The 62,694-nt window shown below is 45.3% G+C and overlaps 1 protein-coding gene across 2 annotated transcripts; it reads left to right on the top strand.

Moving 5' to 3' along the window:
• The first annotated feature begins 33,424 nt into the window (after positions 1-33,424).
• Positions 33,425-52,204, top strand: LOC310951741 (protein FAM110A). Of its 2 annotated transcripts, XM_083920132.1 has the most exons (3): positions 33,425-33,559; positions 48,326-48,739; positions 49,056-52,204. In XM_083920132.1, the coding sequence occupies exon 3, from the start codon at positions 49,066-49,068 to the stop codon at positions 50,488-50,490; it is 1,425 nt and encodes a 474-aa protein (XP_083776258.1). In that variant the 5' UTR covers positions 33,425-33,559; positions 48,326-48,739; positions 49,056-49,065; the 3' UTR covers positions 50,491-52,204. The 2 variants fall into 2 exon arrangements, with proteins under 2 accessions (XP_083776258.1, XP_083776259.1); XM_083920133.1 differs by lacking the exon at positions 33,425-33,559 and having other exon boundaries at positions 48,179-48,739.
• The last annotated feature ends 10,490 nt before the right edge of the window (positions 52,205-62,694 follow it).

The raw sequence follows: 62,694 nt of genomic DNA, 5'->3' as shown, positions 1-62,694 counted from the left end.
CATAGACGATTACTGAAGTGCTCTGGCTGAGACATGGTGATACTAACGCAGACACATCTGTGATGCTAACGAGGTTCCTCTTGTTAATGATCCTTTTAAAGCTTCACATCTTGTTTCGTGAGCCGATAGCGTAGCTTATCACAGCTTACTGACGGATGCATGAGGCAACATGCCACCCCAATTCAACCAAGAAGTGATCATCGCGCATCCTTCTCTCATATATGCACCCAGAAATTATCTTACCTCAACACAAACGCACAAAACACACCGGGCCACAACAGGTTTTTCGGCCTAGTGCGTTTGACCAGTGTGTGTGTAACCGCTCCGCGCATAACTGCAGCCAGCTGGCCGTCCACGGCCCGTCTGAGAGAGGTGGGCTTTAATAGAGCGCGTTTGCACATGTACTAGCACGAACAGGATGCCTACGTCGGTTCTGACGTCATTTCCTGAGCGCCTGTTGGGACATAGAAAAAAGGAGGGACCATGCGCGGACATTTCAAACAATGGCGGTGAAAGGTTCACGTTGGTGTGATGCGGAGGTGGAGTGTTTACTGCAGATTTGGTCGATGAAAAGATTCAAAAACAGTCGACAAGACGCACAAAAACTCTGAGGTCTACGGAAAGATTTGGAAACAAAGCCGCGCATCGCAATGACGTCATCAATGCGTGTGACGTGTTACGGCGTGATGACGTATAGGCAGCAAGAAGCATTCACCGAGGCCCAGGTAGTGTGAGTACAAACGGGCCTGGAGGGGGGGACAAGGACCCTAAAGCACGGGGCACGGGACGGACGCACAGTGTGAGTGCGCCCTTAGTATGAAAGAGATCCTGTGGATGTGACCGTAATAGAATAATTACCATAACAGCGTCTGATTCATGGTCAGGCTCAGTCGACAAAGTCTTAAAGTGAGATATAGTAAAGATGATCAAACCACAGAGAATCAAATTATTATAATGACTTTACCGAACGTGATAAATGACTTTGTCGGCGAATGCTTTGACATCACAGAGACTGGTGTTGAATCTAATTATTTCCGCTCTGGAATGTTTCATTTCTCTCTGCTTGTTCCCGGTCGCACGACTCCCAGCACCAGCTATGTATATTATCTTCCTTTCATAATTCATTTTCATATGATCCATAATTCATGTGATGGTGAAGTGCCTCTATGCGTACAGCTGAGAGTCCTGGGGGGGTCCATGCTGCTGCACAGCGTGCTAGTGCCACACACTCTGCATCATCCGTCCCAGATTATCAGGGATGATGGTAACGTGGAGGACCGGGTTCATGGCGAGGAGTCGGCGATGAGTGTGCTGATTTGGCGGTGGGAGGGGGTGATTTTTGCAGAGCTGTGAATACATAAAGAGGAGGCAGAAGCGTGAAAGAGACAGGAAAATATTAAAGGAAAAGTTTGGCGTTTTGCGAAATACCCGCGTTTACTTTCTTGCCGTGAGTAAATCTCAAATGTCTGTTAGATATACAGCTAACCTGGCTAACCCGATAAGAGAATCTGCCTACAACCACCTCTAAAGCTCACTAAGGGTGCACTCACACTGTCCTTCCGCAACGGGCCAAAACAGGTTTTTCGGGTAGAGCCTAGTGCGTTTGACCAGTGTGAGTGCAACTGCTCCGCGCATAACTGCGGCCAGCTTGCCGTCCACGGCCCGTTTAGGAGAGGTGGGCTTTTGTAGAGCACGTTTGCACATGTACGAGCACGAGCACGACGCCTACGGCGGCTCTCACGTCATTTATGTGTGCCTGTTGGGACATAGAAAAAAGAAGGAGGGACCATGCGCTGACATTTAAAACAATGGAGGTGAAAGGTTCACGTTGGTGTGATGCGGAGGTGGAGTGTTTACTGAAGATTTGGTCAAAGATTAAAAAACAGTCGACAACACGCACAAAAACTCTGAGGTCTACGGAAAGATTTGTAAACAAAGCCACGCATCGCCATGACGTCATCAATGCGTGTGACGTGTTACGGTGTGATGACGTATAGGCAGCAAGAAGCATTCTCCGAGGCCCAGGTAGTGTGAGTACAAACGGGCCTGGAGGGGGGGACAAGGACCCTAAAGCACGGGGCGGTGCGGAAGGACAGTGGAAGTGCGCCCTAAGCAACATGTTATATCGGTTATGTCTATATTTATCTGGAGGTTAGTTTATTTCTTACAAAAAACACGGTGTTAACATGGTGTTTAAGAAACCGGGGTTCGCCTTCAACCCGAATATAATCTGTGTTTTAAACTGCATGTAAACACACTGCATGTAGAGAAAGGATTTACATGCCATTGTGCAAATAAGATAAATAACATAAGGCCTTATAGTGTGTTTACTTAATTATAATGGTAGGGGAAACACCGCCTTGAGCATGACATGCTTCATTCAGTGAGCGTGCACTGATATCTACACTTTTATCAGTATCATCTCTCACTTGCACCAAACCACTGTTTTTATTTTTTCACTCTGTTTTCCTTCTTCCAAAAGTGCGAGATTACAAGCCCATCTCCTTTTTAATGCACCAAACAGTATCCAGTGTTATGGAAATGTCTGCTTTGTGTGTTTTTCAGAAATCAGAAAACCTTTAATGTCCCGCAGACGGGGAAATTCTTTTGTCACAGCAGCAACATAATATTACAAAATAAGATCAAAAATAGCAAAAATAAGCAATAAAGTTAAATTTAATAAGGGAAGAAATGGAAATAGACATATATACATATGCACATGATATAGTGCAGTTGTTCTTGTTTTGTTTGTTTGTAATAAAATAATATGGAGTGAATAAATATGAGTAAATATGACCAAATAGTGCAAAAAACAGAAGTGCCCATAGTACAGGCGTATTGCACAGTACAGGGTACAGGATGAGGTCAGTAATCTATTGGGAGCAGTGCTGATTGTAAAGTCAGGTAAAGGTTTTCTGATTCCTGATTTTTAGAGAGTTGTTCGTTATGGCTGTTTGCTAACGGCAGCCTCTGTGTAGAAACAGACGTTGCGTGAACCTGCGTATCTTTAATTGCATAAAAAGTGTTTGAGGCGGCACTTTTCTGAAGTACAACACAACTAAAAACATCAAACTTTAAACGGGGTAGAAGGAAAAGGGAGAGATGCAGGAATATTTAGGTGGATGTCGGTTGTAAAAAACACAGGATGACAGAATGGAGTGATTATGGCTTATCTCCTCCCAGGGGCCCGTGTGTGTGTGTGTGTGTGTGTGTGTGTGTGTGTGTGTGTGTGTGTGTGTGTGTGTGTGTGTGTGTGTGTGTGTGTGTGTGTGTGTGTGTGTGTGTGTGTGTGTGTGTGTGTGTGTGTGTGTGTGTGTGTGTGTGTGTGTGTGTGTGTGTGTGTGTGTGTGTGTGTGTGTGTCGAGGGTGGAGGTTGGGGTTGGGAGGCTTTCTCTCCCCTGGGCTCTGACCCCGACCCAAACCCTACATCATACGCCTGTGCTTAAACCCCATAATGAGTGAGTGTGTGCGTGGGGGTCTGTTGGACTGGGACCCCCAAAAGCAGCAGAGTACGTGTGTGTGTGTGTGTGTGAGTGTGTGTGTTATAACAACAGTGGTAGTGATGACGGAGGGGGATTCAATACAAAAGATCCCGACACATCCCGCTCTGACCTGCGTCTAGTCGCACCCATCCGCTCCCTCCCTCCATCCTGCCCGCCCTTCTTCCTCCTCCTCCTCCTCCTCTTGTCTCCCTCCATCCCCTCCTTTCCTCTCCGGGGATCATCCCTCACTCAGATGGAGGTGCGGGGCAGCAGCTGGTTGTCTGCAAAGAAGGGAAGTGGAGGTGGTAGAGGGGTGGATGAAGGGGAAAAGGGAGGGACGCATAGAAAATAGGAAAATTGATCTTATAGGTTTTTTTTTTTAGTAACCTTTGGCACGGATTTGCACCGTTGTTGCACTTTGGCGTCAGCTGTTCTTTTGGCAAATTAGTTCTGGGAGTTTTCCTGTGTGTTTTGATGTCTGTATTAGATTTGTTATAATTTTCTTTTAGGCTACGTAAATGAATAGTTTGATATTTAGGAGAATAAGCTTATTTGCGATCTTGCAGAGAGTTAGATGAGAAGATCGATGCCACTTTCATTTTAACACTCAACCATCAACTCAAATTTATGAATTCCTCCTCCTCTTATTGCCACCCAGTTTGTTTTTAAATCTCCAGTCTTCTCCACATGTTCAGCATTTTGCTCTGTTTCACTCTCGCCGTTATGTCAGTTGACTTGCGTTCAGGACTCCAGCGGTGTCTGCAGTGTCCCTGAGGGAACCTGCTGCCAAACGCTGCTAAATCACCATCTGTCTCAACTCTGTGATCACCTGACCTGAAATTGTCAGCCTTGACCTTTATCCCTCCACCCCCACACGTGCCTGCTGGCCTGTAACCCCGCACACACACACACACACACATGCACGCGCACACACACGCACACACACGCACACACACACACACACACACACACACACACACACACAGATTATCGTCAGTAAATAAAAACATGCATATTTTTACCCAGAAAACATGCACAGGGGCAGGGCTACTCAGGGCTGAGTAGTGCCTGCTGGCCTGTACCCCCCCCCCCCCCCCACACACACACACACACGCATGCACGCACGCACGCACACACGCACGCACGCACACACGCACGCACGCACGCACGCACAGATTATCAGCTGTAGATACAAACATGTGTATTTTTACCCATAAACATGCACAGGTCGCTGCTGTTCTTTCAGCCCTGAGTAGTGCCTGCTGGCATGTATCCCCCCCCCCACGCCCGCACACACACACACACACACACACACACACACACACACACACACACACACACACACACACAATCAGCTGTAGATACAAACATGCATATTTTTACCCATAAACATGCACAGGTCGCTGCGGTTCTTTCAGCCCTGAGTCGTGCCTGCAGGTCTTCCTCTCAGGCTGCGTATTGTGCCTGAGAGGCAAAACATTGGCTGCGTCTGCTGGTAAATGCAAAGAGAGCAATGTAATAATTAAAAGTGAGATGATTGTGCAATTCAAAAAGAAAAACAGCTGCAGTAAGAGGACACGGTTTAGAGAGATTTTAGTGACATGTCTCCACACCACGAGTGGAAATCGCACCCTTGAGAAAGGCACAGTTCTTTTATTTCACATGTAAATCCAGTGTTTTGAGCAGCACACGTGGCACTGGGGCAGAAACAGGCGATTCAGAAGTGCTATCTCAAGCCCTGGGCCAACAAAAACAAAATTGTCTGCATGGCTGGATACGAAAAGAATGTGTTTTTGTTGCCGTTTGCGTGAAATGACCCTTAAAGAGCCGGTCTGGAAGAAACACACTGAAGAAAGGGACACACAGACGAGTGTGTGGGGTTTTCTGTTTCCTACCCAGTGAATAACAGGGACCACGTGAGCATGTCCATGTCTGAGTGGTTGTTGCCACATGTGAGTAGACATGTGTACCGTACTCTTCTAATGAGCTCATGGAGGAGCTGAACGTGGTTATTGAGCAACTGCCTCTTCATACGCGCGTGTGTCAGTTTTCCGTTTCTCTCACATTCCAGTGAGTGGAGGTAACACAGCTGTACACTACCATTATGAAACCCAGAGGAACGCTGTGGTTGGCTCTGCTGGAGTGTCTCGTCTGCTGCCCGGGCAGTCGCTCTGTCCACAACTCACGTTTTTACCAGAGCGCCAAGGCAAAGCAGACTTCTGCTGCTGCTCCATACGTCGTGTTTCTCTCACCGTTCGGCCCCTTTTGCTGTCATTGTTGTGACATTTCTGCACTTTGCCTTGCCCTGCAGTGTTTGAAATGTCTGTTTTTTACCATTTTATCTTTCAGTTTTTAGGCCCAGGTGAAAACAACAAAATATTTTATCAGATGTACCTTTCGTTTGGACGGCGACGGCGTTTTTAGGGCTTAAAAATGCAAAAAAGTGAAACCACACTCCAGAGTGGAAATCTTAAAAACGCTCCACCGTTGTGTTTGCGTGTAAAGGGGTAAAAACCCGAAAGTGTGCTTTGATCTGCTGCTACGTGTTTCAGTAACATCCGTGTGCAGAGTTCAGGTAAACAACAACAAGCATGTGGGACTGTCTCCATCAGTGGGACGTTCAGGTGTCCTGGGTGGAGCCGAGGCGGCGGTGGGAGGCTGCAGACCGTGCTGCAGATCCCTGTCACACTGTACGGCGTCCTGCTTCTCCGCATGCACCAGCTCTGGGTGGTGTTGTGTGGCAGTGCTTCACAGCTCCACCTACATACCTGACGTGCACACTACATCCAATTCCACATACTTTTGCGTCACCGTATGCACGCAGATTTCGTCTAAACGCGCAATCAAAAGCGAGAACGCAACGCCACTTTGCGCTCCCTTTCTAGATCGTCTTCGTCTAAACAGGGCGTGAGTTTAAATACTCACTGTTTTGTCTCTGCACGTGACTTTAAATGAAGCAGCGTTCCCAAAATAATAGCGCTAAAGCCTAATAATCCCTCTCCTCCGCGTGTGATTTATGTCAACAGAACAGTATCCAGGAAAAATCCTTCACACGGACGTTGAAATAATGTGATTAAGTGATTTCCAGTAGGAAGACAACAAAAGCAATGCTGTTATTTTTGAACTCCGACTTCTGGGAAGTTCCACGAATAGGTGTGTGAAGGAAACCGCGGAGCGTTGATGAGGAGTAAGAAATAGTGTCGGAGGACTCCAGCGGAAGGCTTTAGAGAGTGGAGCTGTCGGTTGTGATGGACTACCTGAATCAAGGCCGGGCCTTTCTCCAGCAGCAGCCTCGCGGCCCCTGAATAGCAGGAAACCGGCCGCATAAACAGCCCCACGGTCTTCACCCCGATGGGGAGAGCTGATAACAACAACACAAATCAACATATATGGTCACGGCGAGAAGGAAACGATGTGTTTCCAGTAAAGAAGCCGACTGCATTTTGAACTCTGTGCTTATTTTAATTCACAATTTCTCCGAAAGCACCGGTCCATTCTGTGGATAACCTTTGTGACCGCATGTGCATGAGACTGACCCACACAGAGCGGAGGGTGGTGAGTGTAAACATGACCCGGGCAGTTTAGGAGGGATGGATGCATCATTTACAGGTGACTTTTTGCTATTTTACACAAAAGTGGGCGTACACTGTGGGAGTTTGGAAGTGTTTAATACCAACCTCTACTACACGAGTGAATCCTCTGTGATGCAAAGGCAAAGCTCTCGATTTATGTGCTCTCACTGTACGGTCGGATCGTGCTGCTCACGCTGTACCGTTCTGGTTATTGAGAATAAAGATTTGTTAAGTCACGCAGTCGGTGGTTTGAGCGCGGAGGTGGTGGAGGTCTGTGACATTATACCAGCGGTTCACAGTAATCATAACCTCTGACAACATGTAGCATGAAACATGATTGTACTGTAAATATCTATCTATCTATCTGTCTATCTATCTATCTATCTATCTATCTATCTATCTATCTATCTATCTATCTATCTATCTATCTATCTATCTATCTATCTATCTATCTATCTATCTATCTATCTATCTATCTATCTATCTATCTATCTATCTATCTATCTATCTGTCTGTCTGTCTGTCTGTCTGTCTGTCTGTCTATCTATTTTAGGCCCTCCTGTTGACTTCAGCTACTCTCATGGTCCTTTACTGCCTCAACTTCTTTCACGTACATGCAGCAATCCTGACGAACATGACGACATATTCGTGATCAAACACAAGCCATCAACGACCCGCCAGCCATTTGGCATTACATTTTCTTTTCTTTGTTTCTCTGTCGATATCCTCGTCCCCTGAAGTCTGTCCCGACTTCCGCCGTATTTAGTTTATCGTAACTTTTGACTTTACTAACGTAAGCTAACTCCTTCCTCCTTAGTCATTTAGTTTATCGTAACTTTTGACTTTACTAACGTAAGCTAGCTCCCTCCTCTTTAGTCATTTAGTTTAATCTGAACTTTTGACTTTACTTTACTAACGTTAGCTAACTCCCTCCTCTTTAGTCATTTAGTTTAATCTGAACTTTTGACTTTACTTTACTAACGTTAGCTAACTCCCTCCTCTTTAGTCATTTAGTTTAATCTGAACTTTGACTTTACTAACGTTAGCTAACTCCCTCCTCTTTCAGTCTATTTTCCTGCTTTGGCTCCAAACCGCGCACAGCCAATGGGCTCATCACGTAGCATTGTTGCACAATGTTCATAGGAAATGTAGCAAGTACTGCTAGGGGGATAAACGACCGAGAACGGTGTATCATGCACGTAAAGCCTCATATTCTACATCGCAGGCCAAACTGGCTAGTAAGTTATTAACACTCGCCAAAATGAATTTGTTGGCAGGTGTTGATTAAGAACCTTGGCCATGACACTTTCAGACCCTTCAGACGCAGGTGCAGTGAGAAAAAAAGGCTCAAACCGTGGGAAATGAACTCGTAACGCTGCTTTAACTGTGGGAGAGCCAGACGACGGGCGGCAGAAGGATTTCTGACATGTCACAAAATTCATGTATGTATGTATGACGCCCGTCGGGTCGGGAGACGTTGATGGGACTCAAATATCAGGTCATAAACTCGAAGTCTACTGTGTACGCTCCGCTTAAAGGAAGGCTGAATTTACTCATAGTGGTAAAACGGGGCGCGGTACTACGATTATTAAAAACTACATCAGCAGAACCCTCTTTACTTGTTAAAGGTACATTGCTGAAAAGAAATAAACCAGCACCTGAGTCGACTTCAGCCTACGGGAGAAGATATGGTTTACAGTGAAAAACCATCTTTCACCGACTGTACACACAGAAGTGCTGTTCCTGTTTGTCGGATGCATCGATTGGCCGTGAGGTATTTTCAGGTGGACTCACAAAACGCTTCCAAGGAACTTCAGGGGCCACTTGAATGTCGCAGCGTCGTCCTGCTCCGTCTTCACAGTTCTGGGAAAAAAGGAAGAACTGCGAGGGAGGAGCGTGTTTACTCTATTGACTTCCCTTTGTTTGCACACACTTTTCATTCAAGTGTATTCTAAGACAGATTTCTTTGAATGAACTCGGATTTATTTCTTGGAGAACAACAACAACTGATGAAGATGTGATGATAAGAATGTAGGAATCATTGTGAATAGATAAAATACTCTTTCTGCCTCTTCATAGATCTTTTTTATGTTTTAATAATGCAATTTTAAATCTACTCTAATCTATATTTGTATATTGACAATAAAGAAAATGACTGTGTAATATGAAATGTGCTACACTTCCTGTTAGCTCAACTTTGGATGCATTGACAATTTTCAAAGCGACGAGCTGGTGAACATAGTGAGAGAGAGAGATGTGAGGGATATTTCCCTCAGTCGTTGTCAGAGACCAAAAGAGTGAATATTGGACATAGATTTATCAGGTGGACAGAAACAGCACTTAAAATGAACACTTATTTTCTCCATATCTGCTGATTGTAGGCAACTATTTAAGTTCATTATAAAGTGAGGATATGTCATTGTATGTGTTTTGTTAACGCCAACCCCAAGTTACCAAAAATGGAGGTTTAATATTTACAACACCAACCATTCTGTCTCTCTTCACTTCAAGTTGCAGGTTAGTCGTCTTAACCCGTGCCTGCACTACTGTGCGTTCTCCGGCAACACATATTCAAAACACTCCTTTAATACATCGTGTTCACGTACTATGTTGTTGGTGCTTCGGTTAATGTGTCAGGACTCTTCTCGTGCTGCTGCAGAGGTTTGGTGTTATTTGAAGCAGAATTAGTGGATAAGAAAGACGTCCAACTCGCCGCCCCCGGCTTATCCGTGTTAGCCGCGGCAGGCTGTTAGCGACTTTCCGGGATTTCTACGTTAATAGTTGTTACGCGAAAAATGTTTTTCTCAATGGCTTATTTGATGACCCAATTTGCCTAGAAGAGGGGTCTGCAACCTTTACTATCAAAGGAGCCATTTTGCCCCCTCCTCACCAAGTAAAAATTGTCTGGAGCCGCGGAACATATTTGACGTAACAGCTTATAAAGTTGTATATATAGTTATATGATATATGCTACAGTTTGTTGCATTTATGAAATTATAGAACATAAATAAATAATCTATCCATGGTTAGTAGTTACTGACAGTGCAGGTCAGAAACTCAAGATTAGCATAACAACATAATCGCATCTTCAGCCTCTTATCCGGGGTCGGGTTGCGGGGGCAGCAGCTTTAGCAGGGGACCCCAAACTTCCCTTTCCTTGAGTCCTGACCCCAAGTGAAGGAGTTCAAGGACCTCGGGATCTTGTTCACGAGTGAGGGGACGATGGAGCGTGAGTTTGGCCGGAGAATCGGAGCAGCGGGGGCGGTGTTGCAGTCGCTCTACTGCACCGTTGTGATGAACAGAGAGGAAGGCAAAGCTCTGGATCTACCGCTCAGTCCTGGTTCCTACCCTCACCTGTGGTCATGAAAGCTGGGTCAGGACCCAAAGAACCAGGTTGCGGGTACAAGCGGCCGAAATGTGTTTCCTCAGGAGGGGGGCTGGAGTCTCCCTTAGAGAGAGGGGGAGAAGTTCAGCATCCGTGAGGAACTCGGAGTAGAGCCGCTGCTCCTTTGCGTTGAAAGGAGCCAGTTGAGGGGGTTCAGGATCATCTGGTAAGGATGAACCCTGGGCGCCTCCCTAGGGAGGTGTTCCAGGCACGTCCAGCTGGGAGGAGGCCTCGGGGCAGACCCAGGACCAGGTGGAGAGATTAGATCTCCACACTGGCCTGGGAACGCCTCGGGATCCCCCAGTTAGAGCTGGTTAATGAAAAAACAAAAACAAAAAAAACAACAACATAATACATACATAATATTTTAAAAAAAATCATCTCAAACTCCAAGAGAACAGGTGCTCTCTTGAAAGATGGTCCACTGTGCAAAACACACGTAATTTATTTCCACGTTATTTTTTGGCAAAGTTTGGCAAAGACTGAAGAGCCGCATGAGGCCCAAGAGCTGCGGGGTGCAGACCCCTGCTCTAGAAAGACCCTGGGATGATTTTACACCTCTTTGAAGGAAACGCTAAAGGCCACAGTAAAGTCTAATTTTCTACTCATGTGCCATGATGGCGGCATATACCGTAACAGATTTGTCATATACCTCCCCCCGCTTTACTGTATGTTACACCCTTTGTAGCCAAAAACAACCACAGCCAACGATGACGCGTCTTCCAGGGGTCTCTCAATGATTTCCTCCCCTCTGAAGTCCAGCGGTTCGACCGAGGGTCACAGTCTGAGCCCTCAAGAGCTTCCTCCTCCTTAACTGGAAGTCATTCAAAGGACAATCAAGCGGCACAGGTGGGGCTGTAAACAACAGTCGGCCTGCTGTTTAACGGGCCCTTTATCGAGTGTGAGGCTATGGAAAATATGTTACCCGGCGGGGGAGGTTTTTGTTATGTTACATAAGAAGGGAAGCAGCCATGTTTACGAACGTAATTATGAGCTCTCTGGCAAATGCCCAGGAACATTAAATGATAAGAAAAGGGCTCTGAGCTGTTTCAGTTCACGCATACTTGCAAGTGTTGTTGAGGTGTGGGTGTGCAGTGGTGTGTTTTGATGCCCAGGCCTCAGGTAGCACGTAAAAGAGATAAGACAGTTATGTAACCAGAGGAATTAGGACCTGCAAACTCTCACCGTGCTCAAGTTAGAAGGAAGTGCCCACCTCTGCTCCGTCTGTACTGAACAAAGGCACAATCCCAGCTTTTGTTTTGTGACAAGTAGAATGAATACACACTTATTTCAAGCTTTCTCTCAACACTATTTCTGATTTCTACTTCAGAAATATAAAGATTTGGCTGATGAAGATGAAGACAATTGTTCCAGCAGCACAATAGAAACAACAGAAGTAAATACAAATGAGTTTAGAAGAACCACCAGTGTGTGTGTGTGTGTGTGTGTGTGTGTGTGTGTGTGTGTGTGTGTGTGTGTGTGTGTGTGTGTGTGTGTGTGTGTGTGTGTGTGTGTGTGTGTGCATGCATGTGTGTGTGTGTGTGTGTGTGTGTGTGTGCCGTCCCTCGTCAGTACAGTTCAGTTCTCATTTGAATGGACCCTAGATTGGCACAGCGGGTGTGTGAGACTGGTTCGGGCCAGGTCCTTTGGCCGATAACAGTGTTTTTGTCTCCAGATCCTGTTGCGTCAGAAGCCCCGCTGTTCCAACACAGTGGCCCCGCGGAAACAATAATGAGGGGTTTGAGTTGAGTCCCCACAAACGCACCGTGCCCGACAGCAGTGATCGATGTAAACCGAGTGTAAAACATGCAGGTGGATTGAAATCATTGAACCAGAACCAGGTCGCGGGTACAAGCGGCCGAAATGTGTTTCCTCAGGAGGGGGGCTGGAGTCTCCCTTAGAGAGAGGGGGAGAAGTTCAGCATCCGTGAGGAACTCGGAGTAGAGCCGCTGCTCCTTTGCGTTGAAAGGAGCCAGTTGAGGTGGTTCAGGATCATCTAGTAAGGATGAACCCTGGGCGCCTCCCTAGGGAGGTGTTCCAGGCACGTCCAGCTGGGAGGAGGCCTCGGGGAAGACCCAGGACCAGGTGGAGAGATTAGATCTCCACACTGGCCTGGGAACGCCTCAGGATCCCCCAGTTAGAGCTGGTTAATGTGGCCCGGGAAAGGGAAGTTTGGGGTCCCCTGATAAAGCTGCTGCCCCCGAGACCCGACCCCGGATAAGAGGCTGAAGATGAGATGAGATGAGATGAATAATTTCAAAGGTGTGTAGAGGCACATTTTCTTTGCCAGATATTTGGACGGAGCTTGGTGCAATTTTCTGTACAACCTAAAAAGTAAAGATTCAGGAAAGGACAGGTGATCCTTCCTATCATCTCTCTCTCTCTCTCTCTCTCTCCTCCCCTATGCATGCTTGTTTTCTCAATATAAGCGGTTAAACGTGGGCCTAGCAGGCGAGAATGAAGGGTTACAGGTTGCAGGTCGGATGTTTTATCGTCCTTTTTACGTAGAGTAAACAATTCCTCCACCAAACACCTGCAGTCGTTATGTAATTGCGCTATGATCGCCTCGCGCAGAGCTCTCGGCTGCACTTTGATGTGTGCCAAGAACTAGATTGTGCACCACTTTCACTCTTATCGACACTTATCCAGACGTTTAGCCTCTCCTCTTTAATCCAAAGGAAGATGTGCGGAGGAATAACCCTTTGGGTTTCTGCGGAGAAGAAAACAACCATTATCCTCATGGGAACAGTGCGGTAAGTGTTGCATCCTCTGCACACACACGTGGGGAAAGAGGGAGAAACACACTCCTCGCTCTCTCTCCTTGGAGCTGAGGTCATCCTGAATTAGTTAATTAAAGCAGGTTGATGCCAAAACATTAGATCATCCCCCGGCTTGTTTTGTCATTAGCTGAACCCAAGCCCCTCCAGTGGCCTCCTCTCTTAGGAAGGAGAACATGAAGGAGGCATGTCATGCCTTCGTTTTGGAATAACTGCAGTAGAGCTGTAACTTTACTGGTGTCCTGCTCATCACCCAGCTCTAAACGTGCTGTGTTGTTTATTATAGGCTACACAGTATTCAATTCAATTCAATTCAATTTTATCTATAGTGCCAAATCATAACAGAAGTGATCTCAGGACACTTTACAGAGTAGGTAAAGACCACACTCTGTGACTTATTTATGATTTACAGAGACCCAACAATTCCCCCGTAGAGTACGGTGGCGTTGAAAACCTTCACTATAACAGACAGGAACGTCAGACAGACCCAGCTCTGTGGAGGACGCACATCTGTCAAATAAATCTATTTATTAACACTTAACACTTTATCTGTAATTTTCCAATCATACAAAACAATCATATACTCTATTTTACAAATCACCAACAAGAAGAAGACAAAGACAGACCGAACCCAAAAACAACCTGACAGACATGTCACAGACACCAGACGGACATAGGATAAACAAATAAATAATACAAGGAATAATAGTTAAAAAAGGAAAAAGGAAGGGGGTGGAAGGTGCAACTTACTTTCCTTATTACAGGATCGACCATGGGCAGGTTTAAACAGATCCAGACCCGGTAAATCGTTCACATACGATATCAGAGGGTCCCAGGTTTTGTAGCATCTGCTGATGGATCCGTTGAAGGTACATCTGATTTTTTCCCAACTTAACATTCTGCATAACGTCCCTAATCCAAATGTGGTGTGATGGAGGAGTAGCAGCCTCACATTCAAATAAGATCAAGTCTCTAGCTAATAGGGAGGAAAAGGAAATGACCCTTTGTAAATGAACAGGGGGAAGAGATCCCACTGCATCAGAAAAACAACCAAAAACAACAAGACTTGTTTTTGAATGATGTATTTTTTAATGATTTTTTTGCAAAACTTAAATCTATTATGCATATGGTGGGTGCCTTTGACTGGGATTATACAGGAAAAGCACTGATTAAAATGAGTTTATGAAGTTTCGACATCTCCAGGTCAAAAGATAAGGAAGCAAAATAGATTTAAGTTTAGCAGAAAATCATAAAAAATATATATTATTCACAAAAAAGCCTTGTGATGCATGAGGAATATTAGTCTTTGTGTTGCAAAAGTGGTTTGACATCTACAGGTCAAAAGATAAGAAAGCATAATAGATTTAAGTTAGCAGAAAATCATAAAAAATATATATTATTCACAAAAAAGCCTTGTGATGCATGAGGAATATTAGTCTTTATGATTTTTATTATGCTTTCTTTTTCCTCTGACCTGGAGATGTCAAACCACTTTGGCTTTGGCCTGTCAGTAGTAGGGTTTGCAACTTTTTTTTAAATATTCTTTATTTGCAATTTGACCAAATATAATAAATATGATGCAAACAGAACAGTGTGGCATCATACTGACAAAGATATATGTGTGTATTCAGTCAGTTCTCCTTTCAAAAACAATACACATTCAATTATAATGACATTACATAAAAATACTGAATAAGATACAAAGGCATAGAGAAAAAAAAAGCAATAAATAAAGTAAAAATAGATATATTTACGGTTCTTCATTGTTTCCATTTCCGGACCCTCCGGGCACCGCAGTAGCCGGGGACAGGTCACTGAAAACGGGCACTGTCCCCGGACATCTGCTCCCCCTAAGTTCCAGGTATCCATGCTCGTATTCTCGCGAGAAGTAGTGGTTACCAAGGTAGCGGACACGCAGCGTCTTCCAAAAACTGTGGAAGGCCCAAACTGACCAATGAGGGGGAACCAGGGTCGTACCAAAGTGGGGATCATTTTAGGGGTGTCCTTTAAATTAACTATAACGTAAAAGCAATTTGGCAACATTGACAATCACCAAATAAACCGTGACTTAATCGTATTATTACTGGTTTTCATTACCGTTAAGGTCGTAGGCCCTGTGTGTTTTTTTAAAGGCGTACATTACAAAGGTCCAGTGTGGTGGAACCTGATTCTTGGTATGAGCCGCGCCAACATTGAAAGTTTTTGTGAAAGTGACATTGTTGTTAAAATCAACGTTAGCTTGAATTTAACCGTTAGAAACAAACGCGTCGGTACGTCTTAAAAACAACTACACCGTCCTCCAAAAACAGCTGTACACACGGGTGAGTACGTGTTATTATTATTATTATATATATATTTGAATAAAAGTGGTCACGTTGAACGATAAACGTAGCTTTTGTTGTAACATAACGTCACGTACGTTAAGCTAGCACACAGGAAGCAACCGTTCAAGCGAACAAACAGTAATAAAATCACATTAAATCATTAAAACACAACAACTATATCAATAAAACAAGGTAGCTATATTCATAAAAGAAAAACAAACATGTTCAGCCTCATAAAGAAACAGGGAATAAGTGAAAACACCACAGTAAACAACAATAATAACTCATAGACATTAACAGGGAGCTTATTAAAAGCACTTGGTTAAACTTATTTGAAATAAACAGTTTAGTGAAGACAAACTAGTTCATTTCTTTGACACTACTGGCTCTTAATATTCTTTTAATCCAGCAGCAAAAATGTACAATCTTTAATTTTTATTAAAATAATTACAGCATGCCCATTTCAGGACTCATACAGGTGCTTGAAATCCAGGAAAATGCTTGAATTTTAATGTTGGTTATCAAAGAACATGAACACGATGTGCCTGTACTATGGTCACTTCTGTTTTTGCACTATTTGGTCATATTTACTCATATTTATTCACTCCATATTATATTATTACAAAGAAACAAAACCAGAACAACTGCACTACATCATGTGAATATGTACATATGTCTATTTCTTCCCTTTTTAAATTTAACTTTATTGCTTATTGTTGCTATTTTTTACCTTATTTTGTAATATTCTGTTGCTGCTGTGACAAAAGAATTTCCCCCTCAGTGGGACATTAAAGGTTTTCTGATTCTGATATTGAAAAGTGCTTGAAATTGTGGATAAAGTGCTTGAAAATGCTTTAAAGTTGTATCCGCATTTATTTCACAACCAATAGTTACAGAACAGAGATTTAATGTCTTATTCTTCTGGTATTACAAAACATATTTAGTTGTTTAGAACATGAAACCGTCTCTTTTTTAAAGTGATTTTTAATCAAAATACCAAAAGCAAAATAATAATTGTCTAAGTATTCCCAGAAATATATAATATAGGTGCTGGAGAAGCTTTAAAATGGACCTTGAACGTGCTCGAATTTGACCTTGGAACGGGTATAGGAACCCCGCCATTTAGGGCGCACTCACGCTGTCCATCCGTACCTCGCCCAAGCATGTTTCACTGCTAAAGTCTGGGAGCGGTACGCTTTCCGGTAACCGCCCGTTAGGGAAAGGTGGGCTTTTGTAAAGCATGTTTACACATGTACGAGCACGAGCGTGCGCACTTGTACGAGCACGAGGTCTACGGCAGTTCTGACGTCATTTCCTGTGCGCCTGTTGGGACATAGAAAAAAGAAGGAGGGACCATGCGCGGACATTTAAAACAATGGCGGTGAAAGGTTCACGTTGGTGTGATGCGGAGGTGGAGTGTTTACTGCAGATTTGGTCGATGAAAATATTCAAAAACAGTCGACAAGACGCACAAAAACTCCGAGGTCTGTGGAAAGATTTGGAAACAAAGAGATGCATCGCCATGATGTCATCAATGCGTGTGACGTGTTACGGCGTGGTGACGTATAGGCAGCAAGAAGCATTCGCCGAGGCCCAGGTAGTGTGAGTACAAACGGGCCTAGGCTGTGGAGGGAGAGGGAGGTGGGACAAGTACCCTAAAGCACGGGGCACTGTACGGACGGACAGCGTGAGTGCCTTAGACTGCCGTTTTTGTATGGTAACGTTAAATAAAACCCTCAGTAATGTTCATTTAGCCGGCAGGAGGTCTTAATCTCTGACCGTCCCAGTTTACTGGTGTGTTGTTGACAAATCGGCCTGGTTAGAACGTAAAAACAGCTGTGAGGCCACACGATGACTGTTGTGTAAAAAGAGGAAGTTCACTGGAGTGTTACAGGATGTGAGTCTAGTCTGATTTAAAGGTCACACAGGGCTTCACACTGGTTTCACTTCGGGGGGAGGAGAGCTGTATTTTCTCTCCATGAGAGGAGGAACCTGAGGCCCGCTGCCGTTGAATCAGATGTCCTGGTTTTCCTGTCCACACATGAAACCCAACATTTTAAAAAAAAAGTTCCCCCTGGACTTCGGTTACAACAAACCTTCGGTTTCAGGAGCAACAACTGCGGTTACGTGTGGATGAAAGGCGGTTTCAATAATAACCACGTTGGTACGGACCGCCCCTCATACACTCGTTCAGCTAACTCGAACAATCCCAGAGTGTCTTCCGCGATGTGTTGCGGTCTTTTGCAATGTGCTTATTGCGAAAGATGATATGGTAGTGAAGATAAGAAAAGCAGCAGTTGTGCAGCAAAGATGGAGCTCTATTTCCCTTTTCCTGGGAGGTCAAAGGTCGGCTCCAGCTAAAGAAACTAAGCTTAAGTTCAAAAATTGCACACTTGGTCTTTCTGTAGCAGTGTGTGGCGGCTCACACATGTGTCTCCACCGCAGCAGCAGGAGTGTTGTGACACTGCTGCAGCGCTTCCCTATGATAACGGCCGTATATAATCAAATGTTTCATTTCATAACAAATGTCATTTATATTTGTTTTAGACGGAGAAGGTTGAGATTCTCTCCGTTCACTGTTTCTTTTTGCTGTGAGCCGCTTGTGTGTCGTGGTTTAAACAGGTGAGACCTCTAGTCTCTGGAGATGTCGCAGCGCAGCCGTGTTGCTTAGGCGGCGGCTGCTCCAACCTGTTAACACGGGTACCAAAATAACACACACACACACACACACACACACTGTTGACGTGTGCAGTCTGGCCCGCTCGTAACATAGAAAGTGCGTGCAGTATGCAACTGGGACGTTCTGCTTTTCCATAACTACTGTCTTACACTTTACTGCGATCCGACCAGATGTTGGAGGACATCGTAACTTTGGCTTTCTGCATTTGACATAGTGTGTATTAGGACATACTAAATCTGTTGCTGGCATACTAACTAGTGTGGTAGGATGGGTACTGGAACGCAGGGTTAACCTAATAATCCGACCGTATTGCTGTTTTTGTCTCTTTTGACCACGCCTCCTTTGATTGAAAGACATCCTGCTGAGCTACTTCACCATTACGTCCCATTAAATGTAAATAATATACCGTGAGAAAAGTAGACCACGTACCGTACACTGTCTTAATAAAGGGCTCGCACTCACACTAGACCTGCAAAAGCTGTTCAGCTCGGGGGCAACGGCAACAAACACACCACCTTGTAATTTCTATTCTTAATCATTCCCAGGCCAGGAATGTGCATCCTGCAGTCTAAGAAAGTCACAGAGTCTGTTTTTAATGGGCCCCTCAGCGAGCAAGCGTTCATCTCGGGCAAAAACAAGAAAAACAGCCGGCCGACTGGATTTCTAATATCTAAATGGAAAGAGCATGCTGCTCTTCAAATGGTAATAACAGAGCGTGATATAGCAGCGGCGCAGAACTGCCTACTGTTATTCACATCTGTCTTATGGAGAATCCGCGGAGACTTTGTTTCCTTCATTTAGACAAGGGGAAACATCAAATATGATGAAGAGCGCGGGTTAGTGATGTCTGGAAAGAAGCTTATGGGGGGGTTTTAACTTCAGACAGAGGCCCACCACAACCCACTGGTGTCCTGTCCAGGGGATGTACTTTTACATCAGTGGTATCAAAGCAGGGGATGCGTGTTTTATGTCATGCACTTGGAAGATGTTGGCTGGTAACGCAGCCTTTTGTCCAATTCAGGAGCTCAGATTAGCTTGATCAGCAGCTGGTGGGGTAACTGTTTTTTAAACTCACGCTTCAACATTTCTGACTAAGTCTATGAAACTGGAATTTGAATGGAATGAAGACCAAAATGTCCTCCTTTAATTTAAAATGATTTAAAACTGATTGAGTTGGCCTTCACTGATGACTCACTGCATGTTAGTGGACGGGACACGGGTCAAACTAAAAACTCTATGTACCTCAAATAAATGTTTTTCCCCCAAAGATAGTTTTTATCGAGCTGTTTGTTCAAGTTTTTCTTGTTTTAATTCGCTATATGATGCTTTAAAAAGCGCGATGAAACGTCACGATTGACACCTGTGTATGGTGTAACTTTAATGACGCGACCACTCGATAGATACAACATAGCGTCGTCTTTATCCAGAATATTTCAGCTTCGCTTTTATACGGCGAGAGCCGTCGTCCATCTCATACAGACGATGGTTAAGACAGGTTTACTCTCCTTCACTGCACACAGAACTAAAGATGATACAATGAATTGATTATCATCAACAACTATTCTGACAATTGATTGTTCCATCTTCTCCAATGTGAAGATTTGCTGCTGTTATATATACAAACACCAATTCCAATGAAGTTGGGACGATTTTTAAATAAAAAATCTAAATCATTCACCTCCAGATGAGTGAATATTTGCAGTTTGATCATTAACTATCTTGTCTTTGTGGTGTATTCAGTTGTTTGTAGGTTGAAAAGGATTTAAAAGTCTTTCTATTCTGTTTTTATTTACGTTTTTGCACAACGTAGGAATTTGGAATCGGGGTTTGCAAAAAGGGATGTATGGTTTTTCAGTCATAAAATATTGCAGCTGAACCTGAAAACATAGTAACGCAATTAATAATCTAATTACCATATATTTGTTGACTGAACCCTGGAGGTCAGCAGCTCAGGACACAGTCACAGATCCGTCACATGCTAACAGCTCGTGTCGTGTGACTGAGTGACGTTGTGACCCGCAGACGAACTGAGGGCAAGGCCTTCAGGGCTCGACGTTTTAGTATTTACTTACTGGTGAAATTTCATTAAAACTGTTGTTGGTTCGTGGTTTTAATATTGCGATGCTAATCACACTAGCCCTTCTATGGTAGTTTTAATGTTAAGTTAGCATCTGTGCTAATCGTCATTCTTCGTAACGATAAAAGAAAATCGTAGCGCGGGCTATTGTTACAGTTTTGTTAACACATACTTTGAAAAGGAATTGAAAGTAAAACACAGCACCTCCATACAGCTGAGTCTTTTGTTTGCTCCATGTTGTCGCTGGTGTCGGCTGTTGGCATTTACGCTGACATTTTATCGACAAATTAACCAATTAATAAAACAATCGTTAAACAAATCTATAATTAAAACAAGTGTTATTTGCAGGCCTACACTGAGCATGTGTTGTTTACTTTACCATGTGGACTATCTCTGATGTTTGACTGAGGAAATGCTTCTTAAATGATCGGGTTAAAAATTGTTGTGTGTCAAACGCTTACTAAGCAGTTATAAGATGTTCGCCTGTAGATTTTCGAGTTAATCTCTAGTTTGTCGCCATGTTTGCGGTTTTGTTCAGGAGGTTTTGTGCCCATCCTGTTGTTAACTGTTCAGTATTTTGGTCCTAGTGGTGTGAATTTAGCCGACCAGTGAAAAAACGAGGGAATCCTTTCTAAATAAGTACCGCGGTAGATGTGAGCGGCTGCACTATTACAGTTTTCTTAACATGGCTGCCGCACAGACAGACGCTGGAACATTTAATCCCCACTGTTACATCAGCCTGCTGCGATGGCACGCATAATAGAGTCGCTAACCACTGTTGCTAATGCTGGTGATGTTCTCTGTTTTTTCTCATCCACACGGCCCGTATGACACCAAGCCTGTGATTAGCTGGAAAATACCATGTTTTTCCTACCGTACGTTCATGCCATCCATCACAGTGAAGAGCCGGCAGATAATAGTGTGGTCTAGGCTCGATTAAGCTCCGCGAGCTGTGGCAGCCTATAATATTACAGCCAACATCACTGTTGCACAACAACATAGGAAAATGTGTTTTGTTTGTCTTTGCGGACTGCCCATTCTTAGATTCTGCACTTCTAAACGCATGAAGGGAATGCAACGAGTGCTATTTTGGTAGGATTTTCCCAGAATGGAGAACACAGGGCGAGTTTGGTCGGAGAGTTGTGTCAGCGGGTGCCAAAGTCACATCCCACACTGCCCTTGTTTCAGAAATAAGTGTTTGTGTGACTCACTGGCTGCATGGCTTCGGTTCTCACACCGACTGCTGTCAAGGGTTGCGTCTTTTTGCTGACTGTGCCAAGTCTTCCTGTCTCTTTCTCCGGTGTCCTGTCTGCCCTGTGGTGCTTTCTGTATTTGGCCGTTATTGCTGCACTGATGTAGCTTTGTGTAAGGTTTATCTGCACTGCCATAAGATGAGGTCATCTTATGTTGTCATCGTTATATAACACTCTCTCCCTCTGTCACACTCTCACACACACCAACCTGGAATTACGCCATAGCATGTAGTAGTATTATTTTTCATGCCCTAACTGTCTCCTTATGTTGGCTAAAATCGTTGTTTTGTTGGCTAAAATTTCTAGCGAGGAATATACAAAACGTGACACTCGCGCTTTGCAAGATGGACCAACGTATCTATTACACCCTTTGGCGTGATACTGGGCTGCACAGACACACACACACACACACACAGGCGTGTACTGACAGTTTGTGCTACTATAATGCATAAAGTTGGTGGCGTGTGGGCCAGGTCAGGTTTGTGTGGTTGGTTTTGGCTCACACACACTAGAAGCTGAAGATGTTGTGTTAAGGCTCATTTAAGCTCTACGTTAGAGACGTATACTGAGCCTTCTGTCTGTACTCTGCGTACATTTCATCCGTATTTCTGTCCGTACTCTGCAAGCTCACGGATGCGTACTGATATGGACCAAATAATGCAGTACCACCAGAAATCGTGGGGGCAGTGTTGGGCACTGTACACGAAGATTGCCGTGAATATCAGGGGCGAGCAAGTAATTAAAAGCCCCGACAGACATCCTGAAATACTGAAAGTGACGTTTGTCGTCAGATGAGTTTCTCTCATCTGTAAAACCAGTGACTGGAATTCTCCGTCCACACTCCAGGATGTATTTAGTGGTTTCATCACCGCCATCTATAACGCTGCCCGCCATTTTGCCTCCTTCTCAACAGATGCAGGATTGTAATCTCGTCATCGCCATGTTTGTTCAAACTTTACCTTTGAATCTGAACGACGCCCTCTAGAGGATGTTTTGCTCAACGTCCATGCCAACGTAAAGGAAGCATGAAAGTATGTAGGCGGTGACGCTTAGAACGTTGATAACGTACGTCTCTATTGCACGAAATGAAAAGCATAAATGAGCCTTTTCACATCACCCCCATTTTGCAGTGGCCACTCACGGTACTGCAACAAAAAATCCCCCTACGCCCTAAAAAGCAGTGAGAAAAGCCATTTAAAAAACTGTAACATCATCCTAGCAAGACACTTTCTGCCCTATATGCGCCAGATGATCTGTTCCCATCGTATAATACATCAATGGAAATCAGAGACAGGGCCTTACACTACCTTGCATGGTTCAGTGTGTGTAAACAAAGCCGGCATAATGGTGGACCGTCATTACGGTGTCAGTGTGGAATCTCTGTGTGAAAGGGGCATGCAACAACAATGCATCATATTCTATAAAGTGATATTATTTATATATTGATTTGTAAGTAAACCTAACTACGGCTGTGTGCTTATGTCCTCTGAAATGTAATGAAGTAAAAGCAAGTTAGCAAGTACCATAAAATCCAAACACTCAATCAAAGTATTAAGCCCACACCCTGTTGCATAGTATTAGGAAATGAAACACCAGCAGTGATTAAACTAGAACGGCATGATTTTATTTCAACTTTCACGGATAGTTTGACTTTAGCAGCTGACGTGATGTCTCACTTTTTAAGAGTGTCGTTTGCGTTCTTGATTGCTTCACATTCAGGTTAAGCTCTCTCTGGCCTAAATATCCTGGACAGTAGGAGTCATGTGACTGGAGTTCCCTTGTGTCATTGGCTCTTGGGCACTGCCAGTTTGGGCGAGTCTCCCCCCTGAGGAATGAGGTCAGTGTGATTCCCTGTCCGGCGAGCTGTGCCTCCGTTGACTGAACTCCGGAGGTCAGCAGCTCAGGACACAGTCACAGATCCGTCACGTGCTAACAGCTCGTGTCGTGTGACTGAGTGACGTTGTGACCCGCAGACGAACTGAGGGCAAGGCCTTCAGGGCTCGACATTCTACGTTTTAGTCTTTACTTACTTGTCTGAAAAAGAAACTGTATGCCTATTAAAAACGTATTCCTTCAATTACCTGACGAACAGGCGCTTCAGGGCCATTTTTCAGCCATTGTGTAAAGTTTGTGCCTTTTGCTTTTATAAATAAACAAAATAAACTCACAAAATATCAGGAAAGGAAATGTTCTAACACAGTGTTTCCCCTACCATTATATTAGGGTTGCCCCCCGGCACCCCCCTCCCCCCTTGAACATCAAGTCAATTTTATGTAATTGTATTTTCTGAATAGCGTCAGATCCCAACAGAAGTCATTTAAAGACCCCTTTCCTATAGAACAGCTCTATACCTTTGTCCTTTAAGTAAACAAACTAAACAGCCGTATGTTATTTATCTAGGTGTAAATTCTGTCTCTACATGGTCGCATGTTTACATTTCTCAGAAAACTCCGACAGCGTTGGACATTCACTCGTTCAAAGATCGTTTGTTAAATCGTTTGGGAAGAGGCTCCGCTCCTAACGGGGAAAACGAAACTGAAACTTCTCAGAGATCCTTTATTATTTAATCTGAGAAGATGATTCACTCCAACAAAAACAACTAAAACAGGATTAAACACACTGAAACTCTTTCTTTAGTTTGTTGTGCTTGAAACCATAAAGTGACTTTTGATTTCACTTTGTTCTGGTTCTGTCGGAGAACATTATTTGGACCTTTTGGACGATTATTTAAAAGACATTTTCTGATGCTGAGTGTAGCTCATTGTGTGATACGCTGATTTTAACTGAGTTTTCATTGTGGCTCTGATTATTGCTCCTATAATTGTGTGATTTTTAATGCCTTTTAACACGGATTCATTTCTCCATGTGGGGATTGACCTTTAATACAAACCTAACCATTAAATTGTCTGATTAAAGACCGACTGGCACGCTTACAAAAGAACATTCAGGCAAACCTTCTACAGTGCGTTGGAAACACATGAAAACCATGATTCCTTTAATTCTTATTTGCTGTAAACCAGGGGGAAACACTGTAACACTTATTTTCTAGCCTGGTATCAAAGTTGTCAGCATTGTCGACTAATACCACTCCGTTTCCATCTTCCATCTGACATTGCCTGCAATCTGATTTCCATTCAATTTTATCTAAATCACAAGAGACTCCCAGTCCGAGCTGGCTAACTTCTGGTTTAGCGCTATGCGTTGAATCTGACTGTCAACGCGTGACTTAACACCCTTTCAAAATGGGATTTCCGGGGTCCAAGCCGTTCGGTATTTCTACATGTCGCAGTGCCGCGTTCCCCGTTGTTCGAACAGATCTGAGTTTTTAAAAAACAACGTAATTGTCATTTTACCTCCTTTCTTATGGATGAAAAAGGCGTCTGACAGGAGCAGGAACATAGTTTACAGCTTGTTCCACACATTCGATGAATAAGTGTGGGAAAAGAGCGTTAGGAAACAGTATAAGACTGAATCAACAATGACTGCTTACAGTCTACTGGTTTGATGAGTTGATGTTCAGTCTTTGATACGTCACAAAGTGTGTTTGCTCATCAACTCGTCCTAATGAATCCCTCCACACCCAGAACGAGTTAGTTGGAAAGAGCATTCACATGTGTGTGTGCGCGAATGCCTGCGGGTGTGATTGCTCATGTATTTTTGGATCTACCTCGTCCCCCATGTGCCCCACCCTTCCATGACAGATGACAGCAGTCTGGATACCAACCTTTCTTTCATCCTACCCTCCTGTTTGTTCATTCCTACGAGGCCATGCTTCCTTGCTGCACGTGACGGAGACTTCGCCCTGCGACTGTAGTCAGCACCTCCGGCTGTTTTGAGGTTTTCTATTTGGCAACATGCTTCCTGTTAACCATTATTTACCCTGCCCCCTCCACACTGGGCCGGTTGACCTACTAACCAGAGAGTTCAAACAAACAGCTTTTAACGTGTCTGTGTGTTAGACTTCCCCTTTTGTTGAATGTCAGATTGGGATCACTTTTACAGTACTATCTTTACGTGGCTGCAGACTCACGGGTATTACAGTCCAAGTAAACTGAGAGGGAAAGGTCAAGACGTGGTTTTAAATTGCAGTTTTAGAACATGTTGATTTTACCGTGGGATGCTGTTGTGTACCTTCAACGCAACAGACTCAGTAGGAACATATTTTTTTTGTGGAAAGTTTCAAAGGACTACATTTTAAAGGGCCACTCCAACTGTGTACACAAAGTTCTGTGAATACAATGTTTTTGTGGCTTTGGAGGGTCCTGTGAAATGGTAATATGGTAAATTGTATATTCCGTATTTTTTGGATTAAAAGTCGCTCCGGAGTAAAAGTCTCACCGGCCGAAAATGCAGAATAAAGAAGGAAAAACACATCTATTAGTCGCACTAGAGTATAAGTCTAACACCAAGAAAAGACATTTCATCTTGAAAGGCAATTTAAACTAAAACTAGAACAGAGAACAACAGGCTGAATAAGTGTTTACGTTATATGACGCATAAACAACGACCTGAGAACGTGCCTGGTGTGTTAACTGGTGAACTATAACATATGGAACATACTCTACGTTTACCAAACACTCTGTCACTAATCACACAGAACTATAACATATAGAACATGCTCTACGTTTACCAAACACTCTGTCACTAATCACACAGAACTATAACATATAGAACATACTCTACGTTTACCAAACACTCTGTCACTAATCACACAGAACTATAACATATAGAACATGCTCTACGTTTACCAAACACTCTGTCACTAATCACACAGAACTATAACATATAGAACATACTCTACGTTTACCAAACACTCTGTCACTAATCACACAGAACTATAACATATAGAACATGCTCTACGTTTACCAAACACTCTGTCACTAATCACACAGAACTATAACATATAGAACATACTCTACGTTTACCAAACACTCTGTCACTAATCACACAGAACTATAACATATAGAACATGCTCTACGTTTACCAAACACTCTGTCACTAATCACACAGAACTATAACATATAGAACATACTCTACGTTTACCAAACACTCTGTCACTAATCACACAGAACTATAACATATAGAACATGCTCTACGTTTACCAAACACTCTGTCACTAATCACACAGAACTATAACATATAGAACATACTCTACGTTTACCAAACACTCTGTCACTAATCACACAGAACTATAACATATAGAACATACTCTACGTTTACCAAACACTCTGTCACTAATCACACAGAACTATAACATATAGAACATGCTCTACGTTTACCAAACACTCTGTCACTAATCACACAGAACTATAACATATAGAACATGCTCTACGTTAACCAAACACTCTGTCACTAATCACACAGAACTATAACATATAGAACATGCTCTACGTTAACCAAACACTCTGTCACTAATCACACAGAACTATAACATATAGAACATGCTCTACGTTTACCAAACACTCTGTCACTGCTAATCACCACATCCACTGAACTCTTCTTCCTCGGTGTCACTTCTGAACAACTCCGCCAACTCAACGGTACGGAAGTAGCAGCTAGCATCTTTTTTTTCACAATGCACTTCTGCCATGACCCGCCCCGCCGAGTTTTGATTGGTTGACGTGTGTGTGTGTGTGTGTGTGTGTGTGTGACGATGGCTGATATAAGCCTAGTCTCTTACGTGACTGAGATAAATAACAGCCCAGGTTATTATTTGATATTTTACGGTAATGTGTTAATAATTTCACACATAAATCGCTCCAGAGTATAAGTCAAACCCCCGGCCAAACTATAAAAAAAACTGCGACTTTTAATCCGAAAAATACGGTATACGCCTTGTTCTGTTTTTGTTCGGATGAAGCAAGTCTTATATGACACTAAATTAATTATCTTTTTGTTTTACATTGCTGTTGAGACAACTCAAGCAATTTGGCAAATGGTTATGGACATTTTCTATTATTCTTTGAGAGTGTGTAGACCAGCTTTATCATGTCAAGCCCCCCTAAATTAAACCCCCTTTTGGACCCCCATTTGATAAGATTTGGATTCAGAGACCTCCATCTAAAAACGTTTTGCTTGTTAGATATGAATAGGACCAGATTCTATAGACACTATCGCAATGTTTTTGTTTTGTTTTGTCTTTTACACGACAGACGAAACGACCTCCTGGACCTGACGAATGGGCCCATATCCGTATTTACCGTAAGGGTGGGAATGGGCCTCAGATATCCTGAAGAAAAAACATATCTCTGTTGAGTCCCACAACTTCACTGGAGTGCAATACTAAATCTCTGAGCACCCCTTCAATACAGAGTATGATTAAAATCTCCTTTCACAGTTAATGTAAATGTGCCTGCAGTGGCCTAGTACAGGAGATTTTAAAGGAATAACTGAATGGTAAAATCTCTACTGGTTGACTTGTTCTGTTGTCTCATCATCATCGTATCACCTAATCCAGACTGAGACCATTTTGCTCTGTGTTTGTGAAGACATGGGTTGCCTTCGCTGTGGCAGGAGCGTCTTTTGAGGTAGTTCAAGGTAAGATGTTCCTCGAAGGATAGAAGAGCGTATCACGTTCATTTGGAGGGACACGTGTCGCGGCTCTCTGTGAAACTCTAACACACCTTATTAACATTGGAAACAGAGTTTTCCCCGCTGCTGGGCTGTATGGTGTAGGGGCCCAGAGGCTTTGAAACCACTGACATGTTGCCCTGAAGAACTCTTGATGTTTAAACAAGGCCAAACTATTTGCTTTGTCTGTGTGCAGCACGTTTGAGTATGAGAAAGTCAACACACACTGAATGTCAGCCTGTTAAGAGGTCCATCTGGGAAATTTGAATTTCAACTGCCATCTATTATCATACATGAAATAACCCCATTTACATGTCCAAATCCAAAGACATGAATTGCAAATTTGAGCAGATAAGTGTTTGAACCACAGGCGACTGCTTGTGCACATCACACGCGTCAGTATAAGGACGTTTTTTTGTTGTTTTTTTACATTTTCTACACAAGAATGTCTCATTCGGCTCAGTCTGATATTCCCAGGAGATTGATTCCAGTGTGATGCAGTTCGGTATCCTCACCGACTGAGGATGCAGGTCGACAGAGGCTGGGCCTGCTCGGGCATGCCAGTGTGTAATGTGAGCAGTAATGTGAGATGTTGGCTTGCTGTGTCCCTGCATTCGTGGAATGTGTGTGTGTCTGTGTGTGTGTGCACCGAGTGACAGAGATTTTGGTATGAGAGAAAGGAGCTAGAGCTGCAGTAACTTTACCCCGCTCACACTCTCCAGCGGTCCAGCGAGGGATCAAAAAAAATTAAAATAAAGTGGGGTGTCAACATAGACTCAGCATTGTGTGGGTAAGTGAGGATGTGTGTGCATCATGGATCACGGAGTATTAAACCAAATGAGAAGGCACCACACACTCTCATAATACTCTTAATCCACCTGCCTCCTCTGTGTCTCCGGGCGAAGGTGTGTGTTCTGGGATGCTTACAGGGGATTGCGTTGGAAATGGTATTACCTTTAGCTTCGATGTGAGGATGACTGACAGAGGAGTTGTTTCCATTCATGTAAATGTTGTAAATCAATAAGAAGAAAAGAGAAAAAAAGAATATATAATACGTCCTTGTTTAAATATCATATTTGCATTATTTGTACATTGTGTCAAACTCAAAGACAGTTCACATGGAGGACATTTACACCTTTCCCGCCACATTCGTCACATTACCTAGATGAAATTTTCTACATATTGTAAAAAATGTTTTTACAGAGTGTTTATTTACCTAGAGGGTGAGTCGTGGACAGTTCTTTGATCCAAACGAATGAACTTTGGTTTCCTGATCTTCTTCCAAGAGTGTGAGATTCTATAAAACTTCCTCAAGAGTGCAAATACACTTTTTCACGCTCGCTTCAGGTGGTTTTTGCCTCCTGTGGTCGCGCGTCTTCCCAGATGTTCCCGTTACGTGTCTGCGTCTCTGGACAGTGTGAAACATGGACAATACCAGCTGACATAAAAGATACCGTATTTTCCGCACTATAAGGCGCACTGCATTATAAGGCGCATAGAACAGACGCTACAGTCGAGGCTGGGGTTACGTTCTGTATCCATTAGATGGAGCTGCGCTAAAGGGAACGTCAACACAACAGTCAGGGGAGGTCGTCTTGTCGCTTCCTCCACTTCGGCACCATTGATTGTTTCATGTTAAACTCTCTGGCTGCTGCTCTATTCCCGTGTTCTACTGCGTGACTAATGGCCTTGAGTGTAAACTCTGCGTCGTAAGCGTGTCTCTTAACAGGAGCCATTTTGGGCTCTTTACACAAACACACACATGGAAATGAAACGGCACGCTTCACACAGTCGTATATCTCAACATGCACCGCGCGTTACTTCTTCTACGGGGGAAAATAGAGTCGGCGGCTGCTCACCGTAGTTGGAGACCTGTTGTGGCTCAATATTGGTCCATATATAAGGAGCTCCGGATTATAAGGCGCACTGTCGGCCTCTGAGAAATTTGAAGGTTTTTAGGTGCAACTTATAGTGCGTAAAATACGGTAATTAAAACTTTCCCAATTGGACCAAATTCCTGGAGACTTCTCCCAAGTTTTCTCTCGTAGATGCGGTTAGATGGCCGAGGCGACTTGTTTCGTTTCCGGTTATCAACCTCTACTTCCTCTGCTCTGTTTACTGGAGTTTTACAGCCGTGCGTAGCCTGTAGCACCAACTTCTTACGAAGCTGTACTGTAGCCTAGTTAATTTCCTCCAAAACCAGTTTAAGAAAACACATTTTTTTTACATTTCAATCAAAAATGCGTGAGGAACAACTGAATATTCCCTCAGCTCATTCATCTGAAATGCACGTGTGATACTTCCATATCTCATTAATAGCAACATTTTAACAAACAGGAGGTTGGAGACCACGTTGTCCCGTTGGGCCACAGACTAAAGAAAACAGCAACCCCCAAAACTAGAAGTTAGTCCGACCGTTGCTGAGATGTCGCTGTTCGTAAAGCTGGATTTGGTTTATGAACGATGTTTCGTTTCTCTACTTCTTCTGCTCTGTTTACTAGAGTTTTACAGCCGTGCGTAGCCTGTAGCACCAACTTGTTACGAAGCTGTGCTGTAGCCTAGTTATTTTGCTGCAAACCAGTTATGGAGCTGGTTCGCTTGAAATGATCTTGGCAGTCGGAGGGAAAAACAGCTTAAGAAAGTTGACGAGAGGAATGAGACGAAAAGTAGAAAACTGGAAAGACAGAATGAAGGTGAAGCACAGAAATGAGGAGAAAATGATCAGTCCTGGACGAGAGAAGTGCATGTTTTGCATCAGAAGAAAAGAGGAAGAGCAGAAAAGAGATATGAGAAAAGGAACGTGATCAATACGTAATTATCAGACGGCTCAATCCTCTGAAGGAACGATGGGAGGGAGGGTAGGGGGAGGAAGGTGCACCGTCACTCAGTGTTAACAGAGCTAGAGAAGGTGTTGGGATTTGTTGACCCAGCTGAAAAGTTTATTGTCCTATCCCAGCGACTCCCTCTGTGTGTTTTCGACTTCAGGGCCGCCGGTTGCTTTTCCTCGACAGCGGCCGGTGTGAGCGGAAGTCCGCTCCCTGCTGCTGCTGCTGCCGCCTCCGGAGAATGACTGACCACTGCGCGTATGTGTTTGACTTTAGCCTGTGGGTGTGAGGGCCTGAATCTGTGCGTCGGTCTGTATACATGTATTTTAGTACGTGTGTGTGTACCACAGGGAGGTTGTTCATGTGCACCCCGCCCTGCTGACTCCTTTAAATAAGCACCGCTGTGTGTGTGTTTGGACTGTAAGGAGCGAGAGCAGCTCAGCCACGGTGTGCAGGAAGTGAGATAAACTACAGATGGGAATGGATGCAAGTGCATTTACTCCTTTTATTTTATGTATTTATTGGACCTTTACATACAAACCCACAGGAAGACTCCCTCTCTGAGGAGTCCAGTAGGTAGAGCTTCTGCTGATCCACTGTTTTGCAGGCCCTAATGACAGGATATCCTTCACCACACCTCCCTTCCCTGACTTTCTCATTTTCTAGAATGCAATTGTTTATTACCTCAGCAAAAACCCTTGGAAACTGGAATAACTTCAAGCGAAACCAGTGTTTTATTTAGATGCAATGATGTAGAAAAAACTAAACGCAGTCAATTAATAGTTTTTCTGCTGATGTGAAAGTTTTGTATGAATGTAATCTGCATAACATCTTACGAAATATGACGTTCTATTTAATGTAAAGGGCGACCGGATTTGGATCGTGATACGTTTGGGATACAGAAGGTGAGGGTTAGGTTTAGGCATCAAAACGAGTTTGTTAGGATTCGAAAAAAAGGTCTTGGTTAGGCTTAGTACTACCAGGACATGAACGCCGGTTCCCAGATTGGAAGTCCTGTGTTTTGCTGGTTCGTTTTGTTTGTAATGGAGTCGTCGTGCCGCTCATCTGAATGATCAAGAAGCAGAGCCGTAAAAATGTCAAAGGGAACCGACATCACAGCTTTATATCTGCTAAAAAAGCACCTTAAATCTGCAACATGGTGCCTTTTGTATATTTAAGAAAATGTGAAGACGGATATCCAAGTTGCGAACATGCCGTTGAAAGGTGACTGCAAAGGGTCCAAGAATTTGAATAGGTTTCAACATCTTGGAGATAATAATCCACCTCTTTATGCTCAAGTCAAGGTAATAAGCAAAACCTTTCCTATCTAATGTAACGGCACTAAGCTGGAGTCAAACTGGGCAGTTCAAAATGGGCTGAAGTAAAGTTCCTGTTCACTCTCGGGGCGCACTCACACTGTCCTTCCGCAACGGGCCAAAACAGGTTTTTCGGGTCAAGCCTAGTGCGTTTGACCAGTGTGAGCCAGCTGGCCGTCCACGACCCGTCTGAGAGAGATGGGCTTTTGTAGAGCACGTTTGCACATGTACAAGCACGAGCACAAGGCCTACGACGGTTCTGACGTCATTTCCTGTGCGCCTGTTGGGACATAGAAAAAAGAAGGAGGGACCATGCGTGGACATTTAAAACAATGGCGGTGAAAGGTTCACGTTGGTGTGATGCAGAGGTGGAGTGTTTACTGCAGATTTGGTCGATGAAAAGATTCAAAAACAGTCGACAAGACGCACAAAAACTCTGAGGTCTATGGAAATATCTGTTAACAAAGCCACGCATCGCGATGACGTCAATCAATGTGTGTGACGTGTTACGGCGTGATGACGGAGAGGGAGACGGCGGACAAGTACCCTAAAGCCCGGGGCACGGTGTGAGTGCGCCCTCTGAATCTCATGGGGGTTTGTAGTCGTTACCTAGATGTAACTCCAGTTCTTTAAGTACACGCTGAACCCTCTGTTTTCAATACAAAGTATTCTGACCCGACCCGGCTACACCTGCTGCTCAGTCTTTCCCGGGAAAATTCCTCTTGTGAACAGGAAGGATGCCTTTTATATTTTCAGAAACAGAAGCAGGAAAAGAGCAGAAGCAGTAACAATCATGGCTGCAAAATGACCGAAAAGCGTGCACTGCAGGAACTGATTTGTGTCTGTATTGATTGTTTTTGCCGTGATGATCGCTGGTGACACATTTCCTCTTCCACTCCACCAGTGTGTTTATAAAAATGAATCATTATCCCCCTATAGTAAAGGTGTGTCTGCTGTACGTAGTGGAAATAGCACTTCAAAAGAAAGAAAGTGTCTGGGAAGATCATGTGACTACGAGTAAAAGGCTCTTGCTTCCTGCTCTCCTAACTCTCTTCCTGCTTCTCCACAGAGGGGGCGGAGTCTTCCCCGGCAGTAGGAGGAGAAAGAGGGGAGAATAAGGAGCAGAAAGACGCTCAGGTCTGTATTCATTTGGCTCACACACGCACACACACCGGAGCACACCACACACTCACCGGCAGCCGCGCAGAGCTCTGAACTGAACTCACGGCTGGTGCTTTGAAGCTGCAGTTGTCTGGTTTTCCCTGATTTTTAAGATCTGTGTGACTCGTATACATCATGTGAGTAAAGTTTACCTTCTGTGCTGTTTGAGCAGATCAGAGTGCCTGCGATGTGTAGACATGTTCTTGTGTTTATATACTCTAAAAGGGGGGGAGGGCTTGTTGCTCCAGCAGGTATCGACAGCAAACTTTGAGTTAACGACTTAAGCTTTTGTTTGAATTTCATGAATCAGTTGTAAATAATCGTTCTCACCAGGCGTCTCTATTGTGATAGTGACCGTTCAGAGCCACTGAACTGCTCCGTTATAACAGAGGCAGCTATTGCCTCTTTCTGTGTCCCAGCCTGAGCTTCCTTGTCCTTGAGATGGCATGCCAAATCTAAAAATACTGGTCTTGATTATAACATTTGGCAGCTCTGCTTCAGGACTATTTTCATTCTCTCAGCCCTCTCAGCTGCAACAGGGTGAGAAGCTGCGCGGCTGGCTGGCAGAGCGGACGCATTGTACCTCCTAACTTGGTTTCATGTTGACGTTTTATTCCAAGCAGAGAAGGAAAGCGTGAGCGAGAGTGTCGTCATGGCAGAGATGCTTCGGCTCATCTCACAAAAGGCGCCGATAAGAGTGAAAGATCTGAAAGTGTCATGAGCTCGTCTGTCTCTCTTAGATGCACAGAGATACTTCTGTTTTTGAGCCTGTGTGTGTGTGTGTGTGTGTGTAAGAGTAAGAAATGTTGAGGGGCATACCGCAGCAGACCGTTGGCTAAAACAAACAGAAACTCCCTTTTCCATGACCGCTCTTTAGACTTTCAGCACCTCTCTCTGCTAGTAAAGGTAATCAGGGACTATAAAGGGTTAATAGTCCGCTAGAGAGTACAGTATTCAAGTGTGTTTGTACATGTGAGTGTGTTGTGTGTGCGTGTGTGTGTAAAGCACTCCCTGTAGCCAAGCCAACAGTGAGGCCTAGCCATTGAGGCGACTCCACAGTGACCACTCTCCCTCCCTCGAGTGTGCCTGCGCGCGTGTTTGCGTGGTGACTCCGTAGCTGAGTGAGGACAGCAGTATGTGATTGCGTCCACGCCTGCGTGTCTCTGGAATGTGTTCATCACCACGTTGAAGGGGGGGGGGCATTCTCTGTCTCTGTCTCCCTGAATTTTTTGTTTGCCTTCAGGCTCTACCGTTGCAGCATCGACGTGTGTGTGTGTGTGTCTCTGTCTGCGTTTACATGCACATCAGCAACCCGAAAATGGCCTTAGCCCGGTTAAGGGAATAAACGGATTATTGAAGTTCCCCTCGTATACATGAGCAGGGGTTGAATGGGAAAATGACGGAGTAACTCGACCACAGATACAGTAGGTGGTGCTCCACCAACATACAATCGGTGTGAATACAGCTTTTTTTACGGTTCACCTTGGTCAAAATCGCAAACGGCGACTTTTGGACAAAATTACGAACGAAACAGATCTTCTTGTTACTTGCCGTTGCAAAGTCCTCCCTTGGTTTAAAGGTAACGGCCCATTGTTGTTTTTTTAACGTTGCTTCCTGGTTTATTCTACTGCCGGGTCAAAAGCCACTGCTACAGAGTGGGGAGCATGCACAGACGAGAAACCCGATAATAATCCGAGAACGCTGTTTACATGCGCGAATAATCTGGGAACTGAAAGAGTTCTCTTGGTCTTTTAACCGGGGTATGGTGCTTACATGGTGTTTAAGAAACCGGGGTATACCCTTAACCTGAACATAATCAGGTTTATAAACTGCATGTAAACACGTGCATGTGTGTCTGTGTGTATTTTATCTGTATGTGCAAGTCCCCAGGTGTATGTGTTACCTGACAGATTAGCTCCAGTTGAATGAGACAAGAAGCGCCTCAAGCCACTGATCCTCACACTCACACTCACACTCTTACACACACACACACATGCGCACACACTCGTGAAACTACCCTCATCTCCCCAAAGATGTACCGATCAGTTTGTGCGGTATCATCAAAGTTTCCATAATCAGCAGAAATTCTTTGCTGGGTCAGAGTTATTTCACCCTCTAGAGGCTCAGCAATGCCTGAATCTCTACAGGCATTTTTAATCTGAGGGGCTATAATCCAGCATGCTAGTTCTCCAGCACAGCTACAAAAACAATCACCCAACATCTTATCATTAAATGTATCTGAAATAGAATTGACCTATGCTGACTTTTCCACCTCCAACTAGACTTAAAGTTGCCTGCCATCCTGAATCGTTTGCTTCGTAGTCTTCAAAATGTTGGTTTGGTGTCGCAGAGAAAACTAAAAATCCATATAACTTTATCTACTGGGTTGTGCCGGTGCAGTAAAGGATGCAATGCTATGTTGATTGGGGAGCTCTCTGGGTGTCTGTCTCACAGTTTGTGAGATTCTAGCTTGGTGTTACTTTTCCATTTCTTTTACAACTTTTTAAACGTTAAATACAGAAGAGTGGATGAAAACAGGGCTGCAGCGGTGGATTATGTAAGCGAGAGGGGCTCCGCAGGTGCTGTATCATCCGCATGTGCTGCCCAGATGCAGTGAGGTCACCGAAGTGTCCTTACCCTGTAACGTTGTTGTTGTGTGGAGACCGGATACTTTCTTCTAAGATGCTGAAGCGTTGATGTTGTGCTATGAAAAGCTAGTTAGGTTTGACAGAAGACATGCTGAACAGATGTTTCCTTTTAGTTTCAGCGCGAAATGATGCAGCACTTCGGGCACTTCCTGTCATATTCTCCGGCCACTTTGACCCCCTGCTATTTTCTCTTTCTTCCTTCACTTTGTAATCTGCACTATCAGGTCTTCTTCACGGCACCCAGCATGAATGTGGCGTCCGTTTTCCTCAGGGTAGATGCTAGTTCATACATGCTAGACGTCCTCGGCTTCAAAGACATGCAACAGACTGTTTAAGACTGACTCTAAAACAACACTTTTTCCACTTTTTTACAACGAGAAATCACCAACGAAGGCTTTTAAAGTTGTACTCTGTAATATTTTCATCTATTTAAGTTACAACCTATCAAAGAGTGAGTTCAAACAATGGTGATTGATCATAGGACCCACTAATAAAAGCACTCTTGGCACTTTTGCTGAGTTTTCTAATCTGTGTGTCTGTGGAGACATTGTAAACAGGCCGCCATGTTACTGACGCTGCTGACAGCGGTTGGTCTGCCGGCCCAGATCGTGACGGTTATGCTGCGTTCGCTTGTCATTGGAAATGGGGAACTTTAGTCAGAGCAGAAGTGTAATAGGAACATGTGTGTGTGTGTGGATTTAAGAGGGGAAGCTATAGGGGACGGACTGGAAGTAGAAAGGTTAATGTGTGTCAATGAAGTTTTACAAAAGAGCAAAAACAAAAATAACACACATAGTGACCATGAACGTAACAAGATGGACGCTCTGAAAGAACAGGCTCACCTGCAGTTACATCTCACCGCCGAAGGGGCCGCGAGAAATAAGGTGTCTCAATTATTATGGAGTACAACTTTAAACCAAAAACAACACCATTAAACTATTTCCAGCAGGAGTAAGATCTGAAATTGGGGAGAAATGAACCACATCAGCAACCAAGATTATTGCTTCCCCTGATGTTAGCATGTAGCTACATGTAACCTAGATCGCAGTGGACGTTATAGCAACACTTAGCATCAAAACTTTCCAACAAAGGCTTCTAAAGTTCAAGTTCCAGCAGGACTGGGATCCAAGAATGGTATAAAATTCACAATATCTACAACCCAGATGCAGCTTTCCCTGACATTATAGTACGTAGGTGGCTATATTTAGTAGTGTAAAATGTAAAATGCAAACACTGCAGTTACGTCTATTGTCATTTCAGATTACATTCATAGCGGAACATGTTTGATTGTGTCGTTTGTTTTTTATTCTATTTATTTATTTTAATTTCCTTACAGTAGAAAGTGTCGCTCTACACCGTAACTGTCTGTTAACGCTGTTGAATGGCATTGATTACTGATACCTGCGCAGTGATGATGTCAACACGTCCAGTGGGTGTTAACTAGCATCTACCTGTCCACAGCGTAAGCCTGTTGTGCGACCGTAGTAACCATCATGCGTAAACAGTGTGTGTGTATATTAACAATACATTTCTTTAATCAAACAAAGCTTTGATGTACATTCTTTACATCGATACTTTTTACGTTGAATACCTTTTTTGTATTGTATTATGTAGTTCTTGTTCATGTCGCAACCCATATTTAGTCAGTTTTTTTATTTGTGTAATGTGGGCAAAAGGCAGATGTTCTAATGTGTTTGTCTTAGGTGCTGCTGGGTTTTAGTTTTCCTGAGGGAAGACTTAGCCACCTGCTCTCCACTGATTACCCTCTCAGTGAAAACCCTCTCCCTGACGTGCACACAGAGAAATGAGGGTGCTGACATTCATGGAGGCGCAGCTACACGCATACACGCATGAGACAGGATTTCATTGGACCCCCTCCTCACCCCACCCCTGGGTGTAATTGTGCATGGATGTGTGTGTTTCCTGGGGCGAAAGGCACAGACATACAGTGGAGGAGGGGGGGTTAAGGGAAGACCAACTGATGGAGAGAGTGGGGGGAGGGCCGTCCAAAGATCAACCTAGATGCTATAACAACTGTCTGCCTATTGTTCAGCGGTTTGTTTTTGCTCGTCCACAATAGTTGCATAACCCTGTAGTCCAGACACTTCAGTCATGCATGCATGTCAGGCGAGTTCTCCTCCCAGCCAAGTGCTGCTTCAGTGGGAAATGAGCATCGAGCCGGAGCTGGTTGCTGCACAGCACCGCGTGTTGAGGCCAGGGCATTAAGGCTGGAATCCCGTGAGGTCCGGCGCTCACCTCTCTGTCTTCGTTAGCTGTCTCTGGAGCTCCCTAAATCAGCCTGGAATGGGCGTGACTGATAACCTCTTGAACTCTTCTGTTAAGCTTTTTATTGACTTACAGACTGAAGCTGGGCCGTCCCAGTGGGGTGATGGGCTGAGGCCTGCGTTGCACACAGTAACCTGATCTTTTTAACGCCCAGGTTTTGGTGTATTTTTCATTAGGTCGGACTATCATTCAACCAGAAGATACAAGGGAGATGCTTAACTGAGTTAGCTAAGCCTGGGGTGTGCAAGCGGCAGCCGCGGTAAGAGTTTATCAGATCATGAGGGTGGTAAAGGATGACCCTTGCTTCAGCACTGAAACACACTGGAATCACTTAACTTTACATTTAGTTAAGAAACTAATATTTTCATTGCATCGCGGATAGGACACATCTTTTTTTTATTGCATCCTTTTTTAATTCACTTTCAATTTGTGTTTGTGGTTGATACAAACTTGCACAGCGATGTTAAATGTACATGCAACAAAAACTTTTACACTATATTTCTTGTAATAGGCTCCATCCAGCAAATGAGAAGATTTATTTGTGAGGATATTCACGGTATTTATGGTTTTCCCAAAAATGGAAATTCAACACAATTCAACACACGGTTTCTCTTGTAATCTGGAATACAACCAATTATTGTCCCATCCCTGTCCATAATTTAAAACGACAACAAGAGATTATATTAAAAAAAATAAATAGGGATAGGCGTGAGTGATCGATGAACTTTAACATATGGGAATTTATTTAAGTTTTTGTGAAGAAACAATGTTTTGAAGTTGTGGTCGGGAAAAATAAATCTCTAACTGTGACTGTTTTGATTGAGTATAAGCTTTTGGTGTCGGGTAGGCTGTATTGTTGTGCGTCATTATTCCTGCAGGAAAATGCGACTCGTTCTAAAATTAGATTTGGAAAAACGAGTACTCGATTGGACCTCGAGGAATTGATGCGATCCCTCCATCTTGGAATTGGCCCTACTCAAAAACTATATTCATTTGTGCCCAGAGATTGAATCCTAAAAACTTTGGCGACCTCCTAACTTTTACTCTAGCTGCATTAGCATTAGCAGGTAAACTTTATTTTACTTTACCACCTCCTTTATGGGCCTCTATACATAGTGCATGGATGTGATACACTGAAAAAAATAGTTAGTGGAGACTGAGTTGTTGTCTTGTTAAACAATTTCCAAGGTCAACAATGAACTTTTCTGTTGTTTTCTGTTTTTAAAAAAAAAAGAGGTTGACTGAGCAAATAAAGGCAATATCATCCTACTGAGAGCTGAGAGGCTTTAGTGAAGTCTATACTTAGGAGTCTCGTTGTTTTCTTTGAGTTTTTAGTGTTTTTTTATGTGAAGCAGGGGTTCGATGGGACAGACAGTGCATTGTGTACAGGCTTTATGGCAAAGAGGCAAGTCCAAGTGCCCAGAAATAGAAGGGTTAAGGTCACCGTAAAACCAGGGTCAACCTGCTGGCCACACACACACACACACACACACACACACACACACATTCACAAGCAAACACTCCAGCTGAGTGTGTTTATTTGTTTTTCTGTCTTTCTCATACGTTTCCCATTGTGAAATGCGTCACTGCTTCCTGCTCATCCCTCAGTGGGCGACGATCCTGAGAAATCACTGCTGACTAACTCGCTGAAACTACCCCTTTCTTTCTTTCTGCTCGGGTTGAAGGTGACTCTTCTGTATTTATGATACAGAGATTTTTCTCAGAGAATGAAGGATTTAAATATAGTATCATGCGCACGTGTCCCTGAGCAAGAATCCCTTGCAGCTTATAGGACACTCAACCAGACCTCTGCGATAGAATTGAAATCACCGCGCCATGTTATCTACACTTACATCATTCATTAGTTTACAAGATTAAAGATGTGCACTTCGGTGTCAAAGCTTCAGACTGGACAGGAGGGGATGTCTGGTGACGGCTCTTTAGGTGGAGCGTCTGTTGTTTTCTATACAATCTGGGGTCAATGTCCGCTGTGACCAAGGCCACTGCGATATGGCGACAGGCCAGCTGGCGTCACAGACCACACACATGAGCGCACCTTGTTCCTGTCCCTCAATGTTTGGACCCTGAGCGCCGCATCTTCCTGTTTTGATTTTTGTTGTTGTTGTCATGATTCGAGACACTTTCTAGGGGGTGAAAAAAGGAAAGCTCGGGGGCGTCATTACAGAAAAATGTCTTAACTGCTTCTCCGATCTTAACTTTCATAGATAAGAACAATCCTATCTCCCTATTACAGAAGCAGTTGTTAAACTGTGCCCTATCTTATCTCAGACCTGCTATCTTATCTTAAGAAGTCCTAACTAGAAGTGTAAACTCAGGGCACACTCACACTGTCCTTCCGCACCGGGCCAAAACAGGTTTTTCGGGTAAAGCCTAGTGCGTTTGACCAGTGTGAGTGCAACCGCTCCGCGTCTAGCTGCGGTCAGCTGGCCGTCCACGGCCCGTTTGGGAGAGGTGGGCTTTTGTAGAGCGTGTTTGCACATGTACGAGCACGAGCGTGCGCACATGTACGAGCACGAGCACAACGCCTACGGCGGCTCTCACGTCATTTTCTGTGCGCCTGTTGGGACGTAGAAAAAAGAAGGAGGGACCATGCGCGGACATTTCAAACAATGGCGGCGAAAGGTTCACGTTGGTGTGATGCGGAGGTGGAGTGTTTACTGCAGATTTGGTCGATGAAAATATTCAAAAACAGTCGACAAGACGCACAAAAACTCAGAGGTCTACGGAAAGATTTATAAACAAAGCGACGCATCGCGATGACGTCAATCAATGCGTGTGACGTGTTCCGGCGTGGTGATGTATGGACAGGCAAGAAGCATTCTCCGAGGCCCAGGTAGTGTGAGTACAAACGGGCTGGCCAGCGGGGGGAGACGGAGGGGGGACAAGTACCCTAAAGCCCGGGGCGCGGTGCGGAAGGACAGTGTGAGTGCGCCCTCAGTTCTTCAGTGGACACTCGTCCCGTCATGCCTGAATCTGTGTTAGCTAGTTAGCTTGCTGTAATAAACAAGATAACATTTTTTAGGAAGCTTTCTTCCATAAAGACCGTTCCTAAGTCCTGCTCCTTTTTGCTGTGTGCTCAAATAACATCTGAGCTAGCTTGGTACTCAGCAGAACCGCGGTCAACTTTCCCCTTTCCTGTTAGATAATGTTAGCAAAACGTTAGCTAGCTAGCTAATGCAGAGCTATCCTACATCAAGAACAGAGTCTTTTCTGACTAGTGTGTTATCTTAAAAACATGTCAGCAACCTGCCTATTTCTATTTCCGTAATATTAGCACAGACATAAGGAGAAAGCAAACCTTTCTTTGTCATTTGGACGTCTTTTTCATCCATAAGAAAGAGGTACAATGACAAATGTTCAAACAACAGGGAACATGGCACTGTGGCGTTGTAGAAATACGAGGCTTGGACCCTGAAATCATATTTTGAAACGGCGTTACGTCACGACTTAACAGCCGGATATGTTAACTACGTAGTAAGCTACTGTTTTAATTTAGGACAGGGTCTATGCCATCCTAATTTAAGATTACTAACTTTGGAAATTTAGTTAGGATGGTTCTGTAATTCCTGAATTCCTATACTATACTTGCTTTACTTAATGTAGTTAGGAAACATGTTACGAGGCCCCTGGTCTGTGTTTCTCATTCCCTCTCCTGCCAAAACTCATTTCCTCACGTGTTGCTGTTTGCTATTTAGTCACACACTTAGTAACATTCCTATAATTAGTCTTAAGCAGGCAGGTTGGTAGTTGACCACTCGGCTGTGGTTAAAGATGAGTCATCCCTTCCTTTCAGCTGGAGCTTCCTCTGCCACGCTTTGCAACACTTCTGGTCACAAAGACCTGAATAAGTGCACCCCCGTTTTTGTCTTTCTAACGTATTACTCACTCGCTTACACACTGTGAAACACGATCTCTTTCTCACACACAGCAGACATTATAAGCCTTATCATTACCCGCTAATGTGGCGGTCGGAGAGCCAAATGTAAAAGCGGCCCGATTCACAACAACACAGCGGTTAGCATATTTTATGATAATGGCACTGAGCAAGTTTCCATTGCGGAATAGGAATAGCATTTCTTGGTCTGTCGCTGTGGTGGGTGCCTGCGGTGCGCTCAATGCTTTTAGAGGCATCGGCTGTTTGTGTAACTGCAGAACAGAACATGGACGGAAAACAAAAGACGGAAAGTTAGAAAAACAAGACAGAGAGTCTGAGAGAAGTCTGTGTTTTACAGAGAAGTATCCCTAACACACACACACCCACACACTGATCCATGGACTCTATTTGTAGCTTGATCAATTCACACCTCGTTTGTTGGCAGCCAGCGGCCTTTTCTAGCTGCCTGACCCTGTACATTGAAAAAGTGAATGACTATAGCTGCTGTTTTTAGGAGTGACTGTCTAGGCTGACGATATTTGCATGTATAGATAGCTCTTCCAAACGCCAAACAAGGAATGTAACTGGGTTTGCCTTTACATACTCCCAAATCTGATCTCCATGCAGTGTTGGCACCTTTTTTTGATCCTTTTCAGGCCTTTGCTCCAGCTTTGTATCAACAATAATTTGTATAAAGGCTCATTTTTATGCTCCCGTTTTGTGCGTAAATAGAGACGTGTGTTATCGACGTTCTAATCGTCACTCATCACGCTTTCATGCGTCCTCTACGTTGGAATGGACGTTGAGCAAAACATGCTCTAGATGGCGTCGTTCAAATTCAAAAGTTACTCTAATACAGTTTTTCCTACAACAACAAACATGGGGACGATGAAGGAGATAACGATCCTGTGTCAGTTGAGAAGGAGGCAAAATGGTGGACAGCGTTGTAGACGGCGGTGGTCTGTGAGACACTAAAGACGTCCCAGAGTGTGGACGGAGAGTTACAGTCACTGGTTTTACAGACGAGAGAAACGTAGCTTTTAGTATTTCAGGATGTCCGTCTGGGCTTTTAATAACTCGCTCGCTCCTGATATTCACGCCAATCCTGGTGTGAAATGCCCAACACTGCCCCCACGTTGTCTGGTGGTACTGCAACGTTTGGTCCGTATCAGTACGCATCCGTGATCTTGCAGAGTACGGACAGAAGGCTCTGTCCGTACCCGTATGCGTCTCTAACGTAGAGCATAAATGAGCCTTTAGTAGTTTAAACTCTTTCTATCTCCAGTAGTATCCATAGCCAAACTGTTGTTGCTGTTATTATTATTATTATTATCAATTGAACTGGAGGGATATCACTTTATGTTTTCATGATTTATCCACTAAAGTAATGGTTGAAAGCGTGTGTCAGACGTGGGACTCGAGCCTTTCAATTTCCATTATGTTGAAAAGGAAAATAGGAGTCTAAGTAAGTACGTGTCCACTTTTTTTAGACCATTACATGTTGAATTGGGACCTCTGTCAAAGTATTTGTGTCATTTTCTCGTCTATTCGTAAATAAATTGGCCTTTCCTTTGGACATGAAAAGGCTCTAAATCTGGACTAAAGGATGTGTTTTTATCACCGGAGGCCGGTGCGAGGGTAACGACGAGGCCACAGCGTACTAAACCTGAGGTGGCTGAGGTTTCTGCGACCAGACATTTGTCTTCACTCGTTCTGCTAAAGCTTTTCCGCGAGATGGGTTTTACACAAATGGAAACGTATACGACTGTTATTGGACTGAAGCTGGTGTTGAGTTTCAGTCAGTGATGAGGCAGAAGACCTTTTCCTCGTGTTTCAAGGTGTTATCGAGGTCTTTCCTTTCTGTTTCCAGACTACTTCCTGTTCGAGTAGGCCTGTTTTTTGGCGGTAAATGTTAAAAGAGCATGCATTGATTGAAAATGGAGATTCTAGGCTTCAATGTAAGTAATGTAAAGTATTCAGACGTCCTCCTGGCTGGATACTGTATGTGTGAATTATTAGTGTTTGGCTCCAGTTTTTATTACGGCCTTCTGTGTGCTTTTTTTTTTGTGCTGTGGTGCAAATGTTTTCTCTAGCAGGTGTTGCACCAGATGTTGTTCCACTGAGTTTACACTTTAAGTCTGTTTACATGTGTCAGGAAGTGCTACTGCATGTGAAAGAAGTTGTATCGGGGCTTTTGTGGCTCCAGAGGGAGCTGTGTAAAGAAGAAGTGATACCAGACCTCTATCCGGCCGTTATGACGTGACGTGACGCCCTTTCACAATATGATTTCCGGGTCCAAGCTTCGTATTTCTACAACGCTGCAGTGCCGTGTTCCCCTTTGTTTGAACAGATCTGAGTATATTTAAAACAACGTAATTGTCATTTTTAGGTCTTTCTAATCGAAGAAAAAGACGCCTAACTGATGTTAGAGGTGATCGTAGTCGTTCACATGTTCGGCCGTTGTGTCTGTTTTGTTTCAACAGAGCCTTTGGACCCAGAAACCGTATTTTAAAAGGGTGTTACGTCAGACTAAACAGCCAGATAGCTACTTAAAAGGTAGTTAGCTTAATGTTGATCACCAATGTTAGCCAGGTTTGCTTTCTCCTCATGTCTGTGCTAATATTAGAGAGAGAGAAATAGGCAGGTTGCTGACGTGTTTTTAAGATAACACGCTAGTCAGTAAAAAGACTCTGTTCTTGATGTAGGCTAGCTATGCATTAGCTAGCTAGCTAGCTAACCGTATTTTGAAAGGGTGTTACGTCAGACTAAACAGCCGGACAGCCCACTCCTCGGGGGTAGAGTTGTACTGGCATCAGTGTTTGAATCGGTAACTTTATTGGCGAATATGCAGATATGCACCGATACCACGTAATAAACCCAGAAAAAAGTACTTTAAAGTAGTTTATTTGTGTTCTTATTCACATTCTCTGTATGTCCAGTATTACCTGAGCCAGTTCATACATGAGGCAATCATATATCATCCATATATTGTTAAAAGCCTACAATGGTTAAAATAATAATTTTTATTTTACATTATTTACACAAGTTCAAGTCTCTGAAACAGTATTGGTATAGAAAATATGGTATCACAACATCCCAAGGCTTGAATCTACGTGAGCCACTACCAGGGTAACGCACCTAAATCCCAGAATGAACGGTCTGCAGTCGAGCTGCATTGTGGGTAATGTAGGCACCAAATTTTAGCATGGGAAAGGAATGCGTGGAATAAAAAAGGCGACATTTCGCGTTATGTTACCTCGATTTTCATATTATTTCTAAACCAATGAAAGCACAAGAATTTAAAGACAGGTGCGTGCGTGCGTGCGTGCGTGCGTGCGTGCGTGCGTGCGTGCGTGCGTGCGTGCGTGCTTGCGTGCGTGCGTGCGTGCGTGCGTGCGTGCGTGCGTGCGTGCGTGCGTGTGTCACTCTAAAGCCCTTTGATAAGCCAAAAGTCCTAACCATGATGATGTCGTCCTCTTCTGTGCGTCCCATGGGTTTCTGTCTTCCTGTTACCGAATCTAACTGAACAATCCCTCCTTTCTTTCCTGAAACATGTAACATTTTCTTCCCTCTCCGATCGTTTTCTTTACTCCGCGTTCGGTGTGTTTTTAGCTCTATCCCGTATATTCACTCCCCAGAGGTTTGCCGTAGGGCTTCTGGTAGCTCAATGTTTGTGAATCATTACTTTCTGTGATGCAAATGTGTTTGTAATTTAAGCTAGACTATTTTAAACTCTTCTTTGGTCTGTCACAGTTGAGATGAAAGCAAGCTCTTGCAGTTTGTGTGTGTATGTGTGTGTGTTTGTGAGTGTGTGTGTGTGTGTGTGTGTGTGTGTGTCCAAGTCTAAGCTGTCATGGTTGCTTTTGCTCTTTCTGTCTGCTGCTGGTCCAATGTTCAGGGATGACACAGAGAGGGGGGAGATGTGGGGGGAAACAGGGTCACATGTTGAAGGAGACAGGAAGGAAGACGGCTAAAAAAAGACTAATTAAAAATGTGCGGATAGATTTGCTGGAGGTTGAGGTGAGGAGGAGGTGGAGGAGGAGGTGAAGGAGGAGGAGGAGGGAGAGAAACAGGCCCACTAACGGGGTGTGATGTAACCATGGAGTGTAATGTTGTAAACGATGAGAAGCAGGGGAGGATGAGCAGCGGCGAAGAGTGGAGTGTTGGCGAAAGAGAGGGAAATGGATGAACACTGTGTGTCAGCAGTGTTTTGAATTCTATACACACAGAAATAATGAAGAAGCAACGGGGTGCAAACGTGTAGAAAGAGAGAAAACACTCCCACTGCCTGTTTGTCTTTGTTTGTTTGTCTCTGAGCTATTTTTTAGGCCAGTTTGGAGACAGTCAGTGCGTTTACATGCAGTTTAAAAACCCCATTATATTCTGGGTTAAGGGCGTACTCCGGTTTCTCAAACACCATGTTCACACCGTACCTCGGGTAAAATCAGGGTTCTCATACCCCGGTTAAAAGACCTGGAGAACTCCTTCAATACCCCGATTATTCGTGCATGTAAACAGTTTAACCAGAGTTTTATCGGGTTTCCCGTCTGCGCATGCTCCCCCTCCCCACTCCACGGCCGAGTTCTTTGACCTGAAAATTTAATAAACCAGGAAGAAGAAGAATTCCTTTATTCATGCCAAATGGATCAGCACCCCGAGCAGTTGGGGGTTCAGTGCGTTGCTCAACAGCACCTCTCCAGCCACCAGTCCACGTTCCATTCACGGTCCACATAGGGAGTTGAACAGGCGACCCTGCCGTTCCCAGTCAAGTCACCTATGGACTGAGCTACTGCCACCCAGAAACGACGCAATGGTACCAAAAAACAGCAACAATAGAGCGTTCCCTTTAAATCAAGGGAGGATTTTGTAACATCACTACCAAAAAGACTCGTTTGAGACGTAATTCTGTCCAAAAATCGTCCGTTTTCCCGCCTCTTGGGGGAAAAAGCCGTATTCAGTCCAGCTGTATGTCGGCGTAGCGCCACCTGCTGTACTGGAGGTGGGTTACTCCGTCACTTTCCCATTCAACCCCCTCTCATGTATACGTGGGGACACTTAAATAATCCTTATTCCCTTAACCGGGGAAAGGCCATCCAACCACTATTACCATTGGGGGTGGCAGTAGTTCAATCCATAGGTGACTTGGCTGGTCCCTGGTTCGAGTCCCTGTGTGGACCATGTATGGAGCGTGGACTGGTGGCTGGAGAGGTGCCAGTTCATCTCCTGGGCACTGCCGAGGTGCTGTTGAGCAAGGCACTGAACCCCCAACTGCTCGGGGCGCTGGTCACTGGCAGCCCCCTCGCTCTAACATCTCTCCATTGGTTGCATGTATAGGTCCTGTCTGTGTTGTGTGTGTATTTCGGGCCTGTGTGTGTGTAACATGAAAAAATAATAATACAGTGAAAAGACAAATAAAGGAATTCTTCTTCTTCTTCTTCTATTAGAGTTGGAGTGAGTCAATCCTCTGTTGTTCACTCTTTGTCTCTTCTTCTGTCGTGATGGAGACAAAGAGCAGAACAAGAAGAACAGTGGTGTGGGCTTTCACTGTTTTCCACAGTGTTTTCGTAGCCCCCCGCTGAGCTCCATGCAAGTCAATGTAAAAGATTGCATCTGTTTTGCCCGTTGTCCTCCTCTCCCTCTCTTCTCTCCCCCTCCTTTCTCCCTTTCAAAGAATTTTCATTTGAATGAAAACCCTGCCTCGGTGTTTTGTTGTGCTCAGAGGGGGGGAGGGGTCCAATTGGTCAGAATCCCTTTTGAGGTTGACCAATGCGAGCGCGTCTCCCGCCTCCCGCCCCGCCCCCTGTGCCCCACTGAGGCACCCGGCCTGACGTGTGATTGGCCGGCTGGGAGGAGCCAGACTCCGTATTAAAGCCTGTCCCGTCTGCTCCACTTCAGTGTTGAAGAGAGTCCCTTTCCGTCAGCGGGAGAAGAGTGTGTGTGTGTGTTTGTGTGAGTGTGAGTGAGTGTGTGTGTCTAATCAGTGCGTGTGGACGCTTTTTGTTAATGAGAGGCAGAAAACGGAGAGCTCTGCTATCATCTGACGTGGACTTCTGTCTCTTTTTAACCCTCCCCAGGACTGTGGGGCTCTCCAGCTGAGTTGCCGGGGCGTCTTTTTGTGCAGTATCACAGCTGGACGGAGGAGTCGGGACAGAGATCGTGAATCGGGGGATCCTAAAGTCTGTTGCGTTGCCGGTATCACTGCCGGGTGATCTATCAGACGTGCGTTTTGGATAAAGAGCTCCCATCGGCTGCACTGTGGCTGACTGGTGACCCCGATCCGCAGCCAAACCCCCGCCCGGGTCACCGCTGAGCTAATAGAGGTGGTCTGGCCGGGCCTGATGTGGAATTTGACCCTGACTGACCCCGTCCCACAAGCAGCCTTTCACTGAGCCCGGACTCAGTGGAAAGGAAGGATAAAAGAGCAAGAGGGGCGACCAAAAGAAAGGAAGAAGAAAAGGAGAGAAGTGAGAGCAGCAGCGCAGCGACTGGTAAGGAAGTTAAAGGGGGTTCTGGGATCGAGGGTGCGAGGGAGGAAGGGAGGAGGGGGAGGAGGAGGAGAGTGAGAAGAAAAGAGAGGATACAAAAGAGCTCTTTTCCTAAGCTCTAAAAGGATGTTCGCGGACCTTTAAAGCCCCGATCTCTCCCACCTCTGCTTCTGTCAGTTCTTCTGTTTGTCTCTAACTCACTGTGGTTTCTATGAATCCCTTTTTTGTTGCCTTTGACTCAATAAAGACAGACAAGTGTGTTCTGCATAGTCCACTTTCTTCACCTTTGTAACTGAAAACGTTTCTTTCTCTCTGTCAGCTCCCCCAGTATGCCGGTGGAGACCCTGCGGCCGTCGGACGGCCGTCTGGCCGGGGTTCCCTTCACCTCTGCCATGCCCTTCCGGATACTTAACAAGGGTCCGGACTACTTCCGCCGTCAGGCCGAGCCCGGGGCCCGTAAACTGAGCGCTGTAGAACGCCTGGAGGCCGACAAGGCCAAGTACGTGAAGAGCCAGCAGGTGGCCCTCACCCGCCAGGCTCCCATCAAACCGCCAATCATCCGCAAGCCCCTCGTTCCCCCGGGGATGATGCTCCACTGCCAGATCAGCACTCCTCCAGCCCGCAAAGTTCCCCGCTGCCCGGCTGATGTGGAGAATGGAGGAGGGAGAGATGGACCAGGGGGAAGAAGGGGGCCTGCTCTTAACTTGGATATTCTTAATAATCTTATCAATGATGTGTGTGACGGACCAATGCCCTGTTCCCAGTCCTCTTCCTCCACCTCCCCCTCCTCATCATCTCCTTCATCGGGAGCAAAGAGCATCGGCAGTAGCCTGTCAGCAGAACAAGAGAGGACCAACCAGCTCCTCAACAACCTCAAACCATTGAACCACGGCACCATCACCTCCTCGTCCACATCCTCCTGCACTTCTTCACCACTCAACAACAACCTCCGGCCCCCTCCTGCAGATCCCACCCGCCGTCCACCCCCTATCCCGGCACGGGTACCCCGCATTGGGGTCCCAGTGCCCTACTGCTCCCCTAACTCAGTGACAGTGCGCAGGGTGGACGTCCGGCCTCAGGCTGAGATAAGGAAGCCTCAGAGATCCCTGCTGCAGCCCCAACTCAGGCCCAGACAGACTGCCCAGGGCCAAGTCGCACACCCACAGGTCCCACCTCCGCCACCTCCACCACCCTCACAGAACCAATCCAAACCCCACCCCCAGGTCATCACACCCTGCAAAATGCTGCCCTCCCCCCCAGTCTACCTGCCGCCCAGTCCCATGCTTGTCCGAGCTGGCATGATCCCGCCAGCCTCCCCCGCTTTCACCCGTATATCCAACGCCAGCTCCAAGGGTTCTGCACGTAAGCACCCAGCCCTGCACCGCTCTAAATCGGACCTGAGCGACCGTTACTCCCGCGCCACAGCCGACCTGGAGCGCTTCTTCAACTACTGCGGGCTGGACCCGGGGGAAGTGGAGGGCATGGGCGGAGTGGAGCGCTTCACCAGAGCCAACTCGGACATCGTGTCCGTCTCCAAGCTCCGCAGCGTCAGCACGCCCAGCTCGGAGTGCGGGGACGACGCGGCGCGGCCGAGAGAGGACGGGGCGGGCGAGGACGACGAGGACGGTCCCGCCCGAGCCAACGAACGGGTCCCCTACGGCATCTCGGTCATCGAGAGGAACGCACGGGTCATCAAGTGGCTGTACGGCATTCGGCAGGCGCGAGACGCCAACAACGCCGTTTCTAACGTGTAGGCCGAGAAAGGACTCGGAAGAACTTGAAAGAAAAAGCAGGGAGGCAGAACTTTTTTGTATGTATTCATACGCCTGAAGAAGGGAAGCACATCTGCTCATCTCCTGCCGCCTTACAGCACGTTTAAGGATAATCCAGAAGTTGTTTTGTTCCGTTTCCAGTGAAGGCTCACGTTCGTTTTGGAATATACGCATCAGCGAGGGTTATCTGGGCTGCAGGTCAGGACTGCCTCCCTGCAAGTCAGGACTCCTTCCCTGCAAGTCAGGACTCCTTCCCTGCAAGTCAGGACTCCTTCCCTGCAGGACTTAATGGACGATACATTTCCCTTTTCCTTCACTTGATCTTGAACAATAGCGGTATACGAAAGCAATAATAGACTGGTGTAAATGATGACGGCGAGGATGAAGGCCGAGGATGTGTGTGTGATTGTGTTCCTCATGTAAAGGTACTTGGTGTGTGTGTGTGTGTGTGTTTGTGTGTGTGTGTGCCAGAGAGCTCCGCAGCACAAAGCCACTGGAGCTGCCTGAGACTCTGACGCCGCACACTGCCGTGACTGATGAGCAAAGCCGGGAAAGAGAGAGAGAGAGAGAGAGAACCACGTTGATACTGTGAAACTTCACACACACAAAAAAGAAAAAGCTTCCATAAACACATTTGTATTTTACAAAAAAAACTCTTTTGGCTATAAGACTGTTATTCTACACGTTTCTGTTCAGCATGCGAGTGAGACATTTGTACATGTTTATTTTAGGGTTCGGTCACGTCGACGAAGCACAGACGTACATTCAGGTCAGTTAGAGACCGTACGGGGGCAGCTGCAGTCAGTGCCGTCCGCGTATCTGACCGTAACGTCGTCTAGGTGCGTGTTTGCATCCGAAACGCGGCCTCGTGTTTTCAGATTAGGCTGCACCGGTGCGGCGAGAGAACTCTGTTTACTACGTATGTCGCGTCACGGATGAGAGAGAGCGAGTCGTACGATGAGAGTCGCGAGTGGACTGCGGTTGAAGTAAGTGCAGCATGAAAAAGGTGATTTTGCCTCCGGTGAGAATGGAGAGAAAATCAAAGGACGAGTTAAAGGAAAAGACTGAAAAGATACATAGAAAAATATATATCTACGGTTCTGAAAGTGTCTCAGGAAGATGTACCCGGCATACAAACGAACAAATGGACCAATATTTATTTGGAAAAGTTAATTTAATGTATTTTTTAATATCGGACAACTTTGTGTACAGAATTCAATCGTTGCTGTTAAAGTGCAATCTGATCATATCTGCTACAATAACAGTTTACGAGGGGTGGCGTTTAAACACACACACGCAGGCCCCGGCCTCGTGCTCAGTGGGACGGCTGTGAACCTGCTGCTCCGTGGGGAGAAACACTAAAAGGAAGTGACCGCCGTGTATTTATTTGACTTCCTGTTTGTCGCAGCGGGAGCAAGAGAGGAGGTCCGTCTCCCCCCGTGTACAAGTTCTCCGCCCTCTGCATCTACTTCCTTAAACTTTTTCAGGGTATTCCCTATGAGCACCAGCCAGGGTTTCCTCTTCGCACGCGTACCGAATGCACCTATCACAGGTCGACGAAGAGCAGCGTACGGCGGCAGATCAGAGGGCGGGAGAACGCCACAGCAGCAGCAGCGGCGGCGGCGGCGGCGGTGAACGAAGTGTACTGTTGAATCCGGCACCGGATGCCCAAAGAGTCTTCAAGTGAGAAATCCAAAATGCTTTACCACGGTGTATTCTAAACAATTAATAAAAAAACAAATGTAATTAAAGCACGTTGTTCACTGGTTTTGTTATTTCCTAGTGTCTTGAAGTTGACTAACCATGGTGGTGGGCCCACTCGGCTCCAGCATGTGGCTTCAAACAGCCGCTCAGAGCTGCCGCGGAGTCCTCTGGTTCTAATCTGAGCTCTGGTGCGGGTCCAGCTCAGCGGAGGCAGGTGGCCGGCCCCTCGCTTCAGCATCAATAATTGACACCGGGCACTTTCACTGATCTCCTGCACGACTTTTGTTTACTTTCGATCGTGTTCTTGAGTCCGACTGCTTCATTATTTAGATGGAAAGATGTTGACACGAATACAAACTCACTCCGCTCTCGGACGTGCGCTCCCTCATTTAGTCACTCACAAGACATTGCACAAGTTGTGTGACTGTAGTCTAGAAGCGATGTGATTAGTTCTCCACGACACCACACACCAACTGCTCCATTAAACACACCGTTGGAGGGTAAATGAATGGGTGTGAAAGGGGCACTTAGGGCGCACTCACACTGTGCGTCCGTCCCGTGCCCCGGGCTTTAGGGTCCTTGTCCCCCCCTCCAGGCCCGTTTGTACTCACACTACCTGGGCCTCGGAGAATGCTTCTAGCTGCCTATACGTCATCACGCCGTAACACGTCACACGCATTGATGACGTCATGGCGATGCGTGGCTTTGTTTCCAGATCTTTCCGTAGACCTCAGAGTTTTTGTGCGTCTTGTCGACTGTTTTTGAATCTTTTCATCGACCAAATCTGCAGTAAACACTCCACCTCCGCATCACACCAACGTGAACCTTTCACCACCATTGTTTTAAATGTCCGCGCATGCTCCCTCCTTCTTTTTTCTACGTCCCAACAGGCGCACATAAAATGACCGACGTAGGCCTTGTGCTCTTACACGTACGACGCTCATGCTCGTACATGTGCAAACGTGCTTTACAAAAGCCCACCTCTCTCTAACGGTCCGTGGCCGGCAAGCGTGCCGCAGCTAGGCGCGTTAAGGTCGCACTCACACTGGTCAAACGAACAAAAATTCTGTGCCTTCATATTTTCAGTTATGTCGTGCTCATTTCTCCTGCCCGTCTTCGGGGGATCAAACGCCACTTCTGATATTTGGTTGTTTCCATGCGAGTTACGTAATCACAGAGCTTTCAGACAGCTGGACCGTGGCTCGGGCCTCCTTCAGGACCCGCTGCCGCTCTGTACGGCCTCAGAAATCACAGCCCCTTCTCGTCATGACATCATCATCACATGCACGATCCCCTCCAGAACGTGGCCTTGATTCACTGCTCTCACAATTTGCTGGTTTTGAGGATGTGGGTGAGCGGGGGATCGGAGAAGTGTGGTGGAGTGGAGCGCACTGTTGCAAATGATAAATATGTCTGCCTGGAGTCTGGGGCTGGGCATCGTGACAGCCGCCGCCTGATGTCCCAGGCAACTCTGATTAACAGCCAGCACCACCGAGGGGAGAGAGAGAGAGAGAAGCAGAGATCTGAAAAACGACAGATCGCAGCAGTTTAAAGGCTTGGAAATGGAAGAGGAAGAGAGGGGAAGTTGGCGGAAGGAGGTGGAGACGGGATGAAGAGAGAGATATCTTGTATGCTGCGAGAGTGACGGTGATTTCACGCCTTATAATGTGTCAGCTTCTATTAGAGGAGCAAATAACCTCAGTCTGGGAGCAGCTGTGCATCTCTGGGGCTCTAACGTCCAATGAGAGCGTTCAGCAGCTCGCCACGCACGGCAGGAAGTGCTGGCTCCATTTATCTGAAGGTTTTAATTAAATCAGGAGGTAGTTTCGCTCTCAACAGTCAGAACATGCGTTGCAGTGATGCGGTTGTTACTGGCAATTAGTTTAAGTATTCCAACAAAAATGGGTAAAAGTTTTTGTCCCACTTTGGTTTGATTATCAGTTTAGTTTAGTTTTAAAGACATTTAGTCCAAGACCTGTTTTTGCAGCAGTAGCTCATAAAAAAAGTTACTTTATCACTTATTACGTCAAACTGCTCTCGATATCATTCTGAAGCTGTGTTAGTAAATGTCCAGGCTTCACTTGAGGCAGGTTGAATATATTCCTTAAAGGTTAGATATGGAGAATGGCCAGAACGCCGCGATCTAGTGTCTCAAGATCGTAGTCGCAACAACAAAAAATAACTCCAGCAGTCAGGTTGCCAGTAGTCTACAGGAGACCGGAGTCTGTTTAAGCCTGTTTGAACCCGTCCCCTCCAGAAAATCACACCATAAAAACAAGGATTAGAGGAGTTTGACTGACAGTTACCATTAGCAGTTAGCGTTAGGTATTCCAGTAATGTTAGCTCACTGTTCAAGGAGAAGCGTAGCCATGTGGGCGTGCGTTTGAATGGCGTTTCTCTCCTTTCTCTCAGTCCATGGAGTGAATGCTCGGCCTATAGTGACTCTGGTTGTTGCCCGTCTCCGCTCACTCAGCTGCTGGGACAAAGAAGCAGCTGCAGGATCGGCAAACTCCATTTCACCCAGTGCCAGCCTACAGTAGCTGCACCAACCAACAGACAACCCTGGCAACCCTGATATACCGGCCGCTATTGGCTGCTACACTGAGAGTAGAGTAGAGTACAGATGTGGCAAAGAAAAGGGTGTTGACGAGGATATAAGAGGAAAGACAGAGATCCCAGCTCGACTGTAGCTGCCAGGTTTAGTTTGCGGAACTTGCATAACTAACCGGGCGCGGCGATTCCCTCGTTTTCATCCCCCTCGCCGTCTCATCTTCACACAACCGAGAGCGGACCCCTCTGACCTGCTCCCCGGGGCGCGTGAGGAGTCAAAAAGGCTAAACGCAGGTCCTGGGAGGATCAGATGTCTCCGCCCGCTGTGGGCTCCCTGTGGACGGGCGAGAACGAATGCCAAGAACTGTGTGTGTGTGTGTGTGTGTGTGTGTGTGTGTGTGTGTGTGTGTGTGTGTGTGTGTGTGTGTGTGTGTGTGTGTGTGTGTGTGTGTGTGTGTGTGTGTGTGTGTGTGTGTGTGTGTGTGTGTGTGTGTGTGTGTGTGTGTGTGTGTGTGTGTGTGTCGTCCTCATACTCTCTCTCTCTGTCTCTCCCCACAGAGGCTGACCATATGTCCATATTTACTGAGAGATCAGCTGGGCTTTGGCATCCTGTCAGAACACAAACACACACACACACACACACACACACACACACAGAGTTTCTATTTGCCTGTGCATGCTCTGTTGCGTGTCTCAGTCTTGTTTGTGTTGTTTTTCGAAGCGCTAAGTCGTCCAAGTGTGTGTGCATGTTTAATGATTTGTACCGTACTTACATGCGGAGGATGTTTCCAATCTTTTCGGGATGGAAACGTGTGGCGCTGTGTTTCGTTTGCACGCACGCATACTTAAAGGGATAGCTCGGCTTTTCTAAAGTAGGGTTGTATGAATCACAGTGGCGGCTAATGATGTTCTATTTATTCATTATTTCCATAGCCCTATCCGGACGGATCTGCTCTGCTGCAGTTTCGTGCTCTTTTCTTGGTGCTTTAAATTGGCGATCGCCACCGAAGTGCAAGTACAATTTATTTTCATATTGGTACATGAACATTTCCGTGTCAGATTGGTAAATTAAAGTGACGTTGATGAGAGAAAGCAGTCAGAGCGTTTGTGCGACGCTCAGGTGGTGGTTTACATTCAAAATGGAAATTAAGGAGACTTTACGGTTTATTTAAGAGCTGATAAAGCATGGGCTTTTATTGTGAAGGACTGAAGTATGGTCCCAACATCTACGAGGAGGTCATGGTGTCCGACACGGGCCGATAGGAGCACGCGGCTAATTCAGCGGTGTTAGCGTCCTTTTGACCACTCGGGTTAGCACAAAGCTAAATCAGGCCGTCAGAAGTTAGACTTTAGTTTAAGACCATTAAATTAACTCTAAACATTACACCATCATGTTGTATGTTTGTAGGTTAAAGAGACAGTTTGATAGAATTTAGCCAAAAACTTCCGTTAGCTAACTTTTTTTAAATTTTATTTTATTTTTAGACACGTATCCAGAAAATGCATCAACGTTATCAAAGAGAAATTCAGTCACAGCTCCGTCCTCCAAACCTCTTAAATCAACATCAGAGGCGTCAACATGAAACAGCTTTTGGGGGTAAATCAGGATTTAAAGGGCGGTATCAAACTAAATGAAATTCATCCTCCACAACGTTCAAATCACAGTATTCACACAGTCTTTCTTCCTCCCATGCTTCTCTATATCGGCCTCCCATGCTCCTCTATATCGGCCTCCGATGCTTCTCTATATCGGCCTCCCATGCTCCTCTATATCGGCCTCCCATGCTTCTCTATATCAGCCTCCCATGCTCCTCTATATCGGCCTCCCATGCTCCTCTATATCGCCCTCCCATGCTCCTCTATATCGCCCTCCCGTGCTCCTCTATATCGCCCTCCCGTGCTCCTCTATATCGGCCTCCCATGCTCCTCTATATCGCCCTCCCATGCTTCTCTATATCGGCCTCCCGTGCTCCTCTATATCGGCCTCCCATGCTCCTCTATATCGGCCTCCCATGCTTATTCGGTTAGTCCTGTGCTCGGTGACGATACACATAAAAATGGGTGACTAAAGTACGGTTTGCTGGTGCTGCTGCCCCCGTCCACTGCAGCTTCTGTGTCAGTGCTCCTGTCTGCTTCTGCAAAATGGCGGCGTGTTCACCATCATCTGCTGTGGGTAACGCGTTGAACTACCTCACACAACCGCGCTCCAAAAAAGCTGAACCATCCCTTCGAATTTGTGCGCGGGTGCATGTTTGAGTGGTCTGTCAGCTCCGGTGTGTTGGACATGGGTGTGTGAGCGTGTGTGTGAGCGTGTGTGTGTGTGTGTGTGTGTGTGTGTGTGTGTGTGTGTGTGTGTGTGATGGGGGTGCTCAGTATATTGCTTGATCCCAGTAGTACCACTAATGTATGTCAAAGCTTGATATAGTCCTTCTGAACGGCCTCAGTGCAGCGAGTGATAAGCTGATTAAGGCGCCGAGGCAGATGGGATCTCTGTTTTTGAGTATATTTGTGTGTGTGTGTGTGTGTGTGTGTGTGTGTGTGTGTGTGTGTGTGTGTGTGTGTGTGTGTGTGTGTGTGTGTGTGTGTGTGTGTGTGTGTGTGTGTGTGTGTGTGTGTGTGTGTGTGTGTGTGTGTGTGTGTGTGTGTGTGTGTGTCACTGAGACCAAGTGTATATCCCGTGGGAAACCAAAACTGGGTTGTCTGTGTTAGCTCAACGTGTTGTCACAGAGCGATGCGCCGCTCCTCTTATCGCTTCACATCTATCTTCCTCTCTTTGTCTCCATCTGTTCATCTAAGTCACGTCAGCCTTTGGACGCTGCCTGCTGCCTAAACACGCGGCAAACTCTGTTTTGTTTACGCTCCTCTACGGACTTGGACACAGTGCAGCTCTCATCTTCCACCCAGCCCGTGTCAGACAGGACCGGACAGAAAATAACGTAGATTCTCGTGTAAAGAAGAATGCGAGGAATCCGGCCGCTCCATTGTGAAAAGTCAGAACACATCTAATTAGACGTAATACAATGACGGGTTTGATTTCCAAGTGAAGACGATTCTTGGGTGATGTGAGATTTCTGGGCCGCAGCGGTGACGTGAAGAGCTCACTGTCTTTGTTTTCCGTCCTCTGGCCTCCTGCGATGGGACGGTATTCGGTTTCAAGGCAAACCAATGACAGTGTTTCAGAGGGGGATGGAATTTCTTTTTTTCCATCGTGTCTAAACTGAGCCTTTGCTGACACTTCAGTTGCTGCTGTGGTTTAGACCCTCCAGCACGCTCCACAGACAATATGTTGGAAAAGAGCTGATTTAATTTGGACGGATTTGATTGACATAAAGTGTAACTCCGGCTAGAATGGACCACGTGGTCTTTTTCTGCATGAATATACATCAGGTTTTTCCGTTGATCGCCTAATAACAGAGAGATTCTGGAGACTCGCTAACAGCCAGACGTGGCTAACACTGAGTAGCTTGGAGCGGAGCGCTGAACCATCCCAAACGGCTTTTTTTAAACCGCTAATACTGCTCAAAACAGCACCAAACCCTTGAAGTAGCATCACACTGTGAGAGTCCCTTCACATAAAATGAAGCACCAACAACATAATTAGCAAACTCTGAGTAAATTTAAAAAAAGTTGTACAAAGCTACGAGCCTTAGCAGTCGGCTAGTCCACATTGTTCAATACTTTCCTCCTTGAATTGAACTCCAGCGCATTCGGTAATCGACTTGTATGGACTGCCATATCTCTCTCTCTACGTCATCTTCAGACGAGCCAACCATCGTCGTCTCCAGTCGTCTCCAGTCGTCTCCATACATCTGGCCAGCTCGTTTGTGCTCTCTGCACTAGCCTCTTTCTTTAGTACGTCCACAAAGGTCGGTGTGGGACGTCCTCTTGATCGACGCCCGTGTGTTGGTTCCCACAGAACAAGCTTTTTGGCTGGGAGATCTTGGAGTCTGCTGCAGTGGCCGGCAAGTCTCCTTCTCCCTACTGATATCTTTTCTGTTACACTTGGTAACGCCCCGTACAGACACTTGTTGGTGAGATGTTCGTCCTGCTTGATGTTCTGTACTGCACGCAACATTCTGGTGTAGCATCCATCAGGGGATTTCTGTAGGGCTTGTGTTAGTGTAAGTAAGTTATACAAGTTAAAGGCTAGTCAGTGTTAGCCACGTCGGGCTGCTAGCGACTCTCCGGGATTTATCTGTTAAGTGATCAACGGAAAAACCTGTCTCAGTGGCTTATTTGAAGTATATTCATGCCGCAAAAGACAGCGGAGTCACACTTAAACAAATGATTTAGAGCGTACTCATACTGTCCTTCCGTACCGCGACCCGGACTTTAGGGTACTTGTCCCCCCTCCCTCTCCCCCCCGCGCCCCAGCCCCGTTTGTACTCACACTGCCTGGGCCGGCCAATGCTTCTTGCTGTCCATACGCCATCACGCCGTAACACGTCACACGCATTGATCGCGTGAGTGTGGCTTTGTTTACAAATCTTTCCGTAGACCTCAGAGTTTTTGTGCGTCTTGTCGACTGTTTTTAAATATTTTCATTGACCAAATCTGCAGTAAACACTCCACCTCCGCATCACATCAACGTGAACCTTTCACCGCCATTGTTGTTCTTGTTAAATGTCCGCGCATGGTCCGTCCTTCTATTTACATGTCCGAACAGGCGGACATAACGCTACTGCCGTAGGGCTCGTGCTCGTGCTCGTACACATGCGCATGCTCGTGCTCGTACATGTGCAAACGGCTCCGCTAAAGCCCACCTCTTTCAACCGGGCCGTGGACGTCCCGCTGGCCGCAGTTGTGCGCGGGTGCATTCACACTGCTTAAAGGTACTAGGCTTTAGCTGAAAAAACGGTTTTGGCCCCGGCCAGAAGGACGCTGTGAGTACGCCCTAAGAAGCAGAAGCAGAATCCTCCTCGCTGCTTGGATTCTCCCCCTAAATCTGACTGTAGAACCGTTTGCTTTGAATGGTGAATCCCATGTGTGTCTCTGACTTAACTTACTTACGTAACTTCAACAACATTACAGTTTTAGGGAACATTATGACACAAATTATAGCCTTAAAAAACATTTCTATGGGGTTGATTTAACTTGTTGACAGATGTTTTTAGCCATGCTAGCTGAATGACACTGGCAGTCAGTTCACCACTTTGGTCTAAACTGAAATATCTCCACTGCTTCTGGATGGATTACCATGAAATGTTGTAAACATTCATGGTTCACAGATAACTTTGGGGAACCCGTCTTTCCTTCTAGTGCCACCTACAGGTCGACATTTTCATGATCCAGTTCTTGTTTTATGAAATACTTGCAAAAGTAATAACATTCCTATCAGCTGCAGCTGTACTCTGTGTTTAGTGCTTAGCATGATGTTAGCATGTAGCTCAAATCACCACTGTAGTTACTGTGTGACAGCCTCACAGAGCAGCTAGCGTGACTTTAGCCTCTTAAGGCCCAGACACAAAGCCTCGCGAGAACATCCTGGACGTGCGAGCTCCTTGTGTAAGATAGTCACATTTCATTATACACCTAGTAAAGTTGACATATCTAGGTAAACTATTTGAATTTAAAGCTTTATTGATTTCACCTCTTTTGATTAGGAGTAATTAAAGTAAATCTGTAAGAAGTGGAACAAAGAAAACTGTTGCTGTAAAAAATAATAATGATATTTTAATAATATCATAGGTTTTAAACTGATTGTTTGGTAAACCCCTCTGGGAGTCAAAGCATTAAAAGGTACATTGTGCAAGCTGGGACTCTAATGTTTAGTACGTTGACTGTCTACCGAAGAAGACAAGGTGGGAGGACGAGCAGGAAAGCGTGACTGTGCGTTGTGATTAAGAGTGTTACGTTAAGATGAGATATGTGTGTACGCTGAGCTTTAATGAAGAGGACCGTGGATGTTTCGCAACGCTGATGTACTCACCGACCACAGCAAACAGAAACATTCCTTAACACGCAGGACAGAGCTGCAACTATAACACACATTCTCTCAAACACACAGGAACCTCATTAAAAGAGCCTTTAAGCAGGATGAGTGCAGAGGCATTGTCAATAATTCATTATGCCTATAAAGTGGTGTGTGAAAGCTTAAGAGACACTCAAGAGCAACCGAACCGACGAAGATGAATACTTACTCTTCAGATGTTTCCTGTTTCACGGACTATCACTCACCGGGTTAGGAAATGTGGCAGTTACGCATAAGTAACAGAACTACTGTTACAGGAAACTTCCAGTATTCTTCGTACATGACAGATGGATTGTTTCGCATTTGCTGCAGATCCATCTGGGAACTCTCGTTTGGGTAGGGGCAAAAATACCTGCTGCTGGTTGGATAAACCACCTGTCTACCGACCGGTGCAGACAGATGTGCGTCCTCCACAGAGCTGGGTCTGTCTGACGTTCCTGTCTGTTATAGTGAAGGTTTTCAACGCCACCGTACTCTACGGGGGAATTGTTGGGTCTCTGTAAATCATAAATAAGTCATAGAGTGTGGTCTTTACCTACTCCGTAAAGTGTCCTGAGATAACCTTTGTTATGATTTGGCACTTTAAATAAAATTGAATTGAATTCACCAATGTACGGGCCAAAACAACCAATTGACGTGCTAACAGCGTTGAGGCAAAGCTCAGAAAGTCAACAACATGTGGTTAAAGGATATTTGCCGTTTGTGTATCGTGAATTTACGGATAAAAGGCCCAATTTCAGGAGCCATATTCAACAGAAGGATCCAGAGAACAAAGAGTTAGTGAGCGGCTTGTTCCATAGCTGCGCTCATCTCATCCGCGGAAGCCGCCATTTTGTTTACACTGAACAGTCTCTTCTCGTTGCGTCACACTTCGAGCCGCCTCAAAAGCAACGCTGATTGGGCAAACTTCTCCAAAGTTACCAGACGGATCTGCGAGTAAAATACAATGGAGCTTGCGAGATCAGGATAGTCTCGCGAGGCTAGTATTCCTCAACCTCATTCGCATAACTGTGACCATTCGGACAACAGCTAACTTTGCATACAGTGAATTACAAAGTCTAGTAAAAACACAAAAACAACGTATACTGGAAAAATTAGTACAAGCATCCTAAATCATTTTAAAAGTAAACCAAAAGTGAATTTTGCATTTTTTTAAACACAGGTGGCAAGAGCAAAGTTAGCATGGCCCATAATCAGAAGGGTCACATTAATGTGAAACCACCCAGGTTTAAAAAATACCAACGTGGTCTCATGGGAGGTAAATAACACGCCACTTTTAATGACTTTTCGCGTGCATGTCTACGCATATTAAGCTTTTCGCGTGTCATTTAACGCCCGTAGTTCCCCATACACCAACGTGGTCTCATGGGAGGGCGTATTTTTCCTATCAGTCTGGAAATGCATTGACATGAGAAACAAGGTAACAGGAGTTTTCTTTTCACGGCCTTTCACTTGCGCACTTCAGCCATTCAGCCACAGCACTGACATGACACTGTGTCTTCTTTGTTGTCTTCTTAGTCTAAAAGTATTAGTATTTTTTTCCTGGTTTCTGGTTTTCTTTCTGTAAGTCTTACTCATTCGTCCAGACGTTTCTATGACTCAGTCCTGGCGCCTGGACTCATGTGAGGACTTTCCGATGGGAGGGGGACTGACCTGTGGGTATCAGGCTCAGCCAATGAATCTGGGAACAGATCTGCTGGACTTTGACACGACAACAGTCCCACGTGCAATCATTAAGCAGACGTGCCCCGCAGGCTGTGTTTGGATCCTTTTTCGCTGTCATTCGGAGTCTCTTTCACTCAGCAGGAAAGACAGAATGTGGAAAAACTAGCAGAAATAGCTGCGCTCTCTTGACAGGACGGCACATGCAACGAGGAAAAAACGTAGAGGCAGGGAAAAATGTATTTGTATATACGTCATTGCGAAGCTTAAAAGCAGTGTGAAGGATTTTGTTGTAATGT

Source organism: Echiichthys vipera, assembly GCF_963691815.1.
Source record: "Echiichthys vipera genome assembly, chromosome: 9".
NCBI lineage: Eukaryota > Metazoa > Chordata > Actinopteri > Perciformes > Trachinidae > Echiichthys > Echiichthys vipera.
Note: the sequence above shows the minus strand (reverse complement) of the source record. Positions and strands in the feature narration are given on the sequence as shown.

Coding starts and splice junctions, on each gene's coding strand:
- LOC310951741 (XM_083920132.1), top strand. CDS start 49,066: ATGCCGGTGGAGACCCTGCGGCCGTCGGACGGCCGTCTGGCCGGGGTT.